Here is a 60948-nt window from a genome sequence, read left to right on the forward strand (position 1 = left end):
AAATAAAGCAAGAAAATATTTGTATACCTGTCATTTATAATAGTTGGCTGATTACAGGATAATTTGTTTTGTTGATATTGTTCATTTGAAACAACTTTCAATGACCTTGATTGCAGACATAATGGGGTTCATATCATACAAGTAATGTTATAAAAACATCAACTGCTCAAATGTTCTCAATTGACGATAAAAATATCTCACAATAAATGAAATGTACATGTTTTGTCAAACCACACTCTGTCTATCATATTATATCACATTGTCCTCCACATTTACAACTTAATACTGCCTTTCCTTGGTAACCGTGTTCACTTTGACTAATTAGTTAAGCGCTTGCTGCAGGAAGTTATTATATACATGTAGTCATATGGTATATTCATTACAGATGACAAGGACTGTCATCTGAAGACTTCATATATATTGAATTTTTGGTAGCCATCTTGAATGATGGCCATTTTGAAAACATGAATTTTCAATATATCATTATTCGCTATTCTTATTAATTCAGTGTTTGGATTCATACTGTTTTTACTAATTTATGTTGGATATTCACAAAGTGGTCAGATAAGGCATGCACATGTTTACAATGTGGAGCAGGATCTGCTTACCCTTCCGGAACACCTGAGATCACCCCTAGTTTTTTGGTGGGGTTCGTGTTGTTTGTTCTTTAGTTTTCTATGTTGTGTCGTGTGTGCTGTTGTTTGTTTGTCTTTTTCATTTTTAGCCATGGCGTTGTCAGTTTGTTTTAGATTTATGAGTTTGACTGTCCCTTTGGTATCTTTCGTCCCTCTTTTACAAAATAAAGATATCAGTATCAGAATTTCTTTTACTCACATGTTTGCCTAAGTAACTTTTTAAAAACAGAAATTACGTATATATGATATTATTTATGACCGAAAGTTGTTGTTAGAAAATATCCAAAATTGTAGATTTCAAAAACACTGGAGCTAGATATCAGAAGAACATAATGGGCGAATATACTGGAAGGAATGTGTGAAACGACAAGCGAGGACATGTGAGGGTTTGCAATGCCAAGCAGATACAAACCTAACAGACATAGACAATTGAGCTGGCAATCACTCTTTTAATGCAAGCATACAAAGATGTTGTTTCTTGAATTGGTTTTCGTTTCGCTCAATTTAAAACAGTTAGATTAGTTCTATGGAACTGCAGAAGCACTCTAAAATCACAAGGCAAAATTGCACAAATCCTGTCAAACAAATTTTCAGACCTCAAAATATTTCATCAGTAAAAGGGAAAACATACTTCTGATGTTGAAGATACGTAGCCAATTGCAAGAAAAAAAAATAAGTAACCGGACACTGTAAAGTTGTACTGAATCAACAAAATCAATGACTGCAATGTATTTTTTTCTGTGGTGATGTATCTGAAGATCTCCATGATACATTGACATTTTCAAATCGACAAAAAAAAGGCATGACTGTGCACCTGTACTACATGACATATTCCCGTAGCCAAATTAAGAGCTGGATATGTCAAAGCACTAGTAACCTGCTTGATGATTGATAAAACTTGAAAACATAGCAAATAGGCAGAATAAAAGACACAGAAAGAAAGCCAGGAATCTTTTATCCTTGGAGTTGTGCTTTCCAAAATAATAAAATACATTGAAGGCACACGGTCTGGAAGAGGTATTGTACCAATCTCCAAGCTTGCAGATCACGCTTGAAGTTATCATGGAAGGTATAAATGATACAACGCATCTAACAAAATTGGAATGTAGCTGCCATAGGATAACTGCAAGCATACAAGCAAGATAAATTAGTTCTCTTGATTTTCAACAAAGGTATTCGTGAAACTCCGAAACAGACATCATAATAAAAGGGTAAAAATGAAGGCATCACCATAGCTATAGTAGGCAAAATACATATGCTTGATACTAAGAATAGCTTTACAGGGACACTCAATAACAGCTGTTAACACGAATCAGTTCAACAGACATAAGTTACCTAAGAAAGAATGATACATGATGGCATCGAGACACAGTCCAGTAATATAATTGAGTGGCAGACAACACTAAGGATTTCTCAGCTATAATAGGTCAATTGTGCAACTCGTCCTCGAAAGGATACAACTGCAACTTATCAGTCCTCAGATAAAGAGTAAGATGTCTCAAAGATTGTGGAACTGATTCATTTTGAAAGCCATCATTGAATATTAATGTCCCTGTAAATCTTTTTATAGTACCAAGCCTAACTCTTCAAACTATTCTAGTTACTTTGACTATGAAGAGGCCTTCACCATCACGACTAAAAGACATGGCCTGTTTCAGAACTTTCCCGACATATTCGTTGAGAATCCGGAGAAAGACACAACCTTTCATGTGTGCTTACATATCATCTATGGCAGCTAGTATTCAATTTTTCAGAAGTGTTGTATTAATCATTCCTTCTATGACAACTCATATTTACTAAGAACCTTTACTGTACAATTTACCGATATCATCAATTTCAAATATTAAAACAATGTCTGTTCCAGACTGTGAGCCGTCACTGTTTTCTATCATTTTGGCAAGCCCTATTCCATGGATAACATATTCTTGACTTTCTTTCTGTGTCTCGAATTCTGTCTTATTGCCTTGTCGTGCAGTTTTAACAAACATTTAGCATGACATCTGCTCCTGAAATATTACTCTCCAGCACTGAGTCTGGTTAAAAAATCAATGATTAGTAGTTCAAGTGACAGTCACATACTCTATTGTCGATCATAATAGTCGATGCTTTCATGATGATAGTCAGATACCTCATCACAGAGAAAGAAAAAATCCCTGCAATCATTGTCCTGGTTGATTCCTCACAACTGTGGCTGGTGATTTTACTGGTATTTTCAATCTGGGACTCACCTTAGACTTTTTTCGTTTTTCCTGACAATATATTTTGATCTTGCTTTTGCCTTGTGATTCTCCCATTACATGGCCTTCATCAACTTGGAACAGTTGTATGCTTACAAAAAATGACTGATTACCAGCTCAAATGTCTATGTCTGCTCTATTTTTTTATTTGCTTTGCATTGTATATCCTCACGTGTCCTCTCTTGGCGTTACGGAATTCTTTCCAGTCTATTTATTTATTAGTTTTTTCAGCTCCATTGATTTTAATACCTACATATGTTTCCTTTTCAACATACAGCGGTCATAACTCATATTGTATATACACATTTTTAGGTGGTAAAAAAGTAACTAAGCCCTACATGCTAAACTGCAATTAAAAGAATTTACGTATTTCTTTAGATACATTTATTTTGTTAACATATGCATGGTGGTCATGACCATACGCGTATTGTCCAAATACTCATATGGTCCGAAACATAATAATATATATAGCTTGTCAATTAAGATTGAAGTCGAACGAAGCTACCACGTGTAGGGTTCGAACACGGAAATAATCAATGAAGCAGTAATTTTAACTAATGAAAGAATTTGTTTCTCACTTTATCCAGTTTTCGTAATATTCAATATAATAATATTCAAATTGAAGAAAACATGACATTTTAAAAACGAATTGAAGAAAAAAAGTTAGCGGAGTGCATAGTTCTTTTAAACATATTCTTTTATCGCTGGGATGCTGTCTTGACATGTCTCAGAATATGAAGTTAATTGTTGGCAAGTTGTTTTATAGCCTCTTTCCATTCCTAATCATACCCAAGTATATGTATACTTGCCAAACCTATGTTTCGTATAAAGAAATATTCCTTAGATAAAATTAAAATTAAATAACAGATTAAAGTGAGAATTTTCAATTGCAACTATTCTATAAATGTTTGACTATTAATATACCTGGGAAAGTTAAGGTATTTAATTTATATCAAAATAGGTCATTTTGATCAGATTGTCACATGATACGTATATAGGTACATGTAAATTGTTTGTTATATAAACCGTCTAGATCATTCCATTCTAAAAATTTCTATTTTATAATTATTCTTTTGAGAACGAGACATACGATGGAAATTTCCAATCACAACTATTCCATATCTTATTATAGGCTATTAATGTACGAGAATAAGTATAGGTATGGTATATTTTACGTTTTAAATAGCCCATTGTAAAGTAAATATACATATTGAATTATATATCTGTACATTATGATTATGTACATGTATGAATACTGTTTGTAATCATGAATCCAACATTTATTAGTTTCTAAGACTTTTCTAAAAGATTGATGTTGATAATTAACAGTTCGTAAGGTATCGTCTTTTAATCTTTAATGGAACATGCCGACTATCCCTTTATTTGTTATTCAAATGAACAATTGATACATGTATTATAAAAGGCCTAGTCGAGAGGAGACCGTGAATGTTTGTCCTATAATCACAACATTGTAATATCAAAATCGACCAAGTAGACCTTTGACTTATCTTTAGAAGTCACGTTTCCGTTGTCATGCCTCAATGGATAGTAATATAACAAAAATACCGAACTACGAAAAAATTATAAACGGAAAGTCGCTAAGCAACTAGCGAATTCAAAATCAAAAACACATCAAACGAATGAATAACAACTGTCATATTCCTGACTTGGTAGTTGGTACAGCCAGTAAATTTCTGTTAAAATTGGTGGTATAAACCTGGTTTTATAGCCAGATAAACCTCTCACTTGTATGTGGATTACATAAAACTATAGGTTATGGGTATTGCATAAATGTTTAAGGTTTGGAGATTCACCAACTTGATGTTTTTTTTATATATTGAAAGGTTAAAGTGAAAACTACTAAAAATAAAGAAGACTGAAACAACTAAGGACCAATAATATCTAGTTGTATACAGTAGAAGAGGGAAAAATTGAACAAAAAATATGAATTATTTCTAACTCTTAGTCAAGTTCAAAAAGGGGAAGTCCATGAAAACTAACAAAATCAAACGTTATTAAATAGTGAATAACTTGTTATGTTTCTGACTTGGTTTTAGGCGTTTTCCGAATAAATGTAGGGTAAACCCTGGTGTTTGTATCTAGCCAAACCTTCCACTTTTATGGCATTTGTGTATGACCTCGTTGTATTGATGTAAATCGGGCGAGCTACTCAAAATGACATAAAAGGTTATTGTGGCAATACTTGGAACCAAGCTTCCTAAATAGTGTACTGTCAACATACATCACAGAAATACAACACAACTGGTACAAATAATCAAACAAGCATACAAATAATACCAACACAGATGTCAATATTTAGTATTTTGTTTATTGTACGCACTTATTTGTATCACACGTATCAATTAAAACAATTTCAAATTTGAGTATTAACATAGTGTATTGCATACACTTTTTAAAGTTTCTGTAACAATCATACTTTTGCCCTGTCATATAATAAATAATGCGTTCTTCCACAGTTTTATATGAATAACATATATTTACACAGTGATATAAATAACACACTTGTACAGTATCACTTATACAGTATTGTAGAAATAACACACACGTTAACGCATATGACACTTACTTACACAGTTTTATATAAATGAAACATATCTCTCATAGTAAATATAAATATAAATATAAATAACATATTTACACATTATCATATAAATAACATATACTTGCAAATTATAATATAAATATCACATACTTTCACAATATCACATACCTAACACATATTAATGCAGTATCATTTATAATAACACTTTATGTACGTATACAGTATTATGAATATAGAGTACATACATTTATGTATATACAAAATACATAAATCTATGTATATAAAAAAGGAATATAGTTTTTCTTGATCACAGGTAATGCAATGATGAGCTAGATGACAACGAACATAGTATTACAAAAAAACAGAAGAAAATACAAAATGTATATTTGCCATATTCCAGTAAAATGCCACTTTTGGGTCCTTATAAAATCTGTTAATGTGAAAAGAAACCTCAAGGAAAATAGATTGTTAAAAGATTGAACAAAAATATATATTTATGCCAATTACACATGCAGTTTGACATTTAATCTCATATTTCTACCTAATAGTATACATATTTACACAATTTTTAGCAGACTTTATCTGTTTGTTTTTTAGCTACTGTCAATTCTGCTATATTAGTGTCAACTCCTAACGAACCTGTACAAATGTTAACATTTTCGGAAACATTAGCAGAATGTTTAGTTACATCTTGAATACCTTTTGAAAAATGTTCACTACTGTCTAAAATATTATAGTCTAATTGTTCACACTTTTTCTCGTTCTCAGCCTGGCTTACTGGTCCAATTGTGGGAGGACCTTGTAAAGATTCATCCAATGGAATACTGGACGATAAAATATTATGGTCGCCAAAGTTGTGTGAAGGAGACTTGTCGTCATCATCTGGATGTGCTACTATTGTGGAATCTGTATAAGGCAGTGATGATGGTCCATTTATATTCTCTGAAATATAATAAAAAATGGTACTTACTTATATATATCAGTAAAATGTTTTATATGAGGCAGTTTCATGAAACCTCAAAAGTAACTAGCTAATACAAAAAGTTATGTTTTCATAGAAGTAAAATGTTTTATTTAAGAGAGGTTCAAGAAACCTCAAAAGTCACTTTCTTGTATTTATATACAAGTTAAATATTTTATTTAAGACAAATTCGAGAAAGCTCGTTAATCGTAGAAATCGAGAAATTTATACCCCTGTGAATATAATACACTGAATAGTTGTTTTCCTTATATATAGAGTATATTTATAAGTTGAAATTTTAAAAAATGTGGTAAATTGCTCTTTGTTCAGACACATATATTTGAATATATTCTGCAGATGCAAGTTCTAAATATTAACAATTACCTTGAGGTGGTGCAGTTGCTTGTTCAGTTGCATTAGGAATTTCTGGGGTTGTCAAAGTTGTGTTATTATCAGGTTCACTTTGGTCCGTTTCAACTGCTTTTACAGGTTCTATACATTTTTCGATTTTCACAACCTCTAATGACGTATAACGTGTGTTTTGTTTTCCTTTTTTTCTGTATAGTTTCCATCCTTTCTTCACATACAAGCATATAACCAATAATAAAGCAATGATTGCAATGACATAGACACCCTCAATAGCTGTAAAGAGAAAAAAATATGTTTAAAACTAGTATATAACGATATGTGTGTGTTCAGCCTTTGAGTTTCCTACACACACTTAAAATCTTTACTGGTAGACGCATATTTTAAATTGTTTTCCTTTTATTGGGCGGCGTCGGATTGCGGATTGAACGGTTATGAACAAGTTTCATTCTATACGTATTAAAGATAGAACTATTCTTAAGATTATTAACATTTAACTTCAATGACACGTCTATAAATAAGTATATATTTTTAGATATCATAATTTTAAAGTATAGAAAACGGAAAATTTTGAGCTGTAAATAGATTTTTCATGGTGTGATCATAATACGTGACACGTTTTTATAATTGAATAAGAATTGAGTCATTCTATAAAAGAAACCCAGAGAGTATGGAATAATCACCAATATAACAACTATATCCACCTTAAGTCAAAGATTTAATATTATAGTTCTTTTAAAATAGAGCTAATTGACACATTCATTTTTATACATATACTTACATGTTCCAGAATATGCGTTGTAGTTGTTCATTTGTGGATCACGTTGAATGTCCCGTGTACTAGTTGAAGTCGTCGAGAACAATTCTAAAAAAAAATTTAAACATGTAGGTAGTAAAGACAAACACCTTCTCGTTAACACTGTAAATCTTAAATTTAATTGGACTTGGCGAAATATGTAAACATCGCACCAGAAACATGGAATGAACATACAGTAGCATTAAAACACAGTTTGTTCTCCATCTTGAATATACCCCTCGCTCCCTCCCCCCAATACAAATAACATAAATACTACTCTAAAGAATATATTAATAAACTTATAGAGAAAAAATGTTATAGAAGAATGTCATGTGTTAATGGACAAACATGTTGAAAGAAAATTGAATAAGAATTTTAAGAGGACAAAAGTAATGGAATAAAAAAACTAACTTCTTCATACAATAATATAGAAACTAAAAATCTTACTATTGCATTCTTCTCTACACTGTGTTGGTATTGAACCAGAATTACAAATATCCGGTGAACAATAACCACATCTGTTATCCTCTGTATCACAGTACTGAGTTGGATATGTACAAATGTCAAATCCACAATTAAATTTAAAACCTTCTTCTGGAGTTAACTTCATTATAACATTTACAGACCACAACCGATATCCATAATTCGCCATGCGAGTTTAACATTGCCTTAAATACCTGCACGTTGTTTTCTATTTTCAGGTATGGGAATTTCCACAAATGATCGCAAAGTCATTTGAATGAATAATTCTATAATTAAAGATGACAAATGATTTGTTTTACGCAGCAAACAACAAAAAGGCGCATGTACAAGAATATTTTGTTCTTGCTAGCAAAATCATGAACATGTAACTCATTAGCGCACAATCTCTCTTTTAAAGAATTAGATCTGTCCTAATTCATCGGACAAAACTATATCAAATTTTTACAGTAAAAAGAATTTAGTATAAGTAAACTTATTATATCATAATTTGATTAAGTAGTATTTCATAGAATCGAATATTTATAAAATGACAAAGAAGAAATATCTTAAAAGCCACGATGATGAGGAAAATAGTAAAACAAACAGTGACAAACTTCTATTCAGAGGAGGGAGAGGGTATACCGATGGGCAATCAATAAGGATAAGACGAAGGTCAAAACCACGCAATATGTATACCTCAACGAGGTAGAATGTAATTCAATACCTTCAAGATGTAGCGAACACATTTTGACTCTGTTTTTTTTTAATTATTTGTTTTTAGCTTTTAGCTGCCATTCTGTTAATTGTTATATTATGCAGGTTTTTTTAAATGACATATGGTCCAGATGTGCAAAACTGAGGTTGTGTTCAGGGCCCGATAGGGGGTTTATTCACATGAAACTATTTTAAACCAAACACATTTTGTGCTTATACAAAGTCTGACTATATGGACCATGTGTCATTCGTTGTTCTTTGTCTTTAGTTCAAACATATGTATGTATATAGGATTGGGAAACAATTTACTGTAACTTATATTATTCCCTTCCTACTTTGCGGGTACAAGTGCTGCCTTGTCGCGACATTAGCCTCCTGTTTTTCGAAATCTATAAGAGTGTCTTTTACGTGCAAGAGATATTGCTCTCTCTAAATACGGATCATTTATTTATCGTCCCCATCCGACGGACTATTGTTTCTCAAGACCATACTCGCAAATGGTGTCAAGGGAGAGCCAAAAATTCAGTCCCTGAAATTTTCTCCACCGAACGTGGATCGAGCCAGGAACCTGTGTGTTAGTAGTCCAATGCGCTAACCACTTCACCACGGCTTTTTGTCTGAGTTTTTATGGTTTCGGGTTTCGATGGTTCATGTGGTCTGTTCTTCTTTGTGTTTTATTTTTGCGATTACTGTTTTCCCTAATTATGCATAACTCATTCACTTCAGACAAATATTACTCCCAAGATAAGGAAATATTGTGTAGCAAAGTTTGCAATTTCTTCTCTCTAATATTGAAGAACCGAGGTGACCTCTGATGTAAGGTTTGAATAGGCACTTTAAATGATACGAATGAAACAATATTTTAGAACCATGAAGTCAATTTTGGACAATTGATGAAGAGAACGTCAATTATTCATTTGTATTTTAATAATTTAATTTTGAATGTAACGCGTCTTTTGATTGGCTGACGTTATTTTGTTATCAGCCCAAAGACACAATTTAGTCATGTGACCGTGACGTCATCAACGTTTTTTCATAGTTTTCTACCATTTAAAATGGAATTTAGAATTAAATTATAAGAAATTCCTTATAATATTTTTTCTGTCTATTCGAAATAACATAAAAAATGTGGTGCACACTGTTAAATAACCCGCTACGCGCGTTATTCAATGTGCACCAAATTTTTTTTATGTTATTTCTTCATAGACAGAAAAATTATTACAGTCATTCCTTAATTAGAATAAAGTTCCATAGCAAAAGGATCTATATGAATTTGAGTGTACACTATATTCTTTTGCGAGCACAACATTTTTATATTGAGCGCACAATATTTTTATACGCCCGTCAAAATTTTGACGGGACGTATTATGGTATACAGATGTCCGGTGTCCGTCCGTCTGTCCGTCTGTCTGTCCGTCTGTCTGTCCGTCTGTCTGTCCGCCTGTCCGTCTGTCTGTTCGGCGTAAACATGTCGCACCGTAACTTGAGAACGACTTATCCAAATTTCATGAAACTTAATATAAAATTGAGAATGGAAATGGGGAATGTGTCAAAGAGACAACAACCCGACCAAATAAAAAACAACAGCAGAGGGTCACCAACAGGTCTTCAATGTAGCGAGAAATTCCCGCACCCGGAGGCGTCCCTCAGCTGGCCCCTAAACAAATATATACTAGTTCAGTGATAATGAACGCCATACTAATTTCCAAATTGTACACAAGAAACTAAAATTAAAATAATACAAGACTAACAAAGGCCAGAGGCTCCTGACTTGGGACAGGCGCAAAAATGCGGCGGGGTTAAACATGTTTGTGAGATCTCAACCCTCCCCCTATACCTCTAACCAATGTAGTAAAGTAAACGCATAACAATACGCACATTAAAATTCAGTTCAAGAGAAATCCGAGTCTGATGTCAGAAGGTGTAACCAAAGAAAATAAACAAAATGACAATAATACATAAATAACAACAGACTACTAGCAGTTAACTGACATGCCAGCTCCAGACTTCAATTAAACTGACTGAAAGATTATGATTTCATCATATGAACATCAGGCACAATCCTTCCCGTTAGGGGTTTAGTATCATACCATCATAACATATATGAGAAGAACATAACCCGTGTCATGCCAACAACTGTTTTTAGAATAAATGTGTTTAGTTTCGATGCAAAGACCTTATCAGTGACTCAATATTAACGCCAAAATATGCAATCTTTAATGACTTGACAACAGTATCGTAATTATATCCCTTCTTAATAAGTCTATTCAAAGGTTTTGTAAGTTTCTGAGGTGAATACTGACACCTTTGTGCTTTATAAAGAATATTACCATAAAAAATTGGATGTGAAATACCTGAACGTATTAGAAGTCTGCATGTTGAGCTATATTTACGAATGATGTCTTTATACCGATGATAAAATTTAGTAAATGTTTTGACTAGTTTGTGATATCGAAAACCCTGGTGTAATAATTTTTCAGTAATACATAAATTTCTCTCGTTAAAATCTAAAACATTGTTACATACACGAGCGAATCGTACAAGTTGAGATATATAAACACCGTAAGATGGTGACAAGTAGTTGTTTCTTATGATGGCCAAATGATCTGTATACTTTTTGGTGAAAATAAGATTAAAACATTTTGAGATACGGCACTTTGTAATTAAAACAGTTTTTTTTCACATGTCGCACCGTATCTCAAAAACGATTCTTGATTATGGCTTAAAACTTTAAACAATTCTTAGTTATATTTATCTTAATATCTGTATACTTTTTGGTGATGATTCGAAATTTCATTTTTGAGTTATTGAGTATTTTGTAAAAAAGGGGGAGGGCTTTTTATATGTCGCGCTATATCTAAAAAACGATTTATGATTATTGCGTAAAACTTTACACATGTCTTTGTTTTATTAATCTAAAGATCTGTATACTTTTTGGTGATGATTCAAAATTTTATTTTTGAGTTATTGAGTATTTTGTAAAACAGGGAAGGTTTTTTTTTTACATGTCATGCCCTATTTAGTTTTGATTCAAAATTTTATTTTTATTGATATTTAGTTTTTGTAAAAAAAAAACAGGGTGGGGGGTTTCACATGTCCCGCCGTGTCTCAAAAACAATATATGGTTATTGCTTAAAACTTTCTCAGAAACTATTTATGATTATTGCATAAAACTTGCACACAAGACGTCGGGCGTATCATGCGCTCATGGCGCAGCTGTTTATTTGAATCTAGTGCACATTATAAAATGTTATGCACAATACATGTATATTTTTTTTTGCACAGGTCCCTAGCTATCAGAGCTCCGAAACCTATTGGTCCCAATATTACGTACTAGTAATTTTTTCAAAATATATTTTGAGTGAAAGTATGTAAGTTGTATTGTACGTGCATTATATATCCTTTGTACAAAGGTTGTTTTCTTAAACAAACAAAGGACACTCATACTTATACCTGTTTAAATTTGAAACGAAAATTTTCTGTGCGTGTATCTATTTTTAGATATCATTGAACTATATTTTGGATATGTGTGAATATAGGTGCATTTATATAGAATAACGATTGTCATTACAATAAGGGTTTGTATTCTTTAAAATCACTCGGGGCACACTGAAAAATGGTCTTGTGAACTTATGAGTATAAGGAACCAGTATAAGTTCTGTTTTTAAATATCAATATGCATGTAAATTAATAAATACGACTTTTAATTTGACCAGATCGAAAACAATAACGCTTTAATTAAAGTCGGCAATTAACTTGAAATTGAAAATAAAATGAAATTTACGTTAAATAACATGAAGTAATGATCATGCAGAGATAGAATAATTCTAGTTATGTTGAACCGTATTATACATAACTGATTTCTTATGCAATAGATATAATAGCTATTTCATCTTTGCTTACATCTTCAATATCAATAAAAATTCGGTGAAACATTACAACTCACCATGGACTAATCCCAGTTCAATGTTTTTTTTCTTCTTTCAAACAATTATTTGTATTAAAAAACTAATATTAGATACAAAATATACTCTCAAATTATCATAGACTGATTTAGTATTCGTAAAAGAAGGTTTGAATATATAACTCGTGCAATGAGAATTTCTTAAAATATGAAAACATACACTGCCAGTGATTTATAAATGGGCTAGTTGAAAACTTCAAGTCTATCTTTCTTCCAGGTCCAGAAAAAATCGTATGTGAGAAAATTTACAGATAAACTGTTTGTTGAATGAGTGTTATCAGAAATTTCATATCGACTTTTCTAGAAATGTTTACTTTTATCGTTCAACGACAGTGATCAATGATATTGACTTTCAAAAAATTGAGAATAACCATTTACTAAAAATAAATGACAAAAAAATATTTTATGCAGTACATAAGTATTTACATTTGAATTGGTTGTGCATTTGATATTGACAAAGCATAAATAACACATCTTATATTCTGTGAACAAAATGCCGTCCTTTACTGCAAGACCTTCAGAGATTATGTATTCTCAAGTTTCTATAGCTAATACTTTCAGAACAGGTGTTTCGATTGGTGACGTTCTAGATGATATAATGGAAGACCGACTTTCAGTGTCTAGTTTACCTAAAATTTCGGTCAAAGACATTGACGGCGAATTAGTTTCAGCAGACAATAGAAGACTATGGATTCTTAAACAGTTAGAAAAGTTGGGACATTTAACGACAGTGGAAGTCAAAAGAACAAAGCACATTTATAGGCAAAAAAACGCTAGAACACAAAACGTGAAAATTCGCAGTGGCTCTCCCGGAGGGAAATGGTATTGTGTTTCAGATTCATTAACAGAATTAACAAAAGTAATGAAAATGTGTTTGATATAATCGTTATAAACATCAAAAGAGTACAATACCCATAATACTGTTCAAACGATTCCATATGGAAGGCGACAAGATAAAGCTGATCATGGATAACATTTTCGCCGGAAATACCAACAATAGGCATCGAAAGACTTTAAACAAGAATATTTAAGGAGCATACAAGTCTAACAATTCATATATGCAAACCAAACTGATATATGTTGATATAATTCAGTGTTAAGGAACATGTGCATTAAAACGAAATAAGTCAACTTTAAACGATTGTATCTTGGTAGAACACACGCTGTACTTTTCGTTATCGTAACGTTGAAGAGAATGCTATAATGGTTTTCAAACGCTTCCGAAATGCATGTCTGAAATGCGAAAGAAGAGTTAAGCATCTTAACATGTGAGCATACGACCAATACTTTAATTGAAACCTAATTTGGAAATTTATGGCGGATCTGCAGTTAAGAGACGGGATCCATCTCAGATTCACCAGTAAAAATTTTAAATGTATAAATATGTTCGATTTCAGAGAAATAAGAAAATAAACAGTTTGGGAGATAACCAAAACAACTGACTAATTATTTTTATAAAAGCCTAAATGATTGAATGAAAAACGGCGATCTTAAGATAGTTACGTTGAATGTTTAAAAAGATATAAAGACGATTCATAAGAACAGAAAAGGACTGATGATAAATGACACTAAATGAATTTGTAAACGAGAATCGTTTATGTACAAGTGTATGATAACTTTCATGTAGCATTATATAAAATATTCAAGAAATTTAGACTTATTTAAAAAAATTTCATGACCCCAAACAAATACATGTTTATAGGAGGACCATATAAGCATACAAACATATGATAACATATAGCGAGACAGGACAGTCAAAACACAAATACACAGTGCGATAGAAAAAAACATTTGGTATTAGTTATTAGAAAAAACCTGATAATTTATTTTGAACTTGTACGTTGGATAAATTATATAACCCCTAGTTTTTGGTGGGGTTCGTGTTGTTTATTCTTTAGTTTTCTATGTTATGTCCTGTGTGCTATTGTTTGTCTGTTTGTCTTTTTCATTTTTAGCCATGGCGTTGTCAGTTTATTTTAGATTTATGAGTTTGACTGTCCCTTTGGTATCTTTCGTCCCTCTTTTATATTACAATGAGGCAAACAATACACGAAACTCATCACCTATTTCCTCATTACATAAAGCAAATATGCTATTTTTTTGCGAAAAATATCCATCTCCCATTCTCAATAGGGTACTTCAAATTCTAAAATCGAGGTGTAGAAATCTGTTCTTACAGTGACTTGACTGTTAGTGTTGCTATCCACCAATTGCAACTCATTCAAAATTTTGAATCGCAATTTGTTTTATAAAATCAAATTGTTCAACTGGTCAGAATATTGAACAAATTGTTCAGTCAAAATGTGAAAGTGCAAAGTGATAAAAGAAATTATACTTACAATCCTATAAGACTTTAACTCCACTTTAATGATGTTATTACTAAATTTGTCTATCAATCTGTATAGTTATATTATAGCCATTACCATACTAAAGGTAAAATGTTTTATTTTGAATTGCTATAAAAATGTCCAAACTAAGCTTTTATATAGTTTTTCTTTCGAAAAGGATTTTATATTTATAAGAATCATATATCATTTAAAATAATACATCATATATTCAGTAAAATACGTGTGAAATAACAATATGCTATTGATAAGTTTCCTTGGGGAGATAACCTAAAATACTATTCTTTTGAATAAAGATTTTTTGAAACCAAAAAAGATTATCTCCCCTTCCTACAAACATATTGCAATTTCACAAATATTTTACTGAATATGAAATGATTTTATTCACATAATGTGTGATTCTTATGAATATAGAATACTTTTCGAAAGAAAAACTATATAAAAGCTTAGTTTGGACATTTTTATAGCAATTCAAAATAAAACAGTTCACCTTTAGTATGGTAATGGCTATAATATAACTATACAGATTGATAGACTGATTTAGTAATACCATCAATAAAGTGGAGTTAAAGTCTTATAGGATTGTAAGTATGTTTTATTTTATCACCTTGCACTTTCACGACCTGACTGTGGTTTTCTACAGCAGTTGGTTCAAATTTCGGACCAGTTGAACAATTTGGTTTAATAAAACAAATTGCAATTTGGTCAAAATTTTGAATGAATTGCAATTGGTGGATAGCAACACTTACAGTCAAGTCACTGTAGGTAATAATCGTATAAATATGGTTAGAGATGTATGCAATAGAAATCACAAAAGAATATATATATAAAATTTCATTACAAGGGGAACCTTATTTTCGACAGTAAACAAAATGTGTATAAAAATAACATGACGAGTTGTCAAAGTCCTTTCTAAATAAATCTGTTGTTTAGTTTGCTGTAAAAAAGAAGCTACGAAGAACAGCACAAGACAATTCTGTATCTGTATGTGGATTATCGTATTTAGGCTTTTTTTTACACGGAAAGAGAACACAATAGTACGATCAAAAGAAATAAGCAAAAAAAGTCAAACAATATACATCGCCAAAAAAGAAATAATGAGTGAAAAACACAAATAATATGGTCATACTTTACATGTGCTCATAATTATACGGATAAAACAATATTGTCCATCCCTGAGGAAACCTCTGGACTGTTTATGAAGAGAATTCAAAATCTATTTCTAATAATACTGGGAAAAGGTACAATAGTAAAAAGCTTTATATTAGATTGAGTGCACAATATATTCATTTGCGCGTAAATAATTATAACTTGTGCTTAAATAATTTTTATAGCTCTTCACGTGTTAAAGTTCCTATGTATCCTTGGCTTTCAAATGTTTGTGTATGAGCGTTCCTGATGAAGGTTAATCCAGAAAAGCGCATCGAATGCACACTCGAGATATGAATCTAATCCGTTTGTTTCTGTTACTATACATAAGATTTAAAAAAATATCATATTTTGATATATGATAACTTATCAATAAAAGTGCTAAAGACATACTTATAATTAATGTTCAATAATCTATCGATAGTATAAAAGTCTTTTTCAAAAGGAAGAGACGTTGTCTTGGAAAATATGGACTAAAAAGTTGCTTGCTCCGTGATAGTTGTGGATAGCGTAGCAGCGACATATTTGTCATATCTTTTATAATAGCTTGTAGATCTTAAAATATTTTGGTATCGATCATCAGTGAAGAGACATTAATAGTCATAATGCGCATTGTGTGCAACACAAGTGTAAGTGTGTTTACAAAGCTTCCTACATGATATGGAAATAACATTTCTACCCTAGTTTCCAGATACAATTCGAATAATGATTCCATGTTCCACTTTAAGTGGCCATTCCGTTAGAAGTAACATTGAGCAGGATTTTTATTGTGTGTTTTAGTTTAATCACATATGGTCTAGGTAGGCAAAAAGGGGCACTATAACTTGTTTAACCGACCCGCATTGTGCTTGTACCAAGTCTGGACCAGAAGTCATTCGTTTTTTGTTTTTCTTTGTACACTATGTCTCATTTTATGGACAAGTCGAGTTTTGAATTTGCTGTTGTAGAATTTTTAAAAGTTCACTCATATGCTTTAGTGAGATATTGCTCCTAAGTTACAATGTAGGAAATATTTCCACATGCAAGTTTTCAAATCCTCTGATTTTAAAATATTACATGTATAGAACCGAGGTGACCACTGATACAAACTTTGGGTAGGTACTTCAAATGATACAGATTAAACAATATGTTAAATCTATAATACTAAAATAACGAGGTCCAATTTGTCAGCCGTCATCACGTAAAAACGATGAATCAAAGAATTCAAGTTTATATATAACTAATATAGTACGATGGTGTTGATTAAAAATTACACCACACTAGGCCCATTTGTTTTCCACGTAATTAATATTGCCAATAATTAAGAAGTTCCGGGTCGAGTCCGATACCTATACCAATAGTATATTCACCTGTTACCTTTACCTTATCTGTACGTTCCGCATCTGACAGGCGCACCACCAAACCGGGTGTATTTAGGATTTTGCTATAATACACGGGTCATAATCACAGAGTTGACACTACTATATTCAATCATTGTCACATTGTTTCCTATTGTAGTATTTTATTTAGTTTGACTTTCTAAGATGACAATACGAATACTAAAAATCTGGACTTAAAATAAGGCGTGTAGGTACAGTTTTCAATTTGTTAGCCGGCATGACGTAAAACAGCGGTTATTTATAACTAATATGGGACAATGCTGTTAATAAAAAAAATACTCCATTCCAGGCCCTTTTGTTCTCCAAATAATTAATATCACTAAAAAATTCCAGGTCGACGGGTTCAAACAAAAAGTGTTTGAAAGCAGAGAAAACTGTGCATCTTATAATCGGCATGACTTTATCAGATGACATTACCAATACTAAAATAAGGCTTACGCATATTTATATACTTTAATTCAGTCACGGACCCGCGATATCACGGGTGTGTTCTAGTAATTTCTAATATTATTGGATAATGATAGTACAGTAGGAAAAGACTTGAAATGAGATTGAGCGCTCTAGATTCTTTTTTGCGCTAAAAATTAAAATGTGTGCGTACAACAATTTTAAAATTATTTGGTGTACAATGATTATTTTAAATATGTTCCTACCAGAGACTCGGAACTTTTTGGTCCCAATAATACGTATTTAGAAAATATATCTTGAGTGAAAGTATGTTAGTATATTGAAAGATATTCAGTTGGACAAGTTTAACCTGCATTATATATCCATTGTACACAGGCTTAATCTTAAATGAATATAGACCGCGTGTAAATATATATGATATGAGAATTTCCTTTACTTTTATCTATTTTTAAATATTGAACTATATTTTGGATAACATTTATGTGTGAATAATTCAATTGACAAAGAATAATGATTGTCTTATTTTAAGGGTTTGTTTTCTTTGAAAATCGTCAGAGGGACATTGTCTTGCGAAATTGTGAGTTAACATTGTATAACTTGAATTTGAAAGGATGAGGGAATTAAACGGAGAAAAAAATAATTCAATCATACAAAAACAATAACACTTTATGGACATATCGACAATTATCTTGAATAAGAAAATAAAATGAATTTTTACGTTAAAATCACCCGAAGTAATGGTCATACTGATATAGAATAATTATAATTAGTTTTACATGACTAATTCTTTAAACCATTGATATAATTGCCATTATATCTATGCTTATATCTTCAAATAATAATAAAACATTTCCTATAAAACACAACAACTCATCATAGACTAACCCAAGTTTAATGATTTTGTTTTAACCCCTTCTTTCTTCCAATTACTTGTATTCAAATACTAATCTTAGATACGAAATACTCTCAAATTATCCTTGACTGATTTAGTATTCGTAAAAGAATGATTTTAATATGTAACTCATTTAATGAGAACTTCTTTTAATATGAAAACAGACACAGTAAATTATAAATGAGCTTGTTGAAAACTTCTGGTCGGTCTCTATTCCAGGTCAAGAAAAACTCGTATGTTAGAAAACGTCCAGATAAATTGTTTGATTATTTAACGTTATCAGTTGGACAATTTTGTATAGACTTTTCAGGAAATTATGATATTATCGTTTAACAATATTGATCAATGATATTGACTTTCAAAAAATTGCAAATAACCATTTACTAAATATAAATGACCAAGAAATGTTAAATGCAGTACATAAGTCATAACATTTGAATAGGTTGTGCATTTGATATTGACAAAGCATAAATAACACATCGTATATTCTTGTTAACAAAATGCCGTCCTTTACTGCAAGACCTTCAGAGATTATGTATTCTCAAGTTTCTATAGCTAATACTTTCAGAACAGGTGTTACGATTGGTGAGGTTCTTGATGATATTATGGAAGACCGACTTTCAGTGTCAAGTTTACCTGCAATTTCGGTACAATGTATTAAAGGCAAAGTAGTTTCTGCTGACAATAGGCGATTATGGATTTTAAAACAGTTAGAAAAGTTGGGACATTTAACCACAGTGGAAGTCAAAAGAACAAAGTGGATGGCAAAAGATAAGAGCGCTAGAACACAAAATGTTAAAATACGCGGTGGCTCTCCCGGAGGAAAATGGTATTGTGTTTCAGATTCATTAACAGAATTAAATAATTCAATGAAACTGTGTTTAATATAATTGTCATAAACATTAAAAGGGTACTCTACTCATAATAATGTTCAATCGACATCATACGGAAGGAGAAAAGACAAAGCTTATCATGGATAACATTTTCGCTGGTGTTTGAATAACCAACAATAGGCATTGAATGGCTTTAAGCAAGGCGATTTATAGAGCATACAAGTCTGTAACTATGCAGATCAAAATGATATATGTGTTAAGGAACATATGTAAAAGAATTAAGTCCACTTTAAACGATTGTAACCTGGTAGGACAAATACTGTACATTTTGTTATCGTAACGTTCAAGAGACGTTGTTATTATGGTTTTAAAACACTTCCAAAATGAGTGACTGAAAATGCGAAAAAAAAAGAGTTAAGCAGCTTTAAATGTGAACATGCGACACATTTCTAATGATGTGAAAATTCATGACGGATCTGCAGTTATGAGACGGGATTAACCTAAGATTCATCAGTAAAAAATGAAGATGTATACATATGTTCGATACCCAAAATGACTGACTACTAGGATTTGTAATTATTTTCATGAGAGTCTGGATGATTGAATGAATAACAGTGAGCTCAAGATACGTTCAATGTTGAAAAAGGGTCAGAAATGTATAAAGATTTAAAAATATATAAATGTATGATTTATATATTACACTAAATGAATTTGTCGAAGATAACATTTAATAAACAGGTGTATTACAACTTTAATATAGTATTACATAGAATAAATATGAATTAAGATTTATTCAAGATTTTATTCATGGCCTCATACACATACAGGTTTACAAGTGAACCATATAATCATACAAATATACTAGGATAATACAGAGCGATAAAGGACAGACAAAACACAAATACATAGTGTGATAAAAAAAAAACACCATTTGGTATAATTTCTTTACACAAATTGATAAAATTGAGAATGAAAATGGGGAATGTGCCAAAGAGACAACAACCCGACCATAGAAAAAAACAACAGCAGAAGGTCATCAACAGGTCTTCAATGTAGCGAGAAATTCCCGCACCCGGAGGCGTCCTTCAACTGGCCCCTAAACAAATATATACTAGTTCAGTGATAATGAACGCCATACTAATTTCCAAATTGTACACAAGAAACTAAAATTAAAATAATACAAGACTAACAAAGGCCAGAGGCTCCTGGCTTGGGACAGGCGCAAAAATGCGGTGGGGTTAAACATGTTTGTGAGATCTCAACCCTCCCCCTATACCTCTAGCCAATGTAGAAAAGTAAACGCATAACAATACGCACATTAAAATTCAATTCAAGAGAAGTCCGAGTCTGATGTCAGAACAAAGAAAATAAACAAAATGACAATAATACATAAATAACAACAGACTACTAGCAGTTAACTGACATGACAGCTCCTGATAATTTATTTTGCACTTGTTTGTTTATACTTGGATAAATGATATAACAATGGGGTTTAAAAAGTTGATATAAAGAAAGAAATAGCAGTATTTGTATACGCAAACAATACATGAAACTCGTCACCTATTCCCTCATTACATAAAGTACATATTCTATTTTCTCACGGAATCGCTGCCCATCTCCAATTCTCAATAGGTAACTTCAAATTCAAACATCGAGGTGTAGAAATAAATTATCTGTCCTTAGGTTATGATCGTAATAAAAATACTTACAGATATCAACAATATAAATCACAAAAGTATATATATTTTTAAGAGTCTCATTACAATAGAAACCATATTTTCGACATTAAACAACTTGTGTGTAAAAATAACACGACGAGTTGTCAAAGTCTTTTCTATATAAACTCAATATAGATACCAGGATTGAAATTTTGTATTTGCGCCAGACGCGCGTTTCGTCTACAAAAGACTCATCCGTGACGCTCGAATAAAAAAATGTTAAAAAGGCCAAATAACTTGAGTACGAAGTTGAAGAGCATAGAAGACCAAAAATTCCTTAAATAAATCGGGTGTTCATTTTGCTCTAAAAAAGGCTAAGAATAAACAACAGCACAAGAACATTCTGTATTTGTATCTATATAGGTACGTGGAGAATCTTATTGAGGCGTTTATACACGATAAGACAGCACAATAATAGAATCCAAAGAAATAAGAAAAAAACCCAAACAATATACAGTGTCAAGAAAATGACAAGTCAGAAAAATGGCCATTGTTATATTATAGTTCGTTTCTTTGTGTGTTACATTTTAATGTTGTGTTCTGTTGTGTCGTATTTCTCTTATATTTGATGTGTTTCCTTCAGTTTTAGTTTGTTCCCCGGATTTGTTTTTTCTCAATCGATTTATGAATTTGGAATTCGTCTATATCGTGTTTAATTGTATTATCGTCCTCAATATGTGTAATATATTGGCTGATGGAATTTTGGATGTTAAGTCATCAATTTATACACATAACATTTCATCCTTTCAGAATGAATAGATCGGGCGAATCAATGTATAGTCTTTTTCATTTTCCTCATTTCGTCTTTTTGACCCTCAACTGATCTGTTAACTGTTACGGGATAGTTTTTATACCAGTTACTAAGTAACCTCTCTTGTTAAAGGAGACGTGACACGATCCCCCTTAAATCAATAAATATTAGTCTTAAAATATGTCTTGTACAATTTTTCTAGTCAAACAGTTATCAAAGGTACCAGAATTATAATTTAATACGCCAGACGCGCGTTTCGTCTGCACAAGACTCATCATTGACGCTCAGATCAAAATAGTTAAAAAGCCAAACAAGTACAAATTTGAAGAGCATTGAGGACACAAAATTTCAAAACGTTGTGCCAAATAAGGCGAATGTAATCCATACTGGGATATGAAAATAGTTTTTCGACAATTTCAAAGTTTTGTTACAGGTAGTTTATAAAAATGACAAACAAGACAAAACAAGACAAAACAAGACCAATCAACATTTTTTAGGTAAAACAATCCAGAGCTGAATAATGAAAATAAAAATTTCTAAATACTGATATCGATATTCAAATTGTTCGTGTCGTGTATGCTTTGATGCAGTATAGTTTAAAAAAATACTAATTTTTCTTCACCCTTTTATATTTTGTTGTTTAACTGCCTTTTCTTACTATCGTATACTTCATTTAACAATTTCATATCCTTAATTTAGACAAAATTAGATTATCTGAAAATCTTAAGTAGCTGTTCACTTTATCAGGTTTTACGGACTTTACCCTTTTTGTTGAACCCATCTTGGACTTTGGTATCTTGGTTGATATATTTTTTGACATATCACCTAATCCGTCTACATTAAATTGTTTTCAGCATTAAATTTTCTCCAACATAAACAAACTTACTTGACATGCATTAAATTTTGACGACTGAAACACACATTAAAATATTGTCCGCTTTTAAACATCATAATGCTCTAGAGTTTACTAGAGCAATTAAACAAACAAATATTTGTTTTTTTTAATTTCTTATTTTTTCAAGACGAAATAGGAAAGGTCGCCAATATACAAGGACTCAAATAAAAAAAACCAACAATAATCTGGATAATGATATGTGCAAATATAATCGTTTTGAAAATTAAAAGAGTACAATACTCACAGACCTGTTCAAACGAGATCATATGGAATGAGAAAAGGCAAAATTGATCATGAGTATACCACCAATAAGAATCCAATAAGAATGGAATGCAATGAAATTGAAGTAACATAAAAGTATACCAATTTGCATATGTACATCAAACTGATATTATGTTGATGAAATTCAGTGTTATGGAACATAAAATTTATTAAAAGAAGGTACATTTTAACATATATTGTTTTTGTGATTATATCCTTTAAAGACAGGACAAACAAAGTATTTTTCGTTTTTAATATGTTGAAAAAACCCCATATTAGTGAATAAAATACTTCAAATGTTAACTACAGACTGAAATGTATCTTTATGCACAAGCAACGACTAATTTCTTTAATAAATGCAGTAGAAATTAATAAGGGAATTCATGGTTGTTCTACGTGTACAGTTTACAGATTGGATCCTAATTTACATTAACCTTTATTTATTGTAGTCGCATTCGAACGTCCAATAAAAAACCAGACAGCCCCCAAATAAAAGATAAGAACGATAAAACACAACCGCAACAAAACATTACATTAAAAACAAAAACTGAGGAAACAAACCCCATCCAAAATAGGGATGTTAGAAAAGCTCCAGAGGTAAATAATGACCTATACGTATATAGCATCCGTCTAATTTCTAAAAACATCCAAAGTACGGTTAAAAGTCATTTTCGATAATGTCACCAATCGATATGAAGAAGACGGGGTAGTAGTTACGACAATCGGAACATATCCGTAGTCATATGTGTGACACAGATATAAAAAAATTTCTCTACTTTCTTGAAACCCTTGTTGCAATTTCTTACTATTAGGCAGTACAAATGAATCAAATACGAATCTATGTTATAATGTTTGTTATCAAAACAGTCGTTTTACATATGTTTTAATGCATCTATTACATTACAAATAACAACATTTAATAATGGAACAACTATCAAATGCAAGACTATCTACGAAAAAATAAAAAGTTATTAAAAGTTAAGTGATACAAAAATAATATATTAGCACATATGTTAATAACCTTTATATGGCAAAGCTGTTATTATTTGTTTTTCAAGTTCCACAAATAAATACATACGACTAACACTGCTTGACAATTCCTTATCGCTCTAAGGTTTCTCACATTAAACCGGACCATCATCATCCTCAAGCCAGTTGCAAAGTATGTTCAACACCAAAGTATATCAGTTGTACGTTCAATAGTCACTTTTGACAACACTTTCTTTGAATGCATTATGTTTTATATTGACTGTCCCTTTGGTATCTTTCCTCCCTCTTTTATGCGCATATCACTTGCGAAATTGTCTTCTATGTTATTTGATCAACGCAAAATAGTTCTACTTTCTTCAAACACTTTCATTATCGTCTTTGGTATTACTTTCTTTTCTTTATATGTTTAATCTTCCCATCATCTGATGTATACACTTTAAATCTATATCTGCTGACTTTCCATCAGGGCCACCACCACGAATTCTAATATTATCTGTCCTCGCAGATTTCCTTCTATCAATTTTCTTAGCAGTTTTTACTTCCACTCTTACAAGACGATGTAACCTTTCTAACTCCTTAAGGATCCATAATCGTCTATTATCAGCGGAAACGTATTTACCGTCAATAAGTTTAACCTCAATCATTGGTATTTCTCCGACAGACGTGATACCCTCTAATATGTCATCTAGAACTTCCCCAATCAGGCGGCCATTTTTGAATTTGTTTGCAATAGAAACTTGAGAGTATAAAATCTCCGATGGCTTCACGTTGTAACATGCCATTTTGTAAATATTCCATAAAATAAATCATAGGTAATACTAGTTGAAATATCTGTAGTAGAATACAACTTTTTCGTAATGGTAAGATTATTTTATGTACCCGTTGAATTTTCTAGAAAAGAGAATTCCCGTGCAGATTATTATGACAGTTGAAAATTACATAACTATATTAAGAAAGATTACATGATATTTACGTTTATTTGTTGAATGTAATTATAGAATACAGGATTTTTGTTGATCTAAATATAAACTATTTTGTCATTAAGATATATTTTAAATTTGCAAGTAGAACATTTTGACAACTGGGAATTTCGTAATTGTCTTGTTATCTTTATACACATGCATGTTTATTACATGTTTGATTAGTTCTTACTATCTTAATCCATTGATGTATTAAACCAATCAAAATACATGCATAATTTAAGTGAATCTAAATATAAAACATTGTATCACTAAGACATGTAAGATATATTTAGAAAATCAAATACAATTTTTGGAAAATGAAAGGAAATTGGTTTGACTAAGAACCATATAAATCTTCAACGGGGTTATATATCTAGTGTTAGGCAACATTAATATTTTTTAGTGGAAAACAAATTGACACTTATTACTGTAGATACATTTTTGCCAAAGCACGTGCTGTTCTGCGAGATCATGTGAACTATAATTAACTTTAGATTGAAAATGTACACTGCAGCGTGAAATGACATTCAGAATTACTCTCATAGATTTATCGTGCAAACGAGTCCTGTATTTTAGAAAATGTGGTTACCTTGTTTGATGTCAACATGAACAATTGTGGGTAATCTAAATTTTCCAAAAAATATAGACAAAAATTAGTAGAATTTTACAACTGTGTTTTTCTCATTATCACACCATATGCTCCAGGTACATGCCCAAGTTTGATTATATTGTTTGCAAAGAATCTAACTATTTTGAAAATATGATTTGCAGAAATTATCTGTAACAGAATAAATGCCTAATACCAATTTTTTCATGATCGATCTTTCATGGTCGTCAGCATTGGCTGTATATTACTGAAATAAAACAGTAAATACGGATTATGTAGAAAATTGTTAATTTTATCATAATAGACATAACTTTTGTTTTTGATATTATAATCTTCTTTATCAAACAAGGTTGAAAAAAGTTATGATCAATCCCTGGTTAGATATTTTCCATTGAGGAAAACGGTAGAATTTACTTTCTGAGAACCAGGTTACTTTTTTGTTTACACTATACGTACATTAAAACATTAAAACATCTTAACATTGTGATTTTACAAAAACAGAATCTATCGAAGTCATTTCTCCTTGGTGGGTATGAATCAGGTGCTGAAATATTTATTGAAACTGAAAAAAAAAAGAATTATATTCATCTACACTGTCTTTTAGGGTCGAAAAAACCTAGTGACCTTACATTGATATGTATAGCAGAAAGTACTTGGTACAGGACATTTTAATAAAACAAAATCTAAGTCTTCTTAACAGGCTACCAAATCCATGGGTTAATTGAAAGTTTGATTGAATTAAATCCATATCAACTGCTTTTCCATATAAATTGTATATTTATGTGTATTATTTTCTACTCCTCATTTAGTTTATTATAAAAACTCGATGTGGAACAATCACGCGACTTGTTTAACTAAGGAACAAGCTCGTGTTTACTTCCTCATTTGGTTCAACACTGTTTCTTTTTATACTCGTTACTAAGTTATTCTTGTTTGATGGTCGTGGATATTCTAAAGCTGAAAGTGAGTAATTATATGAAGAGTTGCAAAGTATTTTTTATATGAGTCAAATCAATCAATAGAGTATCTAATTTTTTATTACTGCCTAGGTAATAGTATGTTGTGTCAAATTAGAACATTTACTGATATTTGGTAATACATTTTTAGACATGTATAAATTTAAAAACAAATATTCTTTCATTATAGTAAATACTTTCTAAATGCACACTCCGCCGATGTATCTGTATTCCTCTTTGTTTTGATATCGAAACATCACAGCTTTGTAGTGAAAAAGAACTGTCTGTATACTTCCTTGTTGAACAGTCTTCCTCTGGCCAGTACACAAATTCTAACGTTTTGAAGTTTAAAAAAAACCCAATATTCTGATGGACATTACCCTTGTTATTTGCAAGTTTAATTTACAATATTTACAATGGAGACACGTTTCAAATAGTTTCCATTTGAAACCGACCTAAACATATGTGCATATGAATGTATATATAATGGAAAGTCTATTCAGATAAACCGGTAGTCTACACTAAATATATTACAAAGAGTGATTTAATTCGTCATCTTGTACTATTATCACCTGATATTTAAAATAATGAGATATTTATCAGGTAACAAAATAGTTGATTTAGCATGTTAAAATCAACTGTGACAATTGTTTATTCCTGTACGAATTAAATTATTATAAAGGTTTGTCTAATGAAATGGTCTGAGTACTATATGTTGAGCGCAATCCCTAAACCTTATCAATATAAATATGAAGCAGTTTCAATCAGAAAGTTTTTAATATATCTTTAGATTTTTAATGGACCTCGTACATTTATATATACAAGTGAGGTGACTTTACACACATGTCACTATAATAAATAATTTACTTACTTTACTTACTTACAAGTGCTCGTAGCATAAAATATAACTATGAACTTGTGTATTTTTCTAGAAATATTGACAAAGTTGGACAACAGCAAATAAGAAAAACCGTGATTATTTTATCTTTCCATTTGTCAACCTCATATGTGTCGGCAGTAACCTACCCACTGACCAATCGTTTGTCAAAGTAATTCCTGGCATTAAAGCTGCTTCCTCATATATGATAATCATTTTAATTTATTGAAGCTGTATTCATGAGTCGTATGATCTGTAAATTTACCGATAGGGCCATATTCCTTATAATGATTTTTTTTTACCATTTGTGGATTTGCATAGCGGTCGATGCATGTAGGATATCTTTGCAATAAACTAATTGCTGTCGTCTATTTTTGTATACTTTGGTTTTCATCTTCTAAATAAATGTATGAGAAAAAAAGTAAAATGATAAAAATTCCAAACTCCGAAGAAAAGTTAAAATGGAAAGTCTATCAACAAGTAGCAAAATCAAAAGTTCAAACACACCAAACGAATGAAAAATACAACTGCCATATTCTTGAATTGATACAGACGTTTCTCCATGTAGAAAACATTCGTCAAGCTAGTTTTGTAGCTAGCTTAATCCTCTGGTCGATTAAATTTTGAGATTTGAACATTAGTAACCTACAGTTTCTTCGACTTTATCACTAAACGTCATACAAAACTGATATATTTTTCATTAACTCAACAGTGTTTTACCTGATCTTCAAATCTCATAAATTTATTAAGAAGATATTTGTTAAGGTACCACAAAATGATGGTAATTGAACGAACTTATAGATGGGCGATTGTTTGATTGATAAATTGATTTGCACTTTTGTACTAATAATGTCGAGACCAGTGTTACCCTGAAAATACCAACAACCTCTACAAGAAAATTTAAAGAAGCACGAATAGACCAGTTGATATGATAAAAGTCATAGTAATGTATGGTCTCATTGACAGACAGATAGTGAATTACTATAAAAATATATTTCTCATAACAAAGTAGCAATCAGCACACATCCAATAGTCAATCACAGTTTTTTTTATTCTTGCAAACTTTTGATGCTTATCACCATATACTTGTTTTGTCTTTCAAGCTTTTTTGATCTGAGCGTCACTGATGAGTCTTGTGTAGACGAAACGCGCGTCTGGCGTATAAAACTATAAGCTTGGTTCCTTTGATAACTATTTGTAGCTATACTTCATTTCAATGTCGTTAGGTCTACCTTTTATTGTGGTAACTCTATATTTGCTTTCTTGTTGGCGTTTGTTATTGTTGACAGCCTAGAAATTCTTCCTATCTTTACTTAAGTTCGTGGAATGATCTAGCATTGGCGCGTATCAAACAAATCCTTTCTTCAGATTTTTCTTCCCTTGTATTGTCGTAAACAAAACTCATATGCACATTTTTGTATGAAAGAATACTCAAAGATTTCAGTTCACTATTTAAACAATAATCATGTTCATGTGACGAACATTAGATAATATTAGCAAATCTAAATACGTCCGGAAATTCCCACATTACTTTATATCTCTTATACCGACCTATTTTTCAATCTTTACCTAAAATCTTAACCGTTAAATTGTAATCGAATCAAATTGTTAACCTCTTCTATGCTCTTTTTATACAAGGTTGAAGATATAATTTACATCATGTAAATGATATCAACCGCCAATATTCAATCTAAAAGTCAATATTTTTAACTAAATTGATAATCATCCAAACATTCGTTCAAACTAGTTATTTTGAAGGTAATGTATGAGGCTACGCTTTAATGTCTAATCATTTACAAGTAAATTAACAATTTGTAAGTTCATTAGTCACAAACAATAAAATCAAAGATTCTTGCTACGTGTTCATCTATAAATAAAGGCGACAGTAGTATACCGCTGTTCAAACTCATAAATCCATGGACAAAAAACAAAATCGGGGTAACAAACTAAAACTGAGGGAAACGCATAAATATAAGAGGAGAACAACGACACAACACTACAATGTAACTAACACACACAGAAACGGACCAAGCATCAGACAAAATCCCACGAGAATAACAAATATAACATCAAAACCAAATACATGAATTTGGGATAGACAGGGTACCGTGGAACGTCTTATCGCAATGTCAATTTACACTAAAAAATAAGAGAAAACAAACGACGCAACGTTAAATTGTAACACACACAGAAACGAACTATAATATAACAATGGCCATATTCCTGACTTGGTACAGGACATTTTTAAAGGAAAAAATGGTGGGTTGAACCTGGTTTTGTGGCATGCCAAACCTCGCACTTTAATGGCAATGTTAAATATAACATAGATATGACAACATAATATTACAGGACTACAATACAAATAAATAGGAAAACGTATTAGACTAAGAAACACATGATTAATGAATAACAAAAATCATCAGGTTTAAAATTGAATACGCCAAAAACGCGCCTCGTCCACACAAGACTCACCAGTGACGCCCAGATATAAAAGATCGAAAGCGAAAAAAAGTACAAAGTTGTACAGCACTGAAGATCAAAAGTTGAAATACTTTCTGTTATTTTTCAAATATTGTAATTATTATTTAATTTGAAAGTGTTCAGTACAACTTTTTTTAGTTTTTAAGTGCCTGCAACAACGTGACCCAGGATTTTGTTTTATTCCAGAACTGTTTTTGCTGTCTGAACCGCCATTATTTTCTCAGGGTCACGTAGGCGCATCCTATTAAATTTTTATGCCCTTTTACCCCCCTCACCTCATCTATTTTCGGTTTTGAAGTTCATCCAAACAAACTTCAAACCTAAGAGAATGTTTTAACGTGATAAGTAGCTTTCAAAAACAAATTTTGAAAATGAGAAAATAGGGAGGCCAAAAACGGGCCTTTTCGTACCTTGTCCTTTATGAAAAAGATGGAACATTTTGTCATAAATATGTGTCTTAGTTGATCTGATATACCAGAGCTTGCGTGTCCTATCATGACTTGATTGTGGCCAATATCTGTTATACTTACTAATAAGAAAAACTCATTTTAGATTCCAGGATAGGAATTTTAAATTTGCGCCAGTTTAAGTTGCATAAATATCTAATTTTATTTTCCAATGTGTATATAACAGATAAAACGACACAGATTCAAAATTGCAAAAAGTCCAAAAAGTAAAATTACAAAAATACTGAACTTCAAGGAAAGTTCAAAAAGGAGAATCTTTAATCGAATGACAAAATCAAAAGCTCAAACACCCATCAAACGAAAAGATACGGTAACAAATAGCACTAATTTAACAAAAAAAAAAAAAAATCACTGATAATCTTAAGGTTTTTTTAGAGACTAAATAATTTGTATTTTTATGACTTGACATTTTGCAAGTCTTTTAACGAAGCTTAATATATTCATCTAAACACAAAACTTTCACAGAATATATACTGTTGTCGAATTTTTTTTTTAAATATTTGGAGAAATTAAACAAAAAATCAGTTATCCAATTTTTACGGATGTGAATTTAAAAAAGAATGCAATTTAGGTACTCCTCGTCACAAAATCATGGATTGTTTAGAGGTCGGTACGACCGAATTTTTCTTGGATCCAATATATATGAATTCAAAATAAACATTTGGTGAAACTAAATGGTAAAATATTATAATCTACACAATAAACACAGAATGAAAACATTGTTCTGGATCATCAATAATTGAAGGCTAAAAAACTGTCAACATCGGTGCAATATGGGTACCCTCAAATTAAGTACTTAAAGGTAATTCATAAATGAATTTATGTCAAACGTAATCCAAACAAAAACTTGTTATGTTTTTGATTAGTTAGCAATTTAAAAGATTATTCCATGACAATCTTAATATGTGAAGGATAACATATTTTCTCGTAAGCACGATTATCAATAACCCATTAAATAATATGTGCCCATGAATTATACTCTATTTTTCTGTTTTATGGGCAAATAATATACATGATTAAACTATTAAAAATTCATTTAGTATGCCAAAGTTTTTGATAAAGCCATTCATAAAAACAACCAATCACGATCAAAAGGTCAACCTTTTTATAGATTTCATCATCGGTCTATTTTTACCCTTATTTTATATACTATTTTCCTCTCTTCCCTTTAGGTGTAATACCACCATTGATTTTCCCCTATTAGTCTTTGTTAAATTGGCACTTAAAAAAAAATTGTACAGTATTTACCTTTATTTCAACCAAAAACATACTTTGCATGTATAAAGTTTAATCCTTTCCAGTGCTACAGTGAAAATTTCACCCTACATTTCATTGCATATGAGAAAGTAACCATCAGCGGAAGTAAGCAACCCAATTTTACACTGTTATTTACTGGTTACCTGATTTGGTAACTATGTAACCTTAACTTTCCAAAATATTTTATAAGACTATCAAATCAAAAAGGAATGATGCTTTCAGACATTCAACATACATCTTTATGACTCAGAAAAATTTAAATGCATTGAAATGCAAGGTTAATTTTCTACAACTGTCAAATTCAAGGGAATATTTTTTTAGACCAACTTTCGTATACAACCGGATGTGACGTACCATGATTTGGTGGTATTACACCTTTACATATTATTGATTACGAATACCAAATCTCTAGATTAACATCCAGTCAGTTTTTCTCATTTACATTTCTTGTTAATTCTCTTTCAAATTCCAATTGTCTTGTTTGTGTTTAAAAAGACGATGTTAAGTGTAAATTTTGTTGTATTTCTTTTTTTATAGATTTGATCTGAGTATGAATATAGTTAGAATAATCTGTATTTCATTTATCCCTATAAGATAGAATTCAAAACTATTGGAACATCATGATATGCATTATGTGACCCTTATGTATCATTTCACAAAGTTGAAAAACAAACGGATTACAAAAAACAATTCAGTAAAAAAAAATCCTTTTCTCAGTGTCACTTTTCCTGTAACGTCTTTAATTTTGGCAAAATGTACAGCTTTTAGCATAGAGATTATGTCAACTACGAATGTGTGAACATAATCATAACTACATTATGTTTGCTTTTGAAAAGGAGTAGGTCCGGTAAGGACCGATTTTGGCCTCAAATTTCAGGTTCATCTGACGAAAGATTTTGACCACTTTTTAAACACTTAAGTGTCTATTTTATTTGAATTAATTAGTTTATGTGAAAGATTTTAACAGGTTTAGTCATTAAAAACGATCCGTTTCAAGCTCAAATATGAAAAATCTACCTAATATGCCGAAAAATGTCACTTTTCAGATGGTTTTTGGTAAAAATGAAAGTGGCCGCATCCGTGTTAATCCTCAACCTTTATATATGTTATGTATAATCATAAAATACAACTTACATTTCAATATTAAGGATGAACACGAATGCGGCCACTTTCGTTTTACACGAAAACCGTCTAAAATTTAACTAAAATGCTAGAATTATGAGGATTTCAGTAATTTAGCATGACTTAATGGTGCTAGTACCGGATATATGTGCATTGTATTGTCAAAAACAGCCCATATTTATGTAGCAGAAGCATTCTACTGTCCAATAAATAACTAAAGGTTTACATTTTAACAATTTTGTAAAACTGCTATATTTTGGGGCCAAAAAGGGGGCTTTCTGAACCTACTCCTTTGTCTCTCGATATACTTAAGTGTTACACTTTCGTTTACCAATTTTGACCTTACCAGACTCATTGCCGGCTTTGACTGGTGGGACATAACGGTCCTAATCACTCCTTGTTTCCGTACGGAATTATAATCAAAGTCTAGATTTCTATGCCCCCTGTTTTTCTACGTTTTGGTTTGTCTCGCTCATGTAAAGTTTATATACAAGTGCTTTGTGTGCATAACGTTTATAATGTGCTGGTTTTTTTTTACAACACTAGGTCGATATTGATGCCGGTGGACTATCAGGTCCCGAGGATATCATTATGCTCTGTCGTTATTACTTTTGCAATGGTATAATTTTATAACAAACCTTTCTTTTTTTTCTGTTTATAAGTTAAACAATTATAAAGAAACTAAGGTTTCAACTCCCTCCGGCAAAGTTGACCTGAGATTAATTTGGCTATGATTTTAAGGTCCATTTTGGTTATATAGCTGTTTTGGTTCGTTTTCTTCATTGGCTTTTAAATATTCAGCCTCACGGATGTAAATTAAGAAAAGCACCTCTGAATCATCAAATTTATAAAGTGTTGTTTTCAATGTTTTAATTCTGGATATAATTTTTTTTTAATTCCCCGTCCAAATACTTAATAACACAAACCAAACTATAAACCCCAGGAATAGATAATATATAGATTAAGTCATTAGTTATTGCTTCACTAGTTGCGCTATGTCGTGTTTTCCTTGGTGAGTACATATACTGGTATTATTCCCATTTGGCAATTTGAAGATATTGAATATGCGCGTTTCGTCTACATAAGACTCGCCAGTGACGCTAAGATCAAAATAGTTATAAAGCCAAACCAGTACAAAGTTGAAGAGCATATAGGATCCAAAGTTCTAAAAAGTTGTGCCAAATATATGTATATGTATGATAGATCTTAAAAATATTTTAGTGTTCGCCTGTGATTTACACAGCTCCTTGAGAAGGTAGATGAATGCTCCCCCTTTTTTTGGTTTTTATTATTGATGACAAGATATTGACTCTTATTGTAGATAGAAGACATGTTTTCAATATACTTAGTTGTTTAAAGGAAAATTCTGTTCTGCATTATTGTTGGTATATTTCAAATGTAGGACAATTTACACGTACATATGATTATTATTAAAACGGGTATATCTAATGATAATGGAGAAGTCTTCTTTACCAAAAAAACAAAAACGTTAAATAAAATTAAAAAAAAGTGCAAATATGATTAATCTTTTAACTACAAATATGTACATTCTGAGGTTGTTTTTGATATACTCGGGGGGGGGGGGGGACACTTGCTATATAATTAGTGGTAGGGATGAGCCGCTGGAATAGGTCACTTTTTCATGCTCTATTATATGTCAAAAAGGTGAGAAATTCAGATGAAATATATCAATTGGTTGATATTATCACTTGCTTGATTATATCATAAGTATCTGAAACTAATCAGATGTCCGTATTATCCTTGATGCGGTTAAACCACAGTCGTAAATGTATCAGTTATTTGTCAAACCAATTAAACTCTATTTATTCTGATGTTGTATTTCCACTGATGCCAGTGATAGATGCAATTAATCCTACTATTTTGACATTTGCACCTAATTATCAATCAAGGGTTTGTATACATAAAATATGATAACAAATATTTGAAGAAATTCCATTGTGACAGCGTCCTTTACGAGGGAACGGCAATGAAACTTTTTATCAGTTTTTAATTAATATTTAAACATGTTAAAATCAGTGAAGGTGTTACACTCTGGGGTGATATTACATTTATCTGACCATAGATGTAATACCGTCTATGATCTGACCAAACGTCTTTTATATGTATTGTATTTTGGAATTGAGATATCTTCATAATGAAAGATGAAAAATGGGCAATAAGAAAACAGTGTTCAAGATATGACGAATTTATTGGGAAAAAAAGTGATTTTATTGCGACTATTTGCTTCTTAACAAGAACGTGATGATGAGCGGTGAAAATATTGAAATATATCTATAGGTCTGTTTTTTTGATAATTAATATATTACAAGGTATATATTTTTGATTAACAAAATTTATGAAAAGGGTGGGGTACTTGATGTCTCAGCTGCTCACCCCTACCAAAAAAAGTTTGAAGTGGCCCCCGAGGTGATATATTCCACCTTGGTTTTGATTAGTTTACTCGTCTGTATTTTGATGTAGGCACAACAAAGATATTGTCCAAAAAGTGTGTGTTAGTGTGCACTTCCTTGTTTAGTTCATTGGATATAAGGTCTGCACAGTACCTGTGAAACTCTTCCGTATTAAGTTAATTTGTTGAATAGGTTGTCATGGATATTTTCGTATCATTCGTGAGTATTGTAGTTTACTTATTTAGAAATTATTTATTGTTTTGAAGTTCAAAGGTAAGAAACCTATTTGTTACCATAAAAAGTAAACTTTAGATACAAGTATATAAATCTAAAGATTATGTTCGTGTAGGAATGGTGTGAACATCCTTTTTTTATTATATCTTATCGTTAATCGGCTTTTGATTTAAAACTGAAATTGTTTATATTTTATTTAAATTTAACAGATGATTTAAACAAAAAAGAAAAGTTAAACTCTAAAGACCGACTAGCTATATAGTGTCATGTAACACGTTATAATTAATCGTTTATGAAAAGAAATAATAAGTAGTCTATTTAAATGAAAACGAAAGTAGAAAAAAAACAAATGCTTTCTTCTGATTGTGGTAAGTGCTTATCATTTATCTTTAGAATGAAACGTTTTATAATATTCATATGTATATATAAAACTCTATAAAAACAGTGTGAGTAGATTTTTTTGGTTCTGAATGTAAAATGAAAAAAGATCTTGTAAGATGCACTATTTTATCCCTAGAATATATGCTCCTTATTATATCGACTATACTTTTATAGTACATGTAGAAGCTCTTCGCTATGGTTTCTGCCCTGTCACATTATATCTTTAATTTTAAAATATATTCAATAATGTTCGATACTCATCCGTAAACGAGATATATTTATGCATTGATATGATTAAAAACGCGATTCGTCTTCAAAAGACTTATACATGGCGCTCGAACCAAACAAAGTACAATCCTTCTTAGCTTATAATTCCTTTGCGTCAAATATATTTTAACCACATTGGCGCTATTTGACAGGTAACATATAACGGAAAAGTTTAAAACACGAGAAAAAGATTTTTTTTAGAGTAATCCCCTGGATAACTAAATAGGTTCATACTCATTTCTAATATAAAAATGATAGTCACTTAGTTTTAAAACTGTATAGTGTTCACATGTTTGAGCTAGGAGTCAAGATGGACATTGTCAATTCTGAGACAAATAGGACGTTAATTTTCTCAATTGGATTGTTTCATATTTTTCATGTTGGGGCTGTTTCCAGCCGACAATTTGGTATGTTTTTCCCCTTCAGTTTCGAAGGCTGTACGGTTGCCTATAATTTATTTCGTCGATTTCATTTTAACTTTGGTAGATAGACTCATTGGCAATTATATCACACACAAATCATTATTTGTATATAGAGAAAATACATGTTTATGACCACACATATCGGTTATCCAACGTACAGGACTACATCGGAGCCGTTTCTAACAAGTCTTGTGTCAGAAAAATCTTTTGGTTTTACTACAGTGCTTTCTTTTAGGTTTTATGATCTCGTTAATTTATAAAATATTTTTTCTATTATTTACCTGTATTCACATGTATTATTGGCGTAAATAAAATGCGTTTATTGAGGCGAAAATGAAATATCGTTTGTGGCGCAAATGATAAATTACGTTGGCGCAAATGAAATGCCAATAAGCGGAAAAGCAGAGCACGATTAGCCGAAACAAAGTTGATAAGGCCAAATAAATACGAAATTGAAGAGCAGTGAAGACTCAAACTTCCTAAAATTCTTCGTAAAAGACAGTTAATAAGATAATCGATTCATCCTTATTGCATTTAATCATTAATAAGTTTGTTATTGATATTTTCATACATCCGTAAGTATAAACTTAAGGTTTTGTTTCAACTTGATGTTAATTTTTCCCAATTAAAAGTGTAATAATGAGACTTATAAGGGTAACGTGTCTTTAACTCACATTATTGAAAATGAAAACAACGGTTTATAAATGTCATACAGTCGAATCATAAGTTTGTGATCACTGCTACAAATGATTTTTTTTCTGTAGTTTTGCTGTTTTATTTTCTAAAGTCCGTAGATTCCAGACTGTTTAATGAAATGGTTTTGTGACTTATTCCCGATTGTGACTGTTTTGCCGAGTGTGAACTCGCATTACTATAAGACGTGGTACGGTACTTATACATCCCAAATTCATGTATTTAGTTTAAATGTTTAATGTTATATTTGTAATTCTCATCGGATTTTGTCAAATGTGTTGACGTCTTTTCTATTATATTTCTGTGTTATGGTAAAGAAAATTAATCACCGCCTTCATTTATCAGATTTGATTTCGTTCAAAGTAATCAGTACGATATTTTACGTTTGAAGTTAGATTCATAACAAACCTGACATAGTTTTATAATATAGTTAATTGCTACCTCAGTTTTATATTAATAAGAATCAAAATGTGCTTTGTTATTAAATGCAATATCAGTATTTAGTTCAAATATATAATCTTAAATTAATCCTAATTCTAATGACGTCATTTTTTCGTCATTTTTCATTTTTTGATGCTCTGTTTTACTAATTCTAATGACGTCATTTTTTCGTCATTTTTCAGTTTCAAATAGGACGTCACTTGGCGTAGAGGTTTAAACGTATTCGGATGTGTCTACTTTTGTGTTTCAAATGTCTGGTTATGTAAATGTATTTCAGTTGTTTCCTGTAATTAGTTAATACTTCAGCTTTATCATGTACATCTTTTGAATATTCATTTTATTAAATTTACTGTTTGCAAAAGTATAAATTACTCTAAATTATAGGGATTTTCTGGTAACTTAACGGAAAACCCTTGCCGTTTTTGGCACAACCTTTTTGATCTTTTGGTCCTCGATGCTGTTCAACTTTGTACTCGTTTCGGCTTTCAAACTTTTGTATCTGTGCGTCACACATAGGTCTTGTGCGGACAAAATACACTTCTGGCGTATTAAAATTTTGAACTTGTTGCCTTTTGTTGACTGTTGTTCGTGTGATTCTTTGTCAATTGTGTTCTCCAATTTATTTATATTGTAGTCCTGTGTTGTCATTTTGATGTTATATTTCACATGGCCATAAAAGTGCGAGGTTTGGCATGCCACAAAACCAGGTTCAACCCACCATTTTTTCCTTTAAAAATGCCCTGTACCAAGTCAGGAATATGGTCATTGTTATATTATAGTTCGTTTCTGTGTGTATTACATTATAACGTTGTGTCGTTTGTTTTCTCTTATTTTTGAGTGTAAATTCACATTGCGATATGACGTGTCACGGTACTTGTCTATCCCAAATTCATGTATTTGGTTTTGATGTTATATATACATGTTATATTTGTTATTCTCGTGGGATTTTGTCTATATGTGTTACATTTTAGTGTTATGTCGTTGTTCTCCTCTTATATTTAATGCGTTTCCCTCGGTTTTAGTTTGTTATCCCGATTTTGTTTTTTGTCCATGGATTTATGAGTTTTGAACAGCGGTATACTACTGTTGCCTTTATTTGTATTAATTGAATCTGCTGGGAAACCCGTCAAATATAGGCAATAAATTAATATTCAAAATCGGACATATTATCATATCCCTACCGATCACTGTTTTCGTAAAAAAAAACTAAAACTATTATAATCGAGTACAAATTGGTGATATCTTTAATACAGTAGTACATTTGACAATAATAGATAAAACAATTTTAAAGTTACATAAAAATGAATCACCACATGTTTACCCAAATCTACCCACAAAGTTCTTTTGAAATTTACAAATGATCGAAACGATTTCATTTGTTTATAGTATTTTGATTCAGACATTGCAAAATCTTACATATATCTGAAATAAATACTGTTAAGGTTCATGTGGATCATTTGGCTAAAATGGCTACATTTTCACCTCAAAACATACTCTGAGTACAGACAAACCTGTGTATCTAGAAAAGTTTTGAGGCATAGCATTCCCTAGATAAATAAATTTCAAATATTGTTAAATGTTTTAGAAAATTATAAACTTAACACGATTTTGCCGTGCACTTTTTTTCATTCCTCCAGTAGGTGCCAAAATAAACTTAGTTGGGAAAGCAGTTTAAGAACTTCCCCACAGGTAATAATTGAAGTCAGCTGTATTGATTGACATTGACAATATATATGGACAATAGATACCTGACAATAATTAGTGATTTTAACTGTGTACCTCAGTGGGTCATATCAAGTGAAACTAAACTGTTTGTTAATTTCATCATCTTATGCGGGGACAAGAAAAAAGAACAATGCAAAATCCAGTAAAGTTTTGAATTTTCTAAAACATACCATGCATTTGAATTTTATTTATCTAGGGAATGCTCTTCCTTAAAAAAAATTTCATGAAGCACAAGTTTGTCTGTACTCAGAGTAATGTTGAGGTAAATCCGCAGCCATTTTAAACAAAGGGTGTCCACATATTAATCAGTGGTTTGTTAGGGAACAACTTGTCCTTTTTCATAAACCCTTGACAGGAGGATTAAATAAACTGAATTTGAAATCAACTTTTAAATTTTTACACTTTTTACATTTCCTACCAAAAACTGTTTATGGTAATTGTACAAACAATCTAGATAAATTGTCCGTGATTTCATTCGTCAAAGGTAATTTGATAAATATGTTGCAAACTCTCAAAGATATATGTAGGATACTTTAAAATAGATAATTCAGCCGATCTGTAACAATTCCATGTTCTTGCCTTATATACCATCTACTGTGTTACGACGCTAGATTTAAACTGACGAGGAAAGGTAACACCCGGCCACCGAAAGCTCTTTTTTGAAGATCGTCGGGCACAGCGCAGGCAATTTGGTGCCACAATATCTATATAAAAGAAAATTATATTTTGCGGTTTTTAATTTTGTTGCGCATCTTATATATCGCGGCCTGATACAGTACATTTTGTTAATTTAATCTATTACTCATCAACTTAAAGATTTTTTTTCTAATGTTTAAATCGATATCGAAATATATAGTGATCTATATTTTTCTTATAAAATATATTTTGCTGGTGACAGAACTTGCTGATGTTATTACCAATCAACAGATGCTAATAAAACTATAAATATCATTTCTACGATCTTTGATTGGTTAATTCCTTTAAGTTATGACCATGTGACAGATTATGTATGGGGATGAGTAACAATAAAGTCTACATAAATCTTTTGCAGGGTCCTTTGTACCGATGTTTGAGTTTAATTTTAGTATATGTCAAAACTAAAACTGGGGTTTCCCAGAATGCCTATTGTCACCTTATGTTTATCTGTTAAAATACCTTTTAAAAAGTAACAGAAAATAAGTATTTAATTTTTCTTCTCAGTAATTTAAATGAGTTGTATCAATTATTCTTATATCGAGAGATTTGCTCACTGGTTTCTTTGTCCATAAGTAAACTAAACGAACAAATAGTTTTTAACAATTAAAGGTCTTTTGTTGTCATAAAACACTATCTAATATTTGTTTTATTTTTTTCCAAACAAACTATTACATATTTTTTTTCTTTTAAAGTACGATTCATATATATTTGAATGTGTGCCCTCTGGTTGTCCTTTTTTAGAAAATCTATATAAACTGTAATGACAAATCATATTAGCAAATGTTGTACCTTTATGTGATGTAAATTTTCATTGATAAATATATCATAGACGTAATCAAGCTTTAAATAACATCTTTGGGTTATGCACTTCGGTAATACCCTTATCTAAAAATAATCTAAACTTCCTTGTTTTGACTTAATTTGCGATATATTGAAACTTTGAAAAAAGAAGCAAAATAAGAATAATTATCTCCAAAGTCCCGTCAAAACAAAATTTGATACAAAAATTGAAAAACACTCTTAGATATTTGGATAATAGATTCGTTCTCAAATGAAAGACTTCAATATGTACACTTAAGACCTTAATATGTACACTTCAGACTTCAATATGTACACTTCAGAGATTTATTTAAATTTTTATGCTATCGGTGGCAAATACAAATTGTTTGTCTCAAAGTCTGAGTATTTAACTAATTTCAATTTTTTAATTGTTTTGTAATTTCTGCCAAATTCTCGGAAAACTGTCTTTTCGAAAATCCAAATATTTAAATTCTGATAATAAGTTTTGTGCTGAATGCAATTAGAACTTTATAAATACTAACATTGTAGTCCTTTTTCGCAAATACTTCAAGACAACCTGAGGATTATAATATAGATTTGTATTTTAACAGAAAGAAAGGAATAAGATGCAGATAAACACCAACAAACGATTTTGTAATAAGGCAAATGGTATTCAAATTGCATGATTAAAAGGACTGAGATGTAGGTTAAACGTTAATGAGACGACAAAAATAACCAAAGGACCTCTACAAATGAAGGTTCAGGTTTTATCACTAATCTACACCTAAATAAATAATTTCTTAGATGCAATAAGAACTCGTTGAATTGCAACTTGTTATAGAAAAATTAATGTATAATTGTTTTACTTTCAGTCAATTAAATTTTTGAAGATCCCATAATATATAGATTGTATGTAAAAACAAAAAGCGGCGAAAATATGCATTTTTTAATTTGTTCTTATGTTGTATTGTTGCGCCATTTTCCAAGGTAAGGGGTTGGGGTGCCAGTTGATATAACCCCACCACACTCTTTATATGCATATCTCCAAGTCAAGAGCCTGTAACTTCTACATCATTTGATATGTCTCAATAGCAATCTTCTAACATTTTACATTTTTCGATTTTATTTCTAAATTTCGTTTTTTTTTAAATCAGTTTATAGAAATGATATGTAAAGATTTTCACTTTTACTTTGTTAATTAAAAGCAATTTATTTTAACAGTTTTTATGGCCTTCCCCTTTTTGAATTTGCCTTGAATATTGGAATTTAAAAAAAATTGCAATAAAAAATTTTAAAAATGTTAATTTTATAAAAAAAATTCAGTTCAAATAATGTGTATGCGCTACAATTTTTTAAGTACGTCTGATGAATAACAGTAACGTGTGACATATTTGTTTATTCGTTTTTTTTTATTATCTTCCAAGAAAAAGATACTTAATCTATGACGATAACGTGAAAGCTTAAAAGCTGAGATATAAGATGGCAGTACATAGCATTATATCATCACTGCAACCGCTATTGTCACAAGACATACAAGGACAAATCCAGGCATCAACGTCCAGCAGCACAGGTAATAAAAAACTTTTTATTGACTGGTACCTATTCAATTAAAAGTCACATTGACATAAGCTGTTCTTTTATCTTGAAAAAGATCAACTTTAAATAATTGTATAAACGTCGAAAGCATTTATTTACATTATCATTTGCCGTTGATCCTTGAAAGGACATAAAAGTGATTTAGGCAAAATTTTTGACTCACGTTTTGACTACAAAAAACTCTTCAGTTCCGCTCGAATCAAAAATGTTAAAATGTCCAAATAAAGTACGAAGTTGAAGTGCATTGCGGACCGAACATTTCTAAAAGATTTGCCAAATACAGCTAAGGTTAACTATTCCCGAGGTAAAAAAGCCTAAGATTTTCAAAAATTGAAATTTTTATTAACAGTAATTGTTAAGTATGACAATATTAAAGATAATTCATGTCAACACAGGAGTGCTGACTACTGGGATGGTGATATTCTCTGGGAATAAACACTCCACCAGCAGTGGCATCAATCCAGTGGTTGTAAATAAACTCATCATAATCATAGAAACCAACATTTCAATTTTGTATTGTTGCCAGACGCGCATTTCGTCTACAAAAGACTCATCAGTGATGCACGAATCAAATAATGTTAAAAAGACCAAATGAAGTACGAAGTTGAAGAGCATTGAGAATAAAATATTTCTTAACGTTTAGCCAAATACAGCTAAGGTAATCTATTCCAAGGTAGAAAATCCTTAGTATTTCCAAAATTTCAAGTTTTGTAAACAATATGACCATACCAATGTACCAATGATAATTCATGTCAACATAGAAGTGCTGACTACTTGGCTGCCGATACCCTCGGGGAATAAAATCTCCACCTGAATTGCATAGACATTTGGTCTCGGATAGATACAATTATGTATTTACGGGTTGAAGAAAGAAACCAAGAAAACAATTTAGTTTTAGTGAAGGTGAACTAGTTTAATGATAAAATAGCAATCGATTTTTTTAATCAGTAGATTGGTCTTCTAACTTCTATCTTAAAAAACTATATTTTAAGGAACCCTAGACCTTGACGACGATGTTAAGAGATGGGTAGTTATAGGACTTTGTCTTCACAGCGTCTTGACTCCAGCTTTGAGAAAATATGTCAGTCCAATTATTACTCAGATGTATAATGTATTGGTAGCATCCGATCACATCAATACACAAACGTCACACCACTTTCTCAGATACTATTTACCAACAAAAACGAAACTAAACTACGAATCCATCAATAACAACAAAACTCTTTATGGTGGACAAACGGGGAAATACGACCGCAGTGTTAAAAATCATATTGACTTATCAAAGCTTTTCCTTCAAACGCATATGGCCCAGTACATAGCTTTCGATGCCACGTGCGATTCGTCAGCATTACTTGCGATTATTATCAATATTGACCAATTTCCTTTGGCTGTGCGGGAGGAAGCAAATGAGGTAATATTTTTCTTACAAACAGTAAAAGAACAGAACAAGAATGGGTTAGTATTTTGCAGAGTAAAATACTGATAGAACAATGAAGTACCAATGTAACTGCATCAGATAAACATGCAAAAAAGGTCTTTTCAGATATCCTCAAGGCCAAAATATTGAAATATCTAAATGATACATCCCTTATAAGCAAACGTTGAAGAGTGAAAAAATGATTTGACAAAATTTCATTGTTCCGTATTTATCAAAACGAAAATGACTAAGTTCTTAACTTGTATCTGTATGTCCAGTAACTCAATACTTAATATTTCGATGGCTTAAATCACATATATCTAATATTTAGTTTACTTGCGAAGTCAGGAGCGTTTGTTAGTCTTGTATGATTTTAAATTTTAGTTTCTTTTATATATTTCGGAGTTGAGTATGACGTCCATTATCACTGAACTAGTTTACATTTTGTTTAGGGGCCAGCTGAAGCACGACTCCGGTAGCGAGATGTTCTCGCTGCATTGAAGACCCATTGGTGGCCTTCGGCCTTTATTTGCTCTGTGGTAGTGTTGTTGTCTCTCTGACACATTCCCCATTACCATTCTCAATTCTATTGAGATTAAGGATACTATCAAAACTAAAAGGTCTGCTTCTAGATCTTATCCACGATACAAACAAGAAGATTTGATTCTTGATGTTTTCGTCGATAAAAACTAGAATCTATGACACACGCGAGGATTTCAATGTTCATATTGTCAACTTTTAATTTCCCAACAGTAGCAACCCTCTGCTCTATCGTTATGTTCTGCAAGTTCACATTATATATTTGCCATTAACAGAGGTGTGCTCCTGAAACAAATACTGCTCATAAAAGGTAAAATCACAAAAACTCTGCACTCAGAGGAAAGTCCCTAATCAAATGACAAAAACAAATGATAAAACACATACAACGAATGGACAACAACTGTCATATTCCTGACTTAGTACAGGCATTTTCGAAGAGTAACAGAGTTATGAAGAAGAACGAATGAAATCGATGGAAAGTTCGCTATCACGAATTAGTTCATCGTTACGATGCGTTGGTATCTCAATTCACTATCGACATGTTTTCGAAGTCTTGTGTCTATAGATCGCAGAAAAATTATATGTAATTTTTACGATTTAGTGCTTGTCTTGATTGTGACCTTCCCCTTCCCTTTCATGAATGTGACCTACCGAATTAGACTATTTACCGGATTTGTTTTAACATGAGCAACACGACGGGTGCCACATGTGGAGCCGGATCTGCTTACCCTTCTGTAACACCTGATATCACCCCTGCTTTTTGGTGGTATTCGTGTTGCTTATTCTTTGAGTTTCTATGTAGTGTCAGGTGTACTATTGTTTGTCTGTTTGTCTTTTTCATTTTTGGCTATAGCGTTGTTAGTTTGTTTTCGATTTATGCGTTTGACTATCCCTCTGGTATCTTTCGTCCCTCTTTTTGAATGATTGTGGATTCTTATGGCGGATGATGCATACATAGTATGACGCTCACAATATCGACACATCTGGTTTCGCTCCTTTTGGAGGTCATGCGGTTCCCTTATTTTTTGTTTGTTACCTTAATTTGACTCTTCTAAACCGATTTATGGGATTTTAACATCGTTAAACCAACGTCGCCTTAAATTATTTCAACGTTTTATTCCATTTATATTTTGTAACCTTTAACGCGTTCGAATATAATACAATATTGCTAATGTTACAAGCAGGTCCAATAGACCAAATTGCTCTTCAATAAATGTATGTATTGATACAAATGTCACTTTTTGCATATTCAATGTGATCAAAGACTATACAACTACAGATTTGTTCTGTTGATTATTTGTCATGGCAATTATTCAACAATATTCCAATTTAAAGCCAAAAAAAAAAAAAAAAAAACCCAACAAACAAACACCCAACGAACATCAACAAACTGGCCAACAAGGTAAAACTTGATGACAATTGCATACTGAAACGAAAACCAACAGTAAATGCCAAACAATTTCTATCATATACAAAACAGCTCAATGTACAATATTTGAAAAAAATCATTACCAGTTGAATCATGTTGAGGAAGACATTTAACGCACTTTTAACATAAGCAATTACTTATAGTGTTCACTATAAATTGTTTCAAGATATTACCAAATTAGGAAATTTCAATAGCGAGAAAAATATTTAGCATCTATTTTGAATACATATAAATTCGGTTAACACTCCTTTGCGTAAAGGTAAAATGTTTGATTCCTGTCTCTATTCTAAAGCATTGATCTAAATAAAAACGGGGATTCTAACTCCCGGACCCCTGCATTGCCCAGTGACGGATCCAGGGATGTTTGGTGGTTGGAACCCATTTTTATTTGAACGATAAATTCATTTTAATGGGGACATACGGTTGTAAACCTCTTCTATTTTTTTTTAAATCAATAAAATATATCAGCGTCCGGTTTGCAGAATGTCGCACTTCCCCTGAGCTCTGTTCTGATGGGTACGAATACCTATTGGGTTTATTACAACGGGGATTTCGTAATGTACAACCGAAATATTAAGACACCAAGATTAACATTATAAAAAAAAGATATGAAAGTGAAACACACCAGTTTTTTTTACATACCAAACGATAGCTGATGCACACCACTTATGTAGTTATATTGATTTTTGTTATTTTACTTGTTGATACAATTTCAGGTCCGTTCTTCAATAAGAAACTGCTGGGCCCATTGTAATGTTATGCAATGGACCCCGGGAAAATTTGTTGCGTCATTTCAGCTTTTGGAAAGCTTTATAAAAACGATTGGTGTAAATGCAACAGAAGAAAACAGAATTTTAGGTGATATACATAACTGGAAAACAAACGGTAAGAGAAAATTAGAAATTAGAGGTAAAGTGTTGATTATTTTAAATATAGGACATAGTTGATAATTATTGTGTCATTTTGGTCTCTTGTAGAGAGTTGTTTCATTGGCAATCATACCACATCTTCTTTTTTATATTGAATATTTCTTATATTTCTAAAATGCTTAGCTAATTGTACATAATATATATAAAGTTACCTTAAACAAACCTTTTTCTATGCGACCATCATAAGAAATTAAAAATGCTTTATTTTATTATCCATTCATCATTATATTCAAATTTGGCAAAGTTGTTGACACTTTGTTTTTGGAAAGGCCACCCTATTCTAACTTAGATTATAACAAATCAGAAAAGGTATCTTTGTAGTTGTCTCATTGGCATTCATACCACATCTTCTTTTTTATATCTTTATCTTTATTATCGTTGAAAACTCTTAAAGATAATCATTTTGGTTGTATTTCATGTGCATTGAATCTACACATTTTTTCCTTGGTTTAGGTACGAATTTTATGAATATATCTATGCTTGGAGCGGAATTGGTTAGTGAAATTCAAACCGCTACGCAAGCCTTGACTGAATGCACTCAAGATGACTCCATAGAAACAAATTCAAATTTTCACCGGCTGCAGAAACAACTGATCAAAATAGAGAAAAAATTTGAGGAGCTTAAAACTAATACAGGAAAATGGCTAATGGAAATAGGCGCTGTATGTTGTTTTCTTTTAAACTATCAGTCAGGCAACACAATTAGACTGTTACCAAATTCATGTACCAAATATTTGTAGTGGTCCTATCTATAGATTCACCATTATGTTTGTTGCAAAACAATAACATATCCCTCCATTGGGGCGAGCACATAAGGAATGTGTTGTGCCAAATAAGTCTTAATGATAATATCATGGGAATTGGTAATATATCAAGAACCGATTCTGTTAACATTTTGGATATAGTTTCTAAAACAGTTTGTAAAAATCGTTCTCATGGACGTAGACAAAATCGCAATAAAAGAAAATTTCGGACCAACCATACAAATATTATGGACCTAATTTCTATTTCAAAAAACAACGGCAGACATTATCTGTTAACCAAGCTCTGTTCTTTACCTATAAATAAATTAAATAAAATTTTTAAGATTGCAACACATTTTCATATTACAGTCCTAAGTATGAAATCGTTCAAATTATAATGGCATATCGTTATTCTAAACTGTTTCCCAAAATTGATCGCCCTGAAGATCATAAAAAACATTTTATTAAAATAAAGCATTTTAATAAAGGTTTGGATTTTGTAAATATTGCCGGTATTTCTAACGACCATTCTGTTAAAGACCAAATTCCTGGATATTTTGATAATACTGAACACCCTGTTATATTTGTAGGACTCTAAAGTGCGATGGGAACGGTAAATTACGATGGTCACGCTAAAGTGCAATGGTCTACGCTAAAGTGCGATGCTTCCATACGCTAAAGTCCAATCGTCCGCGAAAGAATAGACGTAAGAAACGTAGTTTGATTATGACGTTAACAGTCGTTTTTACAGACCAAAAATGAACATGCCGGTAGATAGATTAGGCATATTTGATAAACAATTTTTACATCAAATGTCCATGACTTACTACTAATTGATTTATTAACCGTTTGTTGTCGGCTGTAGCGCAATGTTTATTTTTTTCAAGTGCTGGAAGAAGGACTTGTACTCTACAGTCAACCATTTTACTATATAAATACAAAACAGTATCCGCATACTTATCTTGCTTCTATTTGAAGCGAACGGATTAATTTGAATCATTGTTTATGTGACAGTTTACTAGTACTTTGCAGATCCCCGTTAAAATGCTGTTGATTTTAATGAGAAGTACCGTAAAATTAACATAGTAGACCATAGTACATGTTTTCATACTTGAATTATAAATTATCTGCTAAAACAGAAGTTTGTACTGTACATTGTAGGAAAATAAAACATGTATCTGTTCTCGCTACGAAAATTAGAAAGCTCGACGAACATTGCCTTTCTCTCGCATTTGAATTAAAGCTTGAACAAATAAATGTTGCATATTCCGACAATGAACGCATTTTATATTATTAATTTTTCAGTGACGACTGTAAGGGAGGTTGTAACATTAGTCTGAACGAAATATACACCAATTATCCAAATATTCAATACGCTCCGAATTGTTAAAAATTTATTTTTACATGAAATATAATATTTTGCGACACATAAATTACCTTTATAGCAATTATTACTTGGTCGGACTTATTTATTAAGAAACAGTCACTTAAGCTTACCGGTAAATTATAAAGCCCATTACATATGTTATACCTTAGCATACTAGCTTTTGCAAAAAGACTTTCTTAACCTCGATGTTTTAATCCCTCGAATCATACCCTTTGAACCATCGCACTTTAGCGTAATACACCATCGTACTTAAGCGAACAAGTAATCATCGCACTTTAGCGTGAAACACCATCGTACTTTAGAGAAGACCATCGTACTTTAGCGTGACCATCGCACTTTAGAGTACCATCGCGCTTTAGAGTCCTACATATTTACAAGAAATCTACCCGGAAATATGTGTTTAATTATAGCCAATTGTGTAAAGATGTAAATATCATTGAAAATACACCTATGTCATGTAATTGCAGTAATTCCGAATACGCTTTCCCATGCCTTAACAGGAAACCTTAACATCGTTCGCGACCGAGAGTTAAAATCATTCCTTAGTAAAGGACCTAAATATCGTCCCCCGCCAATTATTAATTGGAATGAGTGTCGTAATATCACCCACGACTCACTCCGTACCTACTGTTTGAAATGGGTAAAACGGGAAAAAGCTGACAAAAAATCTTTGGACTCTTTTTTTAATTAAGTAATGAAGATAGTTGATATTCGAATACAACATTTTAAAGAACATTTTACTCTTAACAACAACCATAAAAACCCTATTTCGCGTATTAAACATAAACTAAAAGAACTAGTCAAGGAATTTGTGTTTGTCCCGGCTGATAAAGCTGCTTATAATATCATTATTGTTGGACGTAAATTTTATATTGAGGTTCTGCAAAAAGAAATCACGAATTCACCAACATTCCAACTGACTTCATTTACAGAAAACGACATCTGTAACAAACACAAACTTTTAGCTACTTCTTTACAAGCAGAACCAAATATAATGAAAGTCCCAACTATGTACTGGCTTCCGAAGCTACAGAAAAAAAAACTTTGCCTCATATTCTTATTAAGAAAAAATTAACATCCCTAAGTAACTGGCCATTTAAAAAGTCAGAATGCGAGTACATATGTTCAAACTCTTTTAGAATATTTTTTAGTAGCAATAAACAAAAGAACTAGGTCAATTAAACATGCTTTGATACTATAAATGCGCTTGAATTTTTACTTGATAACATTTTTGTTCGCTTTGGAGATTCCGTATATCGTCAAGATATTGGAATTCCAATGGGGACTAACTGTGCACCACTTATTGCGGACCTGTTTTGTATTGTTATGAGTTACAATTTATGACTAAAATTAGCAGAGACCCATCGAAACAACATTTGATACAAAAATTTAACAATACTTTTAGATATTTGGATGATATAGTGGCTCTCAATAATGACGACTCCAGTATGTATACTAAAGAAATTTATCCTGTTGAACGTACTTTAAATAAAGCTAATACTAACAATGACCACTGCCCTTTCCTTGATCTTGATATCTATATCATTAACGGCAAGCTTAATACTAAAATTTATGATTAAAGAGACGATTTTTCATTTCCTATCGTTAATTATCCATTTTTAAATGGTGACGCTCCCTTGTCACCATCTTATGGTGTTTATATATCTCAACGTGTACGATTCGATCGTGTATGTAACAACGTATTAGATTTTAGCGAGAGAAATTTATGTATTCCTGAAAAATTATTACACCAGGGTTTTCGATATCACAAACTAGTCAAAACATTTACTAGATTTTATCATCGGTATAAGGAAATAATTCGTAAATATAACTCAACATGCAGACATCTTATACGTTCAGGTATTTCACATCCAATCTTTTATGGTAATATTCTTTACAAAGCACAAAAATGTCAGTATTCACCTCAAAAGCTTACAAAACCTTTAAACATAATTATTAAGAAGGGATATAGTTACGATACTGTTGTCAGGTCATTAAAGATTGCATATTTTGGCTTTAATATTGATTCACTTATAGAGTCTTTGCATCGGAACTAAACACATTTATTTAAAAAAAAAAGTTGTTGGCATGACACGGGTTATGTTCTTCTCATATATGTTATGATAGTATGATACTAAACCCTTAACGGGAAGGGATTATGCCTGATATTCATATGATTAAGACATAATCTTTCAATCAGTTTAATTGAGGTCTGGAGCTGGCATGTCAGTTAAATGCTAGTAGTCTGTTGTTATTTATGTATTATTGTCATTTTATTTCTTTTATTTTGTTACATCTTCTGACATCGGCTCGGACTTCTCTTGAACTGAATTTTAATGTGCGTATTGTTATGCGTTTACTTTTCTACATTGGCTAGAGGTATAAGGGGAGTGTTGATATCGCATAAACATGTTTAACCCCGCCGCAATTTTGCGCCTGTCCCAAGTCAGGAGCCTCTGGCCTTTGTAAGTCTTGTATGATTTTCAATTTTAGTTTCTTGTTTATAATTCGGAGTTTAGTATGACGTCCATTATCACTGTACTAGTATACATATTTTTTAAGGGGCCAGCTGAAGGACGCCTACGGGTGCGGTAGTTTCTCACTACATTGAAGACCCATTGGTGGCCTTCGGCTGTTGTCTGCTCTATGTTTGGGTTGTTGTCGCTTTGACACACTACCCATTTCCTTTCTCAATTTTATAAAAAAAAATTACGCAAAATAATATATCATATTCTGCTAGCAAGCGCCTCCAAAACTGTATATTTGCATTTGTTTAGGGTTTTGGGTGCCTACAATATGAATTTAACATACAAGAAAATGTCTGACATTTTAATCAGTGAACAAATAGTTTAAGAGTTACCTTGAGCCTAGCTCTGTAGATTTTCTCGTAAAACTTGAAAAAATACAAAACAATATTTTCCAACTGTAGTGGTCCTTAAAGTTTTTTTTTGAGTGTATACGTTTCAAGTATTGTTAACCTTAGTTCTCATTGTTTGAATCTACTTTTTATACTTCTAGCTTAATTCTTGTTGTTTGCGTATAAATCTAGTATACACATCTGTTCATTTGAGCTCAGTGATACTAAGGTCTACTTTAAACAAAATGTATGCTTATAGAGAGGCGAAAGATACCCAAGGGAAATTCGAATTCATAATTTAAAAATAACTGATCACGCCATTGCAAAAAATAACAAATAATAAAAAGACAGAAAAACAGTACACAAAACACAACATATAAAACTAAAATCACAGCAACACAAACCCCACTATAACAAGAATCTCAACAAAATCAAAAGACCAAAAATGACACAGACATTAACAGCTTTAGGTCACCATACGGCCTTCAACATGAGCAAAGCCCATACCGTATAGTCAGCTATAAAAGGCCCCGATATTACAATGTAAAACAATTCAAACGAGAAAACGAACGGCCTCATTTATATAAAAAAAATGAACGAAAAACAAATATGTAACACATAAACAAACGACAACCACTGAATTACAGGATCCTGACTTGGGACATGCACATACATTGATACCCTTTTCATAATGCAGCCTTTAATAAGAGAAAAACTTGTTTGTAGAGCAATCAAACTCGAATTTTAAGTTTGTCCGCTGTTAAAAGATTATTCTTTTTGTATGTCTAAATATTTAATGTGCATAATAGGTCCAAAGGGCTTGGTGCTGATACATGTAAATACCACAGCTTATTGATATATTGTTTATTGTTATAAAACACATATCACTATAATAAACAATTTGGTATTGGTATTGGTATAATAATATCTATAGATTTATGTAGGTATATTCATACGAAATAACTGTTTAAGACAATATTTTTTTCCAAATGATGAACACATTGATGATGAATTGAAGTTACTATATTAATTTCTTGTTGTTTTTTTTCTCATTTTTTAGAATGTTTCAGGATGTCGTAGCATAGGTTAGTCATAATTATCTTTGTTCTTATGAAAAATAATCTAACATGAAAAAGAGCATATTTGCATATTTGATAAAGTAAGACAACAGTATGAAAAATCTAATACTTATTGCAATGTTCTACTGTATTTATTTTCGATAAAAATAACTAAACTGGCAGTTCACTCGCAACAAAATATTGAGATATTTACACATCAGAATTAACATTACGGTAAGGGTTTTTCTAATTTTTCATTCTCTAACGGTTGATGACATGTAATTATTTGCATCAATGTCCTTAGGTGGAAACAAAAACGACGAAAAGTCAACATTGAACAAAGCACCAGAAAGAAAACTTGAGACTGGGCAACAGGAACACCACCAAAAACTCGGGGCTGATATCAGATAATCCGGAAGGATTACCAGTTGATAATGATAAGTTGGGTTAATACACTGAAAATTCTAATTAATGATTTTCAAAAGTGTAAATGAGAAAATGGTAGGAGTTATTTTTTGATTTTGCATGCATAATTGTAAATACTTCCCACATTTACGATATCTTTAAGTAAACATATAAGAAAAAAAGAATATGATCAGTATACAAACTAAATGTTACGATTAAATATGTATTCAAGGTACAACAGAAGAGAAGACCTTAACTCATCATGCAAACTGTCTTTGTCGTGGTAAGTATCTTTACCTTGTAAGTAGCACATTAGTATTTACATTCAGGAAATTATATTTTTTGTATACCCTACCTAAGTAATCTAAGAACATATATCTGAACATTGTAATTAGAAAAAAAAATCAGTATGTACTGAACATACTTTCAAAAGCTGAGGCATGAATGAGATGTTGAAAAATATGAAATGATTTTTACATTCAAGTTAAAATAAACTCATTGTCTTAGCTTTATAAATATATAGCTGTCATCATCCCTATTCAAATAGAAAAATCTAAATAATTTTAAATACAGGAGAAACTGGTGTTTTAGAATATTTTTCATTTTTTTAATTGCCGCATGGTAAAAGACCTGATCGCTCTAGTGGCCTTGTTTTAAAAATTATAGAAGAACAAGTAAACTGCCATCTAGCATATTCAAATTAATTTAGGAATATAATAGTGTGAGTACTTCAGTTAAAATGTGTATGCAGGTTTTTTGGCGATGTTAAAAATGAAAAAAAAAGAGATGAAAAATCTGAAATGCTAGGCTATCTTTATTCCTGTGGCACAGGTAATAAAAAACAACATCTACGCAACTGGTACAGTTTCGTCAAAGTTTTTAGGTATTTAGAGTGAATGCTGAATCAAAGGACTCTATGAATTAACAGGTTTGCCTTCATCTGGCTGTCAAAATCGTAGTTATTTGACCACAATTGTTCAAACTCATTTATTTTCCTTATATAACACATGTAGCTTATTAAAATATTCTTTAGAAGATAAAACTGAATTCCATATTGATAAGCACAAAAACGGCGTTATCATATATAAGTCAAGTATTTGAGTAACATATATCATATTCAATTTCTCAAGTATAGAGAAAATGTATGATCATTTACATCTGTCGGTATCATACGCAAAAACTTAAAAGAAGATAAAAATAATAAATTCAGTTACAAGATATAAAAATTATTTCTACTTATTTTTCTAAACTTTAAACATGCTTAAACCAACAAAAGGTCAACAGATATGAACTCATGATTGATGGATAAGACATCAACTTATATTGAATATTTATTAAATACAGTAAGCCATCATGTCGACTCCTTTTATAGCAGAATTAACGATATTTTTGAATCTTTATTGAGTTGTTAAAATTTAGTGTATTAAGCAAGAAAGATGTGACAATCAACTCACTTTTTTATACTCCAGATGCACACCAGTTTGAAGTCAATTTGTGGCAACAACAAGATAGCAAATTTGTTGAAACAGACATTGTAAACGACATGATTAAATTCTTAGAAACAAAACATGTTGCTGTTGTTATTGGTGCATCGGGTATGGGCAAATCGTCAATCATACACCACATTGGGTTAAAATTTTATCAAAAAGAAGGATGGACTGTTATACCTTGCCATAGTCCACAGGAAATCATTAACCATTACAAAGAAGATGAGTTTCTTATGTTCGTCATTGATAATATATGTGGTAAATATGCAGTAAGTGGAGTTGATCTTGAAAACTGGATTAATAATAGGCTGATACTAAAGATGATGCTAGGAAAAGGCAAAATTAAGATATTGGCATCATGTCGCTTAGAGATATTTAATGAAGAAAAGGTGCAAATATCTTTAAGACCATTTATATCTTATACCTTTGATGTTTCTACTAAATACAGACTCTCTCCAAAAGAAAAGTTAGCAATAGCTGGGAAATATTTGAAGAGCGAAGATTGTGAAAAATTAAAAGAGATTATTGAAATAGTAACTTTTTCGCCTTTACTGTGCTTTCTATTCTCAAAATATGAAGACTTGTCTCTTCATGAATTCTTAAAAGGTCCATTCAATATCTTTTGTCACGAATGGGATGATTTAAAAGTTGTTGATCCCCATACGTACTGTTTACTTTTCATATTTGTAATTTTCAATGGTACTATTAATGAATCCTTGTTTGAAGAACCAAACGTCGATGTAAGAAATAAACTCGAGAACGTATTTGAGAATTTGAACATTGATCGCAGCTCAGCTTTATCTAAAATTAGGAATAAACTACACTTTTGTGTAGGAACGTACTTCATCAAAATAGGGAAAATGTATAAAGTGATACATGAAAAAGTGTTCGATTTTCTATGTTGCTATTTCGGTAGAAATATGACGTCATTTGTGATAGAGTCTGCGACTATTGAGGTTTTATGTGAGCGAACTCAATTGCAATCCTTACATCGATGTCGTAATATGTACACTGTTATTATTGCCAAGAAGTATGAAAACGAATATTTACAAAGGTTCCAAAAAGATATCCAGACTTGTAGTCTTTATAATTCAATAAACAACGTAAATATGAAATACCGAATTTACAGGGAACAATTTCTGAATATTTTTAAGACCATGAGTAAGGAAGCAGTAAAAAGAATTTTGAAAAATAAAAATGAAAACTGTAACAATGCATTTATCACATTATGTTCACACGGTTATGATGAAATCGTTCAGTTTTTTATATCCATGGGGGTTGACGTCAATGTCAAAGATACCCTTTTGTCTCCAATGACTGCTTCATGTGGCTCTGGAAATTATTCTACTGTTGTTTTGTTGATAAAACATGGCGCCAACTTAAATCGACCAGATAAATACGGGGAAACACCTTTATATGTAGGGTGTTTTGGAGGATTTGAAAATGTTATTAGATTATTAATTAAAAAAGGAGCTGATATTAACAAAACTGCTAAATCGGGAGGAACACCTTTGTTTGCTGCATGCAATGGTGGAGATGTTGATATAGTCGATATGCTTTTGGCGCAAAACGCACGTGTGAATAATAGCACCAAATCTGGAAATACACCGTTATTTGCTGCGTGTTGCGGTGGATATGAGTCGATAGTGAATAAACTTTTGAATAAAGGAGCATTGGTGAATAAAACGTTTGAAAACGAAGAATCTCCATTATTTGTATCGTGTCAGAGAGGATATGAAAATATTGCTCGGCTACTGATAGTTAAAAATGCCAAGATTAATCATTCTACAAAATCTGGACAAACTCCTTTGAACGTTGCATGTAGTGGTGGATGTTTGCCTATAGTACAACTACTAATTAGTAATGGCGCTTCAGTCAATAATACAAACGAAAATACCGGATCACCATTATACGTGTCCTGTCAAGGAGGATACACGAATATTGTAGAATTATTGTTACAAAATGGGGCGCGAGTTAATAATTTTGAAAATAATTATACACCTTTGCATGCGGCGTGTTCTAGCGGATATTATGAAATAGCTAAGATGCTAATAGAAAAACGGTCAGATGTGAATGCTTCAAAGGGTGATGGCCAGACACCTTTACATGCTGCAGTTAAAAGTAATAATGACAAATTAGTCGAGTTATTGGTATATGAGGGTTCAGATATAAATAAAACTTACGGTTGTGACTTTACACCGTTGTACGACGCATCCACAGCAGGTAACTTGCAAGCTGTGACAATTTTGGTAGAAAATGGAGCGGTTATAAACATACCTTCAAATTCAAGCGAAACAGCTTTGTTTGTCGCTTGTCGTGACGGTCATTATGAAATATCAAAATTCTTAGTAGAAAGGGGAGCCGATATAAATAAAAGTAATTGTCAAGAAGATACCCCTTTGCATATTGCATGCGCAGGACAACATGAAAAAATAGTTCAGATGTTGGTTGAAAATGCAGCGGACATCAACAAGTTAAATAACGATAAAGAAATGCCATTTTTTATAGCATGTAAAAATGGGAATTATACAATTGCTAAAATCCTAATAAACAAAGAAATAGATATAGATATTTCAACAATTTATGGGTGGACCGCGTTATATGCTGCAGCCTCAAACGGTTATAATGAAGTAGTAGGGCTATTAATCGAGAACGGAGCAAATGTCAACCAGAGCAATACCTATGGATTGACCCCTTTGCTTGCTGCTTGCAAAGATGAACACATAGACACCGTTATCGTTTTAGTTAACAATGGAGCTAATATTAATATAGGTAATCCAAATGGAGAGACTCCTATGCACGTTGCCTGCTTGTGTGGAAACAGTTCGATTTTTCAATTTTTATTAAAGGAAGGTGCATTCTTAAACAAATTTGATGCGCAAGGAAATTATCCCCTTCACAACGCATGCTTTAATGGACATTCTGAAATAGTCACGCTTTTTCTAGAGGAGGATGTAGATGTAAATTGTATAAATAAATCGAAAAACACACCTCTCCATGTCGCATGTGTCTCCGGACATTATGAAATTATTCGAAAATTGATTGAAAAACGTGCAAATGTTAAAAAGGTTAATATCGAGGCTGAGACGCCTCTGTTTGTTGCATGCAAATGTGGATACTTTAAAATTGTTCGAATGCTTATTGAAGCCAATTCCGAACTGATTAACGTAGTAAATATAAATGGATGGACGCCTCTATGTGCAGCTTGCAAGGAAGGTCATTACGAAACAGTGGAAACACTATTAAAAAAAGGTGCCGATTTTAATAAAGCGAACTGTGATGGACACACACCTTTCGATATAGCAATAATGAACAAGCATGAAAACATATTTGAATTATTGCAGGATAAGGGAGCAGACAAAATAGTTTGGCCTGATGAGACGTGTCACACGAATATTAGCTAATGTTATATGATTAAAACCCTATTGACAATTATATTTTCTGCTTGCAACATTTCACTACATTATGCAAGCTTAAGACATGGCCAATGAACTTTGTATTATGCATATTTGTAATAATTTATAGGTAAATTGTGATTCATAGATAGCTTTTTTTTTATTCTTTTAATAGTTATCAAAAGTACCAGGATTATATTTTAGTACGCCAGACGCGCGTTTCGTCTACATAAGACTCATCAGTGACGCTCATATAAAAATAGTTATAAAGCCAAAAAAAGTACAAAGTTGAAGAGCATTGAGGATCCAAAATTCAAAAAAAGTTGTGCCAAATACGTCTAAGGTAATCTATTCCGGAGACATTTTAATGTCGGCGTGAACTGCGCATGCCACATTCTTTACGTAATTCCTTTTTATCCAAGTACATTTTAAAAATGTCTTTAAAAAAAATAACACGTTTAATTTATTGCGTCCGGAGCGCTTGTCTGGATTTACCTTCATTAGGAACGCTCAAACCTAAACATTTGAAACTCGAAGATGGATAAGTACCGAAAATCGTTGAAGAGCTATATATGTAAAAAATACCTAAAACAAATAGCCAAATTCATCAAATCAAAAGTCATCTTTGCATAATGGAGTTGAAACCTTAGTTTTAGTAAAGTTTGTTAAGGTTGCATTTCTGTAAATTTGACAATGTAATTTCCCATAGGAACTCCTTTTACGGCTAAAACTGTACCACTTTTACTATGAAGTTTTGAAAAAAATCCTATCCTAGATCAGAAAGTTCATACATGTATGCATCATAATTTTTTTCAAAGGTCAAAATATAGGGCTGTGCGCCATATTTTCAACGTTTATATGCCCTGAACTTCTCAGAGTTTAAACTAACACTAATTTTCTTAACTACCCCTACCGCGAATGAAAGGTTACCCCAGATTTCAATGTAAAAAAATATGTGCATGTTTATTTACTAGTAACATTCCCAAGTTATGTCTCTGTGAGATGGAACACAGAGAGCATAACTGGGAACCAGTATGTAAACACAATTATTTTTTTATGAATATTCAAGATCTCCCCAAAAGAGGCGTGTTTTGAGAAACAGCTGTATTTACAAAGTGCAACCTATACAGACAATTATTCAAATAGAAAACTCTCTAAAATCAGTTTTTCTCACATTAATACTCATTTATAAGAATTATAGTCTTAAAGAAATCACTGTGTATACTCTAAGTCTTTCTTTACTATACATTTTATACCCCCTCCCCTGTTTCAATTTTTTAAAGAATTTGAAAACCAGACTTTAAATATTGCCATCTTACCCTATTTGCATATTTTCTGATAAAAAAATGCCTAGAACCTGTTTAAAACTGTTTTGATAACATATTGAAAGAATATCAGAATACTATAAAATGTCAATCGTGACAACATTCAAGATTAATATATAAAGTATCAAATCCAGCCTCTGTCTCCAGTCCACATCTTACTGTATGCCTATTTGTCAATCAAAGAACACATTTTCTGCCTCAAATGGTCAATTTAGAATTCTTGTCACAACAGTATCATCTGTAACCATATATCTGACAAAATTTAGCTAATACATATACTAGAAGTGTTACCAGTCTGAGATTTAAATTCACTTATAATGTTATAGAGATGACTGATAGTTGTCCACTTCAATCAATTTCATGCTAGACGTTGTGGTTGCGAAATTTACTGCTGTCTTAAATCAAATGCCCCCCCCCCCCTTTTCCAAAAAAAAAAAACCAACCTTGCAAGACGTCATAAGCTATTTTGACTAATCCCTCTTAAAAGTATTTAGACAAAAAAATGAATGGGAAATACGATTATGTGTTACTGTGCATCCATAGTGATGTCTCCTTGCATTAGTCACAGAGGTAGAATCTAAGGGGGTGCTATGCCAGTGCTTTGTGGGAAAACTTAAGTTGATTTATTGAGGGAAACAGTACTGAAGCGTCCATCTCTAAGGAAGTCATGTAGTGCCTTCCCTATCTCATCCCCCTTATGAAACTTCCGGATAGTCATGTCTTATTCTTACAACTTTTAGGGAAACAACTGTCCCAGGTAAAAAAAAGGGGGAAGCTGAGCGCTCACATGTTAAAACCGGCCACACTATATAGTCTTTATATGCCTGTCCCAAGTCAGGAGCCTGACTGTTGAAGTTGTCATTGGTTTATATATTTCCGGTTCTCTTTTTCGTAAATTGTTTTGCTATACATTTTTACTTCTTATTTTTCACGTTAGGTCCCATAGGCGGATCCAAGAGGTGCCTGCCCCCCCCCCCCCCATCTTTTTGTGGGAAACATTTGGTTGATTATATAGGGAATCACTGAAGCTTGGCTGGACCCCCCTCCCCCTTTATGAAAAGTTCTTAATCCGCCACTGGACTGTCCTTTTATCATCTGACTTTACGGTAATGTTTTTTTTCATGGAGAAACTGTACATTACATTTGTCACATGATAACTGCAGCATTCTGTGATATGTGTATGTAAGAAGCTGTTTAAATCAATACTGTAACAGGGTAATTTATGAAGATCTTTTTTTCTAAGATACTTCAGATACTTTATTTCACTAATAGTTGTTACAAA

At 31.7% G+C, this 60948-nt stretch overlaps 2 protein-coding genes across 3 annotated transcripts; one reads left to right on the forward strand and one right to left on the reverse strand.

The window, feature by feature from the left end:
- Positions 1 to 5181: 5181 nt before the first annotated feature.
- LOC143045299 (uncharacterized) lies at positions 5182 to 8213 on the reverse strand. Its single transcript, XM_076217726.1, has 4 exons — positions 8006 to 8213; positions 7544 to 7627; positions 6781 to 7038; positions 5182 to 6377 (listed from the first exon to the last, which is right to left on the reverse strand). Exons 1-4 carry the CDS (start codon positions 8208 to 8210, stop codon positions 6004 to 6006), a joined length of 921 nt encoding a protein of 306 aa, XP_076073841.1. The 5' UTR covers positions 8211 to 8213; the 3' UTR covers positions 5182 to 6003.
- A 27351-nt stretch (positions 8214 to 35564) lies between these two features.
- LOC143045298 (uncharacterized) lies at positions 35565 to 58490 on the forward strand. Of its 2 annotated transcripts, XR_012968928.1 has the most exons (8): positions 35565 to 35678; positions 42523 to 42668; positions 43687 to 44105; positions 46797 to 46965; positions 47463 to 47671; positions 53057 to 53081; positions 53692 to 53742; positions 54929 to 58490. XR_012968928.1 is itself a non-coding variant. In XM_076217725.1 (7 exons), exons 2-6 carry the CDS (start codon positions 42578 to 42580, stop codon positions 53713 to 53715), a joined length of 912 nt encoding a protein of 303 aa, XP_076073840.1. In that variant the 5' UTR covers positions 35565 to 35678; positions 42523 to 42577; the 3' UTR covers positions 53716 to 53742; positions 54929 to 58490. The 2 variants fall into 2 exon arrangements, 1 of the variants encoding a protein (XP_076073840.1); XM_076217725.1 differs by lacking the exon at positions 53057 to 53081.
- Positions 58491 to 60948: the final 2458 nt, after the last annotated feature.

The sequence above is a fragment of the Mytilus galloprovincialis genome, chromosome 9, assembly GCF_965363235.1.
Source record: "Mytilus galloprovincialis chromosome 9, xbMytGall1.hap1.1, whole genome shotgun sequence".
NCBI lineage: Eukaryota > Metazoa > Mollusca > Bivalvia > Mytilida > Mytilidae > Mytilus > Mytilus galloprovincialis.

What these genes read in the sequence shown, in the direction of transcription:
- LOC143045299 (XM_076217726.1), bottom strand. Translation starts at nt 8,210, where the DNA reads ATGGCGAATTATGGATATCGGTTGTGGTCTGTAAATGTTATAATGAAG. An exon ending in CAACGCATATTCTGGAACAT is followed by an intron (nt 7,039 to 7,543) that starts GTAAGTATATGT and finishes TTCTCTTTACAG; the next exon opens with CTATTGAGGGTGTCTATGTC. An exon ending in AGCAACTGCACCACCTCAAG is followed by an intron (nt 6,378 to 6,780) that starts GTAATTGTTAAT and finishes ATTATATTTCAG; the next exon opens with AGAATATAAATGGACCATCA.
- LOC143045298 (XM_076217725.1), top strand. Translation starts at nt 42,578, where the DNA reads ATGGCAGTACATAGCATTATATCATCACTGCAACCGCTATTGTCACAA. An exon ending in TGCGGGAGGAAGCAAATGAG is followed by an intron (nt 44,106 to 46,796) that starts GTAATATTTTTC and finishes ATACAATTTCAG; the next exon opens with GTCCGTTCTTCAATAAGAAA. An exon ending in GGCTAATGGAAATAGGCGCT is followed by an intron (nt 47,672 to 53,691) that starts GTATGTTGTTTT and finishes TATGTATTCAAG; the next exon opens with GTACAACAGAAGAGAAGACC.